The sequence below is a fragment of the Apodemus sylvaticus genome, chromosome 16, assembly GCF_947179515.1.
Source record: "Apodemus sylvaticus chromosome 16, mApoSyl1.1, whole genome shotgun sequence".
NCBI classification, from domain to species: domain Eukaryota; kingdom Metazoa; phylum Chordata; class Mammalia; order Rodentia; family Muridae; genus Apodemus; species Apodemus sylvaticus.
The window spans coordinates 42,054,196-42,126,284 of NC_067487.1; the positions used below are offsets into that span (position 1 = coordinate 42,054,196).

Consider the following 72,089-nt stretch of genomic DNA (forward strand, 5'->3'; position numbering starts at 1 on the left):
GCAATTAATGATATAAACTTAAGATTTATTCCAATGGAAAATATATGATTCTTTGAGAGAGAGACAGAGAGAGACAGAGACAGAGAGACACACAGAGAGACAGACACACAGAAAGAGACAGAGAGACAGAGAGACAAAGAAACAGAGACACAGAGACAGAAAGAGAGACAGAGAGAGACAGAGAGAGACAGAGACAGACAGACAGACAGACACACACACACATACACACACACACACACACACACACACAGAGAGAGAGAGAGAGAAAGAGAGAGAGAGAGAGAGAGAGAGAGAGAGAGAGAGAGAGAGAGAGAGAGAGAGATTCTTCATTAAACTTTGCCAAAGCTTGATCTTGGTTTAGTTCGTCAAGCTGTTTTGAGTTTGATGACTGCTCAACTGTACCATGTAATTTAGAGTAATTTATTATCACTAACAGACTAACAGTAAGTTTTCAATTTTCATTGGTTTGGTTAAGAGTGTTCAAGTTAAAAGAACTAGGCTTTTCAAGAGAGATAGTATTATTCCCACGATTGATGGGAAAATATCTTCAAATGTTTGAGATTCTTACTCATGGTTACTAGGCTTAGTAAATACCCAAGTTGTCTTTTTTTTTTTAATTTGATATATTCTTTATTTACATTTCCAGTGATTTTCTGTTTCCTGGATCCCTCCCCCTGAAAGTCCCATAAGCCCTCTTCCCTCCCCCTGTTCCCCAATCCACCCCTTCCCACTTCCCTGTCCTGGTATTCCCCTACACTGCTGCACCGAGCTTTTCCAGGACCCGGGGCCTCTCCTTTCTTCTTTTTGGGCATCATTTGATAGTGCATTGTGTCTTGGGTGTCCAAGCTTCTAGGCTAATATCTGCTTATCAGTGAGTGCATACCATGAGTGTTCTTGTGAGACTGGGTTACTTCACTTGGGATGATGTTCTTTAGTTCCATCCATTTGTCTAAGAATTTCATGAATTCATTGTTTCTTCTTTTTTTTTTTATTCGATATATTTTTTTATTTACATTTCAAATGATTTCCCCTTTTCTAGACCCCCAGTCCCCGAAAGTCCAATCAGCCCCCTTCCCTCCCCCTGTTTTCCCACCCAACCCTTCCCACTTCCCTGTTCTGGTTTTGCCCTATACTGCTTCACTGAGTCTTTCCAGAACATGGCTGAATAGCACTCCATTAAGACATCTCCTTCTGACTTTGCCATGTGAGAAATGCTTTCTCAAGGCAACCGGATATAGTCTCTGTATAACTTTTCCTCACAGAACATATTTTTAGTGCCTATTCTTTATATTTACATTCGTTTTAGTTATGTAAAAACAGCAGTTGAAGTCACTGCTAATCTAGAACATGATTCAACATGTAATTTTGAGCGAGACTATTGCATTATTGATTAAAATGAATGGACTACAGTATAATATCTGATATCTTCATTTTGATAGTTGACGAGAATCATGAGAGAATATTATTATATAATAGGAGCGAACACTTAAAGATTATACTGTAAGTTCTGCGGAGTTAAATTAATTTATTTTAAAATATGTATTGAGTGCTTTATTCTCATGAAATTTGCTTATGATAAATGACCCAACATGCTTGATTAAAAATTAAACAATCTGTCAAATGCTCTGCATGGAGGTTATGCAATTGACAGGACTGATGTGAACAATGAGTTCATCTCTGCTTTTATCAAATAGACACGGGCAACGTTCTTTCAGGTTAGATGTCAGACCTTTCAAGAAAGTTATTCTGTTGAGAATAATTTTATCATCCCTTGCCTCCTCTTTGCTCTGACAATGTTATAGTCAGAGTCAAGGAGTGGAAGAACTACATTATAAATTCTCAACCTTATTTTCTTCTGGAAATGTCCTTATTTGTTTTCACAAAAAAAAAATTAATTGCATTCATGAGCTAGAGAAATTACTTGAACTCACTAATGTTCGGCCTAAATAAAGTTTCTTAAGAATATATTTTTTAAAAACCCCACATGAATAACAAATTAGAATAAAGTCCAAGAAATTTAACAAAAGAAAGAACAACAGGCTATAGGGAAGGAAGGGGGTCACAAAGGGATTTCTCTAATAAAGATAATTTAGATTGTGTCCTAAGGAGTTAATTTATGCAGATTGAATTTTCTCCCCTCTCCCCTTTCTTTCCTACACTACCTTGTCACTTCTACTCAAGCAGTTAAAATGATGTGTAGGTATATATCCACATATACATTAGGGATTAGAAAGTACAGCTTGGAATTCTCTGACATAGACAATAATCTTGTTTCTTTTTCTCTAGTAAATAGTACGATGAAAAAGTTTATGGTAAGTGTTCAAGTTTGTGAATTCAATTTCATCACATTTATTTATAGAACTGATTTTTCTCATAATAAAGGCATGGTATCATTTATAAAAATAGATTATATTTATGTAAGACGTTCGTGTTATCATGTCGCAAAAGGTTAAGGCAAATAGTCTCTAAATATTGTAAAATGCAAAGAAAAACTACATTTTAGAGTCTCGGTCTGATTCAAGACATCAGGGCAGAATGAATAGACTATGACAAAGCTTTCATGCTAGAGATGAGACTGCACATCTCCATAGAAATCTGATTTCGTCTTGCAAGAATGTCATAGTTTCTTAGGGTTTTAGAAACCCACAGTTCTAAAAATCTCAGCTTATATATTATGGAAATTGTATTTGACTGTGAATATTAAATTTCTAATCTTTTAAGGATTTTGGCATAGCTACAAGGCATGTAGAAACTGATTGAGGCCACCTCTGTTCCAGGTCATACTCCTTCCCCACTGAGTAAGAGACAGATGGACAGGAGGACAGATGGACAAAAGGCACCTTCAAGATCACAGACCAAAAAAAAAAAAATGTTCTTATTGCCAGGTATGAAGAAACAACTGAATTTAAAAGACAAATTAAATGTGTCATAGTAGTTTTCATCTTTAGAAATATTCACTGACTAAATCATTTTAGTGATACATATTTGCTTTTAATATTCCATTATAGTCCTCTTCATTATGATTATTTTCCTCTGATCTTGAGGCTGATTTGTTTTCTGCCAGACTGTAGCTGAGGTCTCATTTTGTCTGATTCTGTACTTATCTGAAATGCAGTAATTATTATTTAGAAATTTTGGTATCTTCCCTATGTACACCTTGTTCAGTTATAATATTTATACACAGTCCATCAGTCCATCTTTTATTATTTTTTAATTTAAGAGAGTTGATTTCATGTATTTATATCCATGAATCATTTTCTAATATCAAAAACTTCAAGATCTTTCCTGAGTATAGGGCTTTTCTGTAAGATAGCTTTCAGGCCCATGAAAGATGTATCTTTCTGAACTGACTTTAGTTGTAGACATCAATCCAATCATCAATCCACAATCAATCAATGTCCACACATATTTCTGAAAAATGTATTTTCAAGATACATTTGCTTTTTAGGGACATATGAAGTGTCCAAAGGTTTATCAGAAAAGATATTGAAATATATGTATATTCAAGCCAGCTTATACTACTCAAATCCTTCTATAACATTTACCAATAACTGAGGTCGCAATCAGTTTTTTCTCTTCCTGTGTTTCTGGAGACTTCATGGAGTGTTGATACAGATATCTATTAAATGTATGAGCAGTAAGAGCTGGTTTCTGTTAACAACATTTAAAGGTGCTTCTTTGTATTTTGCACTTTAAACTAAATCTTGTAACTACTGTTTTTTTCAAGTTTTATAGATCAATGATTTTAGACCCAATATAACACAGCTCCTAAATATGATAACTGCAGTCAAAGCTCCTTATTTTAATACAAGCTTTTAAACACTTCCTATTTCATCTGGTCAATATAAGTAAGATGGGCTGATAAAAACAAAATACACACAGTTTTAATGAAAACTAATAGAAGGCTTTATGATGCTCAGTTTAATCTATCCCACTATGCAGCCAATGTAACATCCTAGTTATTTTCATAAAATTATAGAACTCGTATTTGAACAGTGAACTAAAGAAAATGAGACAGCTATGGATTTTAAAGAATAGAACCAAGATAACTGTTATTTCTTTTGAAAATACATAATGAAGTACTTATTCTTAGATTTCCCCCATATAGCCATTTCCTCACTTAAGAAATATTTAATGTTAGATTGTTATAGTATCACGTGCTGAACAGTGAAAATTGGTGCAATTTTGTTCCTGTAGGAAGTGATTAAGACCCTCAGCTTAAGAAAATTTGAAAGTGACAACTCTTTCTTAACTATTAAAATAATCAATTGTCCTACACTTGGACAAATAAGACTTAAATGATAGTTAATAATATGCTTTCAATAGGAAAAAGACACAAAATACAGTGCCATCTGTCTTATCTTTTCCTGTTAGCAGGGAACAATTTTCCAGTTCCTTTCAGTCTCCATCCACCAAAACATAACAGAATTCAAAATAGGATTTAAAAACCAACAGTATTATTGCACTGCCTTTGAATTCCAGTGAATACATACTATCTTATGTATATAATATGTGGAGACATATTCCCATATACTGAATACATTTCAAACATGAATGATAATTAAGGTTTTCTAATGGCTGTGGAACTCGCACTTCTGTATACTGCAAACCTATTTTTTTTTTTTGGTTTGTTTGTTTTCTTTTAATGAAGTAGTTATTCCAGGAGTAGAGAAGAATAAATTAGGAAAGGATGATTTGCAGAGAAGAGTGACTGAGAGATAAGGCCACAGTGAACAAAAGGCAGAACCTAGTCACTCCTTTTTCCCTTCCTCTCTTCTCTCTAACCTACTACAGCCCCTCTTTGTACAGGCTGGACACAAAGTCTTTGGCTGTACTTTATTCTCCCCCAGGAAACTCCTCATTACCCTCTGTGTCCTACATAGAGCTGTTTTCTCACTTTCCTCTCAAGAGGGCCATTCTTAAGTTTTCTGACTGATAAGCTCTCAACGATAGATCCCATATACCCTTCAAAGGACCCTCTGCCTCTCGTTGGGATTTTTCTAAGAGTCTAGTTTTCCCTGGAGTTGTGTGATAACTTACCATTCCTGCATGGTGTCCACTCAGCACATGTTATCTGAGTGCAGGCAGAGTGTCTGATGGTCAGGGTTTGCCCAGTAAATTCATCTAAATGCCAGATATAATTTGACTACATTGAGATGCTATGCACATTTTCTCATTTTTTAGTCCTTGCATAATTTATTGTATCAGCTGTCCTTGGCCCCGGCCCCTGCTTCTAGTGCCATTTTGATTGTGATTTAAAAAACAAAACAAAACAGAAAAAAAAATCGATTAAAAGAACCCAATATTGTGTTTTCATGTTAATTTTAGAGAGGTAACCAAAACTTGTCACTCTTAATGATTAATCAGCACTATATCCTAGTTTTTTTATTAGTAAAATTATTATTAAATGCTTGACTTATAAAATTCTACTGCAAATAGTAGAATTGAACTTGCAAATACAAATCCTCCTTCAGTGATAAAAAAAATGCAACCTTTCCTTAGCAACTGATGCCCGTTCTCACTGTCTCCAGGGTAACTGCATCTTAAAGTTATTGTATATTATTCTATATATTTTTAGTGTATTTGCCTTTTCACAGATGTATCTCCCTTGCATGAGGCTTTATTTTACTATCTTAAATTATATAAATGATTTAGGTTCTCACATTGTGAGTCTCTTGATTTTTTATTTGCCATTATAGTTTTCGGTTCAGCTACAGTTTTAGGTTATTTCTCCATTAAAATTAGTAATTTTCATTGTTCATTTTCACACATTATTTTCCATATTATCTTAGTTTACATTTTAAAAAATCACATTTCCAAAGTAAGGAAGGAGGCTGCTCTTTTAGGGCATAAGTCTTTTTGCTCTCACGTGCAGGTGATCATGTGTTCTAAGTCATTTCTCAGTAATGATTATTTTTAGACTGGTGTCAAAAGTTTCACCATGTCTACTGAGGATTCGGTAGGAAGTATAATTGGCCCCAATGAGGATTAACTTGCCCTTGAACTCAGTACCTGACTTTGATTGTCACTATCACTTTTTGCTGAGTCAGCCATTCCTCTCAGACTACACATGGGAGCAGTCCCATAGGATGCTGAGATTTTAGATGTGTGCCCAAAGAACCCTATATCTGTGCCTCTGTAAGATGATACTTCTGGCATCAAACCAATCACAGACAACAAAGAGGGAACCCTTAGGAATAAAAGAAAAAGAACTGTAATTTTTCCTTAAAACATCTAATACATTTTCGTTGAGCTTCAAAGAAGGCAGATGGTTGACATCGTTTTATAACAATGCCTCTCTTCACACTGATGTTACAAAGACGTTTTCTAAAATTTTCCCTGTCTTGTCAGCAGGTTAACTGAGTCATTTCCATTATTGAAGTTTTCAGAATTATGCCAGAAGCCATGCTAAGTGAGTCTTCTGAAATCTGATCCCTTCATAATTGACACTATTCTAGCTGACACACCATTAAGTACCCGTTACTTGTTGTGAGTAAAATCTTGCTAGAAGTACAAATATTTTTATCTTAACATTTCGTGATTCACCTCTAAAATAATTATTCGTTTGAGTGTTAGTAAAGTACCTTTGAATAAAAGTACACCTGAGGCTGGAGAGACGGCTCAGCAGTGAAGAGCAGAGCGTTTGCTGTTCTTGTGGCTCGCAGCACCCACAAAGCGGCTTACAGCCATCTGGAACTCCGGTTCCAGGGGACTTAGCGCCCCTTCTTTCTCCGTCACTACACACATATGGTACTGCTACACTGATGCAGCCCAAACCACTCATATGTGCATAAACATTAAAGTCCACCTGAGTTGCTATGAGTGCACATATGTGTATACACAGGTGTTTTTTTGTTTTGTTTTGTTTTTTGTTTTTTGTTTTTGTTTTGTTTTGTTTTTGTAGGGTGACGTTGGCAAGAAACCTGCTGGCAAATGGTTATTTTTCTCTTTCAGTATCCAAGCTAATCTAGTCTTTCAAATTAAGAAAGTGTTTTTGTTGTGGGAAATATTAAAAATAAAACGACCCGCCAGATCTCCTGTCCCCACTGGGCCATCTCTCTGGTGGTCCTGATGGCCTGCCAACTTTCTAGTCCTTGTCAGACCATCTCTCCAGCTGGGGTCCCGAATACCTCTCGCTCCCACCCAACACCACATACACACACACACACACACACACACACACACAACTTGATCTGCCACCTCAACACCTAATTTACCCGGTAGAATTTAGACTCTTAAGGCTTAATTAACCAACCAGATTTATGTATAAATAATATCACAATTTACAAGATGTCAGTAAAATAATTTTAGAGTCCACTGATAATGATGAAAGCTTTATCTCAACGTTTCTAACCTCGTGAAAACTTAGCTAATTGTGGCTGGTCATTGCCACTCGGGTTCACATCCATGGTCAAGGTTCTCCTCCCCTCTCAGATGCTCCTTCTCTCTACAACTCTTAGCTCCGCCCCTTTTCCCTTGTTCAATCACAGGCCTTCTCTGCACTAATGTAATTGCACAGGAAAAAAAAAAATCCTGCTCCGTATTTTTGGTAATCATATTGAAGTAGAATTTTCAAGCTTTCAATTTAGATAAAGATAGACTTCTTTATTTGATTTTAGTTATTTATTTTAGCCTTTCTTCCAAGCTCAGCATAACATAAATATGCACTCATCATATACAAAGGGGCCAAGTTTTGAATATGATCCTAGCCATGCAGCTGACCATCAAGAAATAATAGTGTACCATGCTCACTAATAAGTGTAAAATGGTGCCCTGGGATCCTACTTGGTTTCCTGAACTTTTGACAATGAGAATATACTTCTTGGACAACTTGCTGTTCTAAAAAGGAGAGACATAAAAACGGAGAGCGGTGCTTCTGACCGACAGACATTCACCGAAAAACACAATGCAATACCCGCAGCATGCTTTAAAAATCGCTCAGGTAAGCTTAGCTTAGATCAGATGAACTCAGTGACTTTTGGAAAATAATGTTTGTTACTACATGTTTTGTGCCCATTTTATGAACCTCAGCAGACCAACAAAGAGCCGATTCTGATGCAATCGCACTAGGGTCTTTATTCAAGCTCTACTTGGGCCACACCTTCACCTCTGATGCAGCAGGATGGGAGGGTGAAGCCCGGAGCCCTCAGAGAACCAAGATTTTATATAACACGGCAAGCAAGCAAGGGGATTTCCAGCCTGGCAAGCATCTAATTGAACGATTTTTGTAAGCTGACAGGTGGGTGTTCTGAAGCACAACCATGAACAATTACAAACAGTCTTACAGTACACTTGAAATAATAAGGCTAATTTTAATCGATTGTTGCTGGATATAGCTTGGGAATAACTCTGGGATATGGGTCAAGCACAAGCCGCGGGGTCTTTCCTGGTACTTAGGTACAGCTTGGGTTCTGCTGCAGGTCCAGTTCTCATGTTCGTTTTCTTTTTTTTTTTTTTTTTTTTCATTTTTTTTTATTATTCGATATAATTTATTTACATTTCAAATGATTTCCCCTTTTCTAGCCCCCCCACTCCCCGAAAGTCCCGCAAGCCCCCTTCTCTTCCCCTGTCCTCCCACCCACCCCTTCCCACTTCCCCGTTCTGGTTTTGCTGAATACTGTTTCACTGAGTCTTTCCAGAACCAGGGGCCACTCCTCCTTTCTTCTTGTACCTCATTTGATGTGTGGATTATGTTTTGGGTATTCCAGTTTTCTAGGTTAATATCCACTTATTAGTGAGTGCATACCATGATTCACCTTTTGAGTCTGGGTTACCTCACTTAGTATGATATTCTCTAGCTCCATCCATTTGCCTAAGAATTTCATGAATTCATTGTTTCTAATGGCTGAATAGTACTCCATTGTGTAGATATACCACATTTTTTGCATCCACTCTTCTGTTGAGGGATACCTGGGTTCTTTCCAGCATCTGGCAATTACAAATAGGGCTGCTATGAACATAGTAGAACATGTATCCTTATTACATGGTGGGGAGTCTTCTGGGTATATGCCCAGGAGTGGTATAGCAGGATCTTCTGGAAGTAAGGTGCCCAGTTTTCGGAGGAACCGCCAGACTGATTTCCAGAGTGGTTGTACCAATTTGCAACCCCACCAGCAGTGGAGGAGTGTTCCTCTTTCTCCACACCCTCTCCAACACCTGCTGTCTCCTGAATTTTTAATCTTAGCCATTCTGACTGGTGTAAGATGAAATCTTAGGGTTGTTTTGATTTGCATTTCCCTAATGACTAATGAAGTTGAGCATTTTTTAAGATGCTTCTCCGCCATCCGAAGTTCTTCAGGTGAGAATTCTTTGTTTAACTCTGTACCCCATTTTTTAATAGGGTTGTTTGGTTTTCTGGAGTCTAACTTCTTGAGTTCTTTATATATATTGGATATTAGCCCTCTATCTGATGTAGGATTGGTGAAGATCTTTTCCCAATTTGTTGGTTGCCGATTTGTCCTCTTGATGGTGTCCTTTGCCTTACAGAAACTTTGTAATTTTATGAGGTCCCATTTGTCAATTCTTGCTCTTAGAGCATACGCTATTGGTGTTCTGTTCAGAAACTTTCTCCCTGTACCGATGTCCTCAAGGGTCTTCCCCAGTTTTTTTTCTATTAGCTTCAGAGTGTCTGGCTTTATGTGGAGGTCCTTGATCCATTTGGATTTGAGCTTAGTACAAGGAGACAAGGATGGATCAATTCGCATTCTTCTGCATGCTGACCTCCAGTTGAACCAGCACCATTTGTTGAAAAGGCTATCTTTTTTCCATTGGATGTTTTCAGCCTCTTTGTCGAGGATCAAGTGGCCATAGGTGTGTGGGTTCATTTCTGGATCTTCAATCCTGTTCCATTGATCCTCCTGTCTGTCACTGTACCAATACCATGCAGTTTTTAACACTATTGCTCTGTAGTATTGCTTGAGGTCAGGGATACTGATTCCCCCAGATTTCCTTTTGTTGCTGAGAATAGTTTTAGCTATCCTGGGTTTTTTGTTGTTCCAGATGAATTTGATAATTGCTCTTTCTAGCTCTGTGAAGAATTGAGTTGGGATTTTGATGGGTATTGCATTGAATCTGTATAGTGCTTTAGGCAAAATGGAGGCAGTCCTAAGGTGGAGTAGGTTTGACCCCTCACATGCTGTTAATATATTGTGATCAAGTATCTGCAGCACTATCGTGGAAACAGCTAACTTACTCAGAGAGATCTGAATTCTGGGAAATGAATACCTATATAGGTATATATTTACAGAGTAAAGATCAGTTCACAATTTTGTTGGTTTATTTGTTTGTGTCCCCCCCCCCAACCCCCCCGCTTGTCATGTCTATACTGGAAAAGAAAAATCAAAGCCCAGAGTTTTCTCTAGGCATATCTTTGAGACAGTTGCTTGGTGTGCCCTTAAAAATAATGAAGTGCTAAAGTACCTATGGATTCATTGCATTTTATTTACTCGGGGCAGGGACCGGATGAAAGTCTTTTCTTTCTTCCTTCACTTCTATTGCACCAGAAATAATCACTGTCCCACAAAGACTACAGCTGTCCAATCTCACTTCATTTGCAGCCTGGGGCATTTTCTTCTTTATTTCTCCAATTTTAGTCAGTGACCCACATGTTTCTGTGTATCCCTCAACTTCTTATTATGGTATCAAAGCACCTGAAGCCAGATAACCCGATAAAGAAAAGAGGAGGTGGAAAGATAGTTCAGTCTTTAAAGTGGTCCCCTTGGAAGCAGGAGGAACAGGGTCTGATCCTTACACACAGAAAAAGAAGTCTATGTGTACTGGCATGCACCTGTCTTCCTAGTGCTGGGAAGAGAGACCTGTAGTTCTCTGAGGCTCTATGAACCATCTAAGCCTACTTAGTGAGTTCCTTACTAGTCACAGAGATCCCTTCTCAAAAGAAAAAAAAAAAAGAGTAGTGACCACACCCTACTGTACCCGAGATTGACGTCTGGCTTCACACCCATATGCTTACCCATCCAAACACATCTACATGCATATTGTATGTGGTGAAAGAGACAGAAAGAGAGACAGAAAGAGAGACAGAGAGACACACAGAGAGAAAGAGAGAGAAACAGAAACAGAGGAGATGCAAAGGGGAAAGGGAAAGACAGAGATGGAGAGCAAGAGAGAGAGAGAGTCAGAGAGAGAGAGAAGGAGGAGGAGGAGGAAAAAAGGGAGGAAGAGGAGGAAATGAGGAATGGAGGGAAAGAGACTGTCTTAGTAACAGTTTTCCTGCTGTGAACAGACACCATGACCAGGGCAACTCTTATAAGGACATCTTTAATTGGGGCTGGCTTACAGGATCAGAGATTTAGCCCATTAAGGCAAGAGCCAGCAGCATCCAGGCAGGAGGTGCAGGAGGAGCTGAGAGTTCTAGCTCCTCCTCTGAAGGCTGCTAGTGGAAGATTGGCTTCCAGGCAGTTAGGAATAGGGCCTTTAAAGCCTATGACCACAGCGATACACTTACTCCAACAAGGCCACACCTCCAAATAGTGCCACTCCCTGGTCCAAACATACACAAACCATCACAGAAACTATTCAAAGTTTTGAGGGTTGAAAGTCCACACAATTAAATTCCATCTTTAACAGGGACCCCATGATGGATGATGAAAAATGTGGTACAGGAAGAGATCACGTCTTTATAGGATTCCTGAAAATGCATCATGCACTAGGCTTGCTTTACAGCTTGCTTGTGAGAGCTCAGGAGTCCTAGCAGGGATACATTAACCTTTTAAAAGGGCAGTTTTCCCAGTGACTACAAATCTTGCCACTAGATCTTGCTTCTTTTCTCTTTTGATGTTTGTGTGTGTGTGTGTGTGTGTGTGTGTGTGTGTGTGTACTGAATACAATTGACTAGATGGGCTGGAGCTTCTGAGCATTATCTTGTCTGTGACCTGTCTCATTGCAACACTCTGGGATTATAGATGTGTGCTACTGAGTGTGGCTTAATTTGGTTTCTGGGGATTCAAATTCAGGTCTTTGTGCTTCTCCAAATGCTTTTTTCACTGAGACATCTCCCTGTATCATAGCCCACTTCTTGCAGTTTTAATTGCCTCTCATATTGCCTCGTTAGCTTCATGTTTCTGACCAAAAGATCATTAGGGTATGCATTCAGACCACCATATTTTAACCAAAGTTTGTCAGGCCCAGGAAAACTTACACCTGAGGTTTCCTTCTCATGTATATTAATACTTAATCCTTTCTTACTATAAAATTACCATATAATTCTTAACTGTTACTATACAATTATTGCTCTACAATTATTGCTCTACAAATGTTTCCATATAATATTACTATACAAATTACTATACAAATTTGCTATAGAATTTTTAAACTCTTTCTTCTTATATCCTATATTCCTTCCAAGAATTATATAGATTATCACCTATGAGTTCACATTCACTCACCAAATTTATGGTTTTAGTATATATATATATATATATATATATATACACTCTAGATTTTGATTGGCTATATATATATATTTATATATATATATAAATCTAGAGTAACAGTTGATATTAGAGTTATAGTATTACATATGTAGACTCACTCTAGACTCACTCTCTTTTGTCTCTACTACATTTAGTTTCTTCTAGTTTAGAAAAGCAGCTACTCTACCTAGACACCACACACTTCAGGTGCTAAGAAGTTACAAGGATTACTGTGTAAAACTCATGGCACAAGGACTATGTATCAATACACATAAGAAGAAAACTAAGACGGCAGTTTTCCAACCTTTAGAAGGTTTGATTTGGCAGCCATATCTCTCTTGATTGAAGTAGTTCACACTACAGAGCTGGGTACTGAGGATGGGAAAAGATAAGCAGAGTCTGGAAGTTTGCTTATAAAACCATTGGTTTGCTTTCTCCTTTTCTTATTTCTTTGCTTCTTCATTAGCATCTTCTAGTACACAAATCACACCCAGGCTCTGCTTTGAGAGTTATAAGACAGGCAAGATTTAAATACAGATCCAAATAACCCAAAATCTAGTATCAGAGTCTTTATGTTGTAGAGTGTCTCCTGCAATCTCTTCCTTTCATCTTGTCTGTTGTATTCCCTTATTGATTTGCATGTGTTTTTAGTTTGTTTAGTAGAATGTCAATGAAGTGACCTTGGCTTGCCAAGCAGCATAGCTGTGAGATGAGGGTCCTGCACATACTAACATGCTATAGACTTCAGTAGCTTTGCTGAAGTGCTTAAACTTTTTCCCACATAGATTCTTACTGTCTTTCTAGATAGAAGCTTAAATCTCCAAAGCTAGAATCAATTTCTTCCTCTATTTGGCCAAAAATCAGCATGCAGTGAGAATGTCAAGGCATGAGACTATTTTAGTAATTTAGCTGTCTTAAAGGCCGATTCATTCACATATTGATCACTTTAACAACTATTTATGAAGCAATTAGCATTTCATGGGCACGATCCTAAGTGCTGAAGATAAAGAAGAGTTAAACAAATGTCCCACTCATCTGAGGACATGATGGTGGGGCAAAATAGACAATAAACAAGCAAATCATTACAAAAACATCAAGTGATACAAAGTTCCTGAAAGGAAATGGAACAGTAAATGAATATCAGTTATCAAACGCTGCTCTGTTACAGGCATGAATGACATTGGAACAGACTCCATCATCATCATCATCATCATCATCATCATCATCATCATCATCATCATCACCATCAATACATCATAAGCAGAGAACCACAAGAATACTTTCAGGAGAATGATTCAGACATAGGAAGCCACTGACTACAAAACCTGTGTTTGTAGGAAGATAAAGATAAGATGGCTATCATGTAGGAAGAATGAGAAAGACTGGTCAGACCTTGAGACAGAGAAGCAATCAGGGGTCAGATCACATCAGCTCATGACAAAGAAGAGTCTGTTTTTCACACTTCCGTTTTTCTGAAGTGTGGTAGAGGACACCCAGGGTTTGAACAGTGATATACATAAAGCTTGCTCTGGTTCATGAGACACAGTGCACAAGGAGCGCAAGGACAGTGAGTGGATGCCCAGGATGCGTCAGGATCTCATCACACTCAGTACTGAACTTCCCCTGAAATAGATTTCTTTCCATGGGTATGACGTTTGTTTGTGCTATCCTCTGCTCTGATTCTCAGACCTGGTTTTCTGTTCCACAATTTAGATAGAAAGAGATAATACACTTTCCTTGCAATTGACTCACAAATGAGCCAGTTCTTGGAGAGATGGAAACAAAGAGAGAGGTGAAATATTCCTATGGATTAATTTAGAAGAGCTTTCTCAGGCTCTCTGCAGTGTTCAATAAAACTAGCTTTCTTTCTTTCTTTCTTTCTTTCTTTCTTTCTTTCTTTCTTTCTTTCTTTCTTTCTTCCTTTCTTCCTTCATTCCTTCCTTCTTTGCTTCCTTTTTTAATTTCTCTCTCTCTCTCTTTTTTTTTTTTGAGGATAGTCTTTGTGTTTAGGGGTGTTTAGAAACATGTCTGTGCTCTACAGAGAGGATGTCAATTAGACCCTTCCAACCAGTACAACTGTGATGAAATTTGTGGTCTTGGGTATTGCCAAATATCTGTTGAGGGTCAAAATTCCACAGAAAAGAAAAACAAGCAAACAAACCCAAACCCCAAACAAAACCTATTTGGCTAGATTTTCTGCAAAAAAGTGAACTTTCCTCTAAACATGGAAACAAAAACATTAGCTCATCTCTTACGTTAATGATGATAAATGCAAAGTGACATCCTTTTCTACTTGTGAGTCTAATGAATGTTGACTGCTGTATTCCTTCACTCTATTTACTACTGTACTTGTTTGGTGTGTGCTCATTCAGTAGCACCGCTCACGCTGCATACCGGGGTGGAAAACCCAGACACCCTCAGTCACAAGCATCATGTTCATAGTGGTTTCCACATAGGTCCGATACATCATGAGATGGTTGTTTCTTGAAGACATTATGTAGAGTATTTATTTTATTTTCTTTTATTTTATTGAGTGTTTATTTTTAAAAAGAGGTTTTCATGTCTGTATCCTATTGCTTTCTCTGCAGCACACAAAGACATCTGGGAACTGTTGAGGATACTTGGCTTGTTCTCATAATAATTCTTTGAGCTCGAAGTGTCCCTGATCTTGTTTGAACTTCCGTTGATTATATAAGAATCAATTTTTTTCCCAACTCTTGGTAAACATCTATTGAGAGTTCAGATACAGAAGCAACTACTATGCTTTGACACACATCCTCTTAGAAATGTGGGGTGATTTATTCCATATTCTAGAGTCACTGTTTACATGAGTTCAGTAGCAAAGAAATTTTGGAGTTGTATCCTTCTGATAAAGCAGCGAAATTTATTACTAGCATTACTAATTTTCCAGTGAAACTTGAAAATCTATAGAACATAGAAATGAAATCCTCAAAAGCATATGTCCTAAGGTCAACAGCTGAACAATAATGTATGGCAAGAATGTATGTTCATTTATACTAGCTACTTGGAGAAACCCTAAATCCCATAGAATCACAGGTCAGTTCCCAAAATCACTCTTGACTTCAGATATCAATAATTTCTGGACTTGGACTGGACTAAAGGCCTAGATGACACAGAGAATTCAGAAAAAAAAACCACTTTGCTCATTTTGAAGTATTTATTATGAAGGATGAAGCATGAAGATGAACATATGGAGGAGATACATCTCTTCAGATATAGGAGGAGATAGCCAGGGATTTCATGGCCCCTCCAGATGGTCACTCTCAAGGAAGGTCACGTGCTTACTCATTTTCAAACTCCATTAGCTTGGTACTTTTGGCTTTATATATATTTTGTCACATGGATCCAACTGGTGTTTTGTGATATGGATAAGCTTCTATTGACGTCTGAGTGTAGAAAATGAGACTGACGTCTTAACAGTGACTTTTATTTTCTCTGATGCAATAGTCATCCCTGAGGCTAACTGCTTCTATCTGTTAACCTGACCCTAGACCTGGTAGCTTTTAGCCTCCTTATAATCTTATTTAGGCCTAGAGTGTTTTCAGCCTTTAAGACTGAATATGCTCACCTTTTCTTGTTCTTTCTGATTGGCTGGTTTAACTCAGCTGTTCTGACTCTGACTTCTATCTAGGATGACTGATTCAACCTGACTGCTCTCAGCTTTTCCTGAATTGGTTTAGTTTGCCCTTAACAAGCTCAGGCAATCTGTTCTAATCTTCTGACTCCATCTCACTCTCTGGCTCATTCTGTCTTCATCTGTGTCTAACTTGTTCTTTCAGTGTTACCTGTCTCTGTACAGCTGCCCCAATAAAGCTGCCTACTTTCTCCCTCTGTGGTGCTTCCTTGCAAGTAGTTTCCCTTTCCTCTCTCTTCCAGGAAGAGTCAGGCATATCCTATCCTGTCATCTCCTTCTCACTTTATCTGCCACTCAATTAGGTTCACTTTCAAACATGGGTGCTTTTTTCTACAAACTAACTTGACCTTCATTGTTTAGGTTGGGATTAAAGGTTTAAAGGTGTATACTAAGTTCTGAGTTACACCACAACTAGAAAAAGTTTTTATATCTTCAGTAAATATCACAATCTCAGGGTTCACAGTGTGCTAAAATATCCTGCAACAGACATCCAATAACACCTTAGTCTTCAGATGTCTAGTCTTTATCCTGAAGCTATTAGGATCCCTGAGCATTTCATTACCATTTAAAATCATTCTCAAAAGTCTAAAAACTATAGAAACTTTATATCACAAAACAAAATAGAGACCAACTCTATATTTTCTTATAGCCACATTTATACAATATACTTTTTGTCCTTTCAAAGAAAACAGATCAAATCCATTCAGGTTTCCATTAAGCAACCAGGAAACACTTAAGACTTGTGTTAAACATTAAATGATGCATAGAACATGAAGGATAAAGAGAATATGAGCTATGGAAGCAGTGAAAATCAAGAATTTATATCAAAGATACTAATGTGATAAGATAAGCAAGACTAAAGATTTTTCCAAGAGGGTAAATACCGAACATTTTGATTACTGCAAATTTACCTAGAAATTTGAATGTTCATGGTACTCTTTTTATTTATTCTTGTATCTTTTTCTTTTCCTTTTGCTAGAGCTATCCTTTTTCAACCAAAGGTATATATATATATGACAAAAATGGATGGAAATATAAAAGACAGATTTCCAAAATGGAAAAATGTTTTTAAAGTCCTTAAAGTTCTTAAAGTCCTTAAAATCCTTAAAGTCCGCAAAACCCCAAACAAACGGAAGCAGAACAAGGCTGCATGATCATTGAGGAAGAACAAATCCCATAATCCAAATACTTACATAATGTAAGCAGCATTTTCAGAACAACATATTTTACTTTACAGAAATTTTTTTAAACTATGTTTAAGAAGCAACATCATAGTTCATATAGTATTAACCATCTTAGGTACAAAATATGCTCCACTTCTTGAGTTACTGATACAATCAAGGGCAGATGCTGAGGTGAGGAAGTACTCTATTTAGAACATGTACTTATATTGATTTTACAGGTTACACATTAAAGAGATGCAAGCCTGAACCCATCAAGTTTATTCATAATGATGAGTTTGTGATGGAAAACATTAGTATCAAAACCTGAAAAATCATCCTGATTAACAAAAAAAAAAAAAAAAAAAAAAAAAAAAAAAAAAAAAAAAAAACATCCCCTAGAGTTTTTGCAGAATAGACATTCATAGTTTGCGATTCCAAAAAGCTGGGAAGTGTCCAGTCAAGTCTCTAGCCACTCCAGGTCTATATAAGGAACTTCTTCCTGGTTTGCAAAGAGACATCTTGTGTTCTCACAGAGTAAGGATGTCCAGCAGAAGGGACAGAAGATGTTCTGTCCCTTTATCTTCTCATAGAGCAGTAGCCTCATTATGACATTTATCTTCATAACTTAATTAACTCTTCTTCCCTCTCAAAGGTCTCATTTCCAAATACGGTCACACTTTGGATTAGGATTTCAACATATTAGTTTCAGAACCAAACACTTTGAATCTGTAGTGCAAAAGTTAACTATTTCCATTGATAATAACTTTTAATTTTTATTTTGATAAATGTTTTAAGGAAGGCATCAATCAATCATTCATATTCTTTTATGATCAACCTGTAAAACTTCATATGACATTTTTCATTAATTTTACTTTTTACTACTTAGAGATAAAAAATCACTTTTTGTTTTTTTACTTTTTACTACTTAGAGATTAAAATCACTATAAGGAAAGTAATTCAGGGAAATGTGCTTTAACAAAGTACATTAAAGTAATCAAAATTTCTTGAGGAAAAGCCACTAAGTACACAAATCTAATATTGATTCAGTATGGCACTGACACATTTGCTTTTACTGGTTTGTATTTGCCTCTAATTTCAGTAATTTGTTGATTAACCTTTAATAGAATTGACTGACAACAAATATTACAGCTACAAGTTATTCTAAATGAATTTAATTTAAAAAAAGGAATCTGCCAGTCTTATAAGAGATGAACTATTGTAAAGTAATGGAAACTGAAATTTGCTTTAGACTGTAACCAAAACCCCCTTAATTAATGACAGGTGTTGAGTTAATTGATACTAAAGAACATTCAAAGCCCTTGACAGCAGTCACAGTTATTCAGTAGCCAAACAAAATAATCCCCCCTTTTATGTTTCAATATAAGGCTTCTTTCTATAACAAGTAGGATGTATTCATCATCAGAATTTGAAAGCCACCTGAATCATTTAAAAGTAGCAAATGATGCAGGACTTGGGCAAGTCATTATATTAAAAAAGAAAACATATCTACACAAACATACAGATGTATCATGGTCAATGGTATAAATTGCTCAGTGCATGACAAGTTGATTCTGTTTCCATATTTGACATTTCCATTAATCAAACTCACAAAGAATCTCTTTTATTTTCCACCTTCACATTTGTTAGAAAGACTGAAGTGAAACAAAAGTCTGATTTTATAGACTGGAGAGGGATGAGGAAGGATCTGCCAAGAGCTTCCAAATTAAGAGCTGCACAAGGTAGCTCAGAGTAAAGGTTCTCATGGAACAACACAGAGGTGGAGCAAGGTCTCATGTGATGCGCTTGTTTTATTTGTTCAATCCCATTGAAGTCCTTATTTTTCAAAATGTGTTGTCTGCTTGTGAAATTCTGCTGAAATTCTGATTTTCTTTAGTGTGGTTGTTGACAAGAGATACTTCATTAAGATTTGCTTACGTGAGCAAACCAGACAAGGTTTGTACACCTACAAAATCATTGTGTGTACTCAGGGAGACAGTGTTTGTTGATATATTTCAACATGTAAGACCAAAACAGGACCTCAAGCTGAGCAGACTGAGCTTGGTGATCACCAAATGTCTTTATCAGGGCTGACATCCATTCCTCAAACGATGAAGGAATCAGTATTCTGTCATCATGATTAAAATGATATAATTAACTATTTAATTCTGATTATCTTCAATGATTTCTTGTATAGTGCCATTTTATTTTATGAGGTAAAAGACAGATGCTACAACTGAGTGATAAGAAATGGAAGGATAAATTGTCTGTTGTTTCAAACTTGCTGAATTTGATTTCTCCAGGGTTATATCCAAGATATGAATATGTCAGTTAGCCATATTAGTTTCAATGACACCCATAAATATTTTCAGTTTTACTCTCCAATAAAGGTATCTGAGAACCAAAATATTCCAGGACCCAAACAAACAGACACACGCATTATTAGACCAATGATAATAACACTAGAGGATAGCAACAAGTGAAACTATATTTTTAGATCCAATGGCTATAAAAAAAAGAGTTTTAAATATATTCTAATATTGTCATGTGAGCTAAATGTCATTCTTTCTGAAAAATTCCACTTAATTATTTCCTTATATTAACTTGTACACTTAGAATCATGCAAGTTATAAATGTTCTGAAATTATATATATAGTTATTTTGTACTAGAACTTTTAAAGAATTTTAATCAGCAAAATATCAAGTATCTTTTCCTTAAAGATATATTAATGTTATGTATGTGAGTACACTGTCTCTGTGTTTAAATACACCAGAAGAGGGCATCAGATCCCATTACAGATGGTTGTGAGCCACCGTGTGGCTGCTGGGAATTGAACTCAGGATCTCTGGAAGAGCAGTGTTCTTAACCCCTAAGCCATCTCTCCAGCCCCTCAAGTATCTTCTGAACTCTGTAGTTATTTTTTAATTTCTGAGGATTTCTTTTCAGAGAACTTATGGCAATAAAATGAAACCAGATGTCTTTTTCTCCCTTCCAGGAGTTATCAATGCTTTAAAACAATTGAGGGTTGTGTGATTTGGCTTTTAACCTTGGAAAATATAAGCTCCCAAACTGAGAATTTATATCAGCATATCTTACTGAAACTTTTCTTCAAGCCATATCTACTATTAGAATAGAAGTGTTGGGTGTTTCCATTAAAAATGGCCTAGATCATATGCTTAACTAAATCCAATCATTGTATTGCTTTAGTTACTTAGAATTAAACACTATACTTTATATATATATAAAATGATATATAATGAATATATATAATGACTATCCAGTTTCTTAAAATAATAAGTATTTTAGATATATGATTCAATTCTTTCTGTTTCCTCTCATTTGTAATTCTATTCTGTAGTGTAACACCCATTGGAAAAACAAAACAACAAAACCCTTGAAGGAGAGTGAACACTAGGGGGCACATGGAGCTCCTTACATTATTTTCTTAAATTGACCGCTAGTTATCTCTCCACTTTTTAGTTTATGAATTTTGTGAGATAGTATTTTATTTTATCGATTATATTTTCTGTCAAAACTAAAGAAGTAAATGGAAAACATACTGTGTTTACTTGTAATTTTATAACTAGATACGATTCACTGCCTCTAATATATCATAGAGATTCTATACATCACATACAAGGTAACTAATGTCTCTGACATTCTACCTGTTAGTAAAACTCGTGATCTCCATGTGAGATGCTTCAAGATACAACCAAGGCAAGTATAGAGGACTACTGTCTGCTACTTATCTGTTCCTATGTTTTTGTAGCTTATTTGAAAAAAAGTCTGTTCTGAATCTTTATTCTATTTTTAAACTAACAATAGAAATAATGGTTAGAATTTACTCTGTGTTTTCATCCAAAAAGCTGCATGAAACATTTTTCTGTCTTCTCTTTTTTAGTTTCAGTGTGGAGCTGTGCTATGGATGAGGACAGACACTGAGAGATTAAGTAGCTCCTTAAAACACTTTTAAAAAGTTAATGAAACTGAGGGCAAGCTCAGAATCTAGGCCTCCTTGTCACCAAGATTTCCTTTGTTTTGATTGATTACCAATTGACCATTTGGCTCAGATCCACAGTTAGCCTTAGTTTCAGATATTCTTGTCTCAAACCAAGTGTCTTGCTTTTAAGAGTAAAAAAATGACCCTTGCTTAAGAAAGCATTGTATGCCAGGGACTAAGCCATCAACCAAGGGGTTCCAGCTGCATTTGTAGCAGAGGAATGCCTTGTCAGGCGTCAACGGGAGAAGAGGTCCTTGGTCTTATGAAGGCTCAATAGATGCCCCAGTGTAGGGAAATTGAGGGAGGGGATGTGGGTTGGTGGCAGAACATCCTCATAAAAGCAGGGGGAGGGAGGATAGATTAGGGGTTTTCTGGGAGGGGGGGACCGGGAAAGGGGATAATGTTTGAAATGTAAAGAATATATTCAATAAAAGCCAAAAAAAGTACACAAAAAACATTGGAATTTAAGTTTTTATTATAATAAAATAATTCCTCATAATGGTTAAAAAAAAAAAGAAAGGCTAATATCAGAAAATACTCTATGATGTACAATTGTTAGAGTTTAGAATAATATTATTTTAAATAATGCTTTTATTAATACTTCTAGAATTTTATGGTGTATTGTGATCATAGTCAAACCATTTCCACAATTTCTTCAGATCCATAACCCCTAACCTACCCACCCCTGTCTTTTTTTCTCCCTCCAGTCCAGCTTGTATTGCTAAAATACCCTTTTGTTTGGGGCCAAATCCCGCCATGCTGGGAGTTTTGAGTCCAGCTTGTGAAGACTTCCTGCATGCCAGAACAACCACTATGAGTTCATATGTTCAGCTGTCCTGTTCTGGAAGGAAACATTGTTTCATTAAAGTTACCTGCCACCTGTATTCTTAGCAATCTCTCTACCCACCTCTTCTGAATAGTAGTGAATAAAACAAAAATCTCATGTTTACTCAAAAATCCCCAGTGTTCTGGAAAAATATATCTTACCCTCAAATGATTTCTCTATCTGAATTGCAGAATGGGAAGAATCAATGATTGGTGAAACTATGAAAAATAAATGCTATTCCTTGAATGCTGCTTCCAACATCCTAGAAACCAAGTATAAAAGCAAAACATGGAGCACCTGATTGAATGGATGAGCGATCCTCATGTAAAGTAGGATTGAAGAAAGGGGCACTTGACTTTTCCTCCTGATGACCAAGGGAAGAAATGCCAAGCCATGGAAATTATTAGGTTAGGAGTGAAGAGCAGCAGGTGCACAGAGAAAAGGGAGCAGACTTCCAGTGAGGTAAGTGTGTCATTGCTTTTAATTGTGTAAGTGGAACACTTCATATTTTTGAGACATAGAAAACATTGGTTGTCAGCATAGAGACTAAAGGCAGGAGGCCAAAACTGAAAGAACAATGGATAACTTTGGGCTTTTCCAAACGACTACTTTGTTCTCCAAATAATGACAATGAGACTGAATTATTTATGATTATTTGGCCTAGGCCAAAAGATTTGGTTTGTTCCTGCTAGCCGTAACTCAATTATCCTGTTTATTCTGTTCTAAGTCCTACCAAGTGGTTAGTTACCTTTCCTCAGGTTGGTGCAACAGGCTTCTCCAGAGTTAAGAGTGACTCTCTTGCACCCTACTCTACTCCAGAAATAATCTCTCTTGGAAGCTCCACCTCCCTATTTCTGCCCAAGTTGATAGGCCAACAGCATTTTTATTGACAGGTGGTGCTTCCATATATTGCTCAAGAGATTATCTTCACAACAATGACCACATTTAAAAAAATTGTAAGATTTATTTAATTATTTTATTGATATGAGAACACCGTAGCTGTCTTCAAACACATCAGAAGAGGGCATCTGATCCCATTACAGATGATTGTGAGTCACCATTTGGTTGCTGGGAATTGATCTCAGGACTTCTGGAAGAGCAGTCAGTGCTCTTAACTACTGAGCCATCTCTCCAGCCACAATGACCAGAGTTTTAAACTGTATATTTTCATAAATGTCTGTAAAATTATTTGTGATCATGAAAAACTGTAGTTTTAAAAATTATACTGAGTATAAATACAGAAGTTGCACCACAGAGGAACAGAGAAGATGAAAAAAGGAAAGGGCATCTCAGTACATGACCACATTATAAAGGACTTTGACTTAAGGAGAGGCAGTGAATAAAAGAAAAGAATTGTGCTTCAGTATAACAGCCTTATTGAATAAGAACCCACACACCATAAAATCCATTCCTTTAAATCATTCTGCACTGTGGTGTGTGGTATATTCTCAGATTTACAGAGTCGTTATCAGAATCTCATTTGTGTCATTTCAAAAAGGGACTATTGGCATTAGAGGTCGCTTCCTGTTCTTCTTTCCCTCTAGTCCCTGGCACTCGGAGTTCTACTTCTTGTGTTCATATACTTGTTACATAGCATCATCTTCATTGTGACTGGATCCTTCCACTGAGCGTATTGTTTTTTTAGATTCATCTATGGTTTAGACTCTCGTATGGAGATGGGAACATTAGCATTTTATTCTATTCTATGGCCAAATAATGTCACACGGTAAAGACACTGTATTTTGCCTAAGTATTACTTTCTTTCACTTTCACTGACCTCATCCACTAGAGTAAGAAATAATAAGTTTCCATTTGCTAGCTTATGGATATTTGGGTTTCCACATTTCTTTAAAAGCACTGCTGGCAAGAACGCTAATGTACCAAATGTGGTGTGTCTGAACTGTGTTTTTAGTTCTCAGTTTAGGAGTTATATTAAACTTCCTGTTATATGAAACTACTGGGTAACCTGATGTTCGTTTTGAAGAAGCCGCGAGACTGAGTTCTCAGGCAGTGGTGACAGTTTGCCTCACCAGAGAAGTACATGAGAGTTCAGATTTGTTTCCATTCACACACCAGCAGCTGTAAGTCTCTATTGTGTGTGTGTGTGTGTGTGTGTGTGTGTGTGTAGCGTTTTTAAGGGGTTAAATAGTTTCTACAGGATATATGGTGTGCATTTCCTTGGTGGCTGACGATAATATGAATTTTTGTGGCTTCTGGACATTTCTACATCTTTTAAAAATGTCTTTACAAATGCTGTCAGAAATTTGATTTTAGAATAATTTGGCAACCATTTTTTCATTTGGTAGTTGGTTCTCTCTCTCTCTGTGTATGTGTGTGTGTGTGTGTTTATTTGTATATATGTTTTGAGGAAGAATGGGCTATGTAGCTGACAGTGGCCTCAGATGTCTGAACTTCTTTTATCTACCTCTCAAATACTGAAACAATAGGCATGATCCACACAACTGGTTTCACTTATTAGGGATATATATGTTTTACTAACTGAATATATTTTATTAGTACATATCAACAATATGTAATTGCTTTCTTTGTAACATTTTCACAAATAGAGATTTGTAAGTTTTAAGAAATAAAGTACCCAAGATACTAGGGAAGTGAGAGGCTCCTAGGATTCAACGGGGATGACTTTATCCAAAATACCCAACAAAGGGGAGAGAAAACATGTAGACCACCTCCAGTAGATATCACAGTTGAGGGGACACCCATCCATCTCAAAATTTTTAATCCAAAAATGTTCCTGTCTAAAGGAAAGACAGGGACATAAAATGGAACAGAGACTTAAGGGAAGGACATCTAGAGACTGCCCCACCTAGGGATCCATCACACCTGCAGACTCCAAACACTACAGTATTGCTGATGCCAAGAAGTACTTGCTGACAGGAGCCTGTATGCCTGTTTGCTGAGAGGTTCTACCAGCACCTGACCAATACAGGTGCAGACACTCACAGTCAACCATCCGACTATGCCCAGGGACCCCAATGGAAGAGCTAGGGGCTGTACTGAAGGAGCTGAAGGGGATTGTAATACCATACGAAGAACAATATCGACTAACTGGACCACCCAGAGTTCCCAGGGACTAAACCACCAACCGAGGAGTATGCAGGGAAGGGAGCCATGGCTCTAGCTGCATTTGTAGCTGAGATGGTCTTATCTGACATTGTTGGGAGGGGAGGCCTTGGACCTGTGGAGGCTTAATGCTCCAGCATAGGGGGATGCTAGGCTAGAGCAGTGAGGGGGAGTGGGTGGGTGGCTAGAGGAGTACCCTCATAGAGGCGGAGGGGAAGGGTGAGAAGGGGGTTGGGATGGGGGCTTGTGGAGGGGTAATTAGGAAGGGAGATATGATTTGAGATGTAAAAGTATGAATGATTAATTAAAAACAAATACGGTTATACCATTTACTTCCCCTCTTCACACTTTAAATTCCTCCCACCCCTTTCTTCTTCCCATTTAAATTCATGGCTTGTGCTTATTTTTATTATCGTGGTTATGCACATGCATATTTGTACAAACACATAAATATATCTTGTGAGCCCATTTAGTGTTCCTTATACAAAGACGATTTCAGAGTTAACCACTTGGTGTTACATAAACAATTAGGAAACTCCTCTCTGGGAAAAACTGGTTCTCCCTTTCACGACAGTCCTTAATTGTTTGTACCTCTTTTCATGTGTTCCTGGGACACCAGGAGATTCCTTCCTTCTACTTTAGCTTGTGTATATTATTCTTTTGATGTTGAAGGTTTTTAATTTGATAGGGGCCACCCCTCCTTTCTGTCTCTTGTGTTTTTGTACGTTATACAGAAGCTCACTTTAATCAAAGTTCATAACCCTTTGGCCTCTTATAGCAGTTTACTGATTGTAACTTGGGCTCTTACGTTTGAATCAATTTTCTTTGTTCATTCTGTATTGCCATGACAGAACACCACAGGCTGGGTAATTTATAAAGTGGACAAAATGTATGTGTTACCATTCTTGAGACTGGGAATTTGATAGTAGAATGTTGTCATCTGCTGATCAAGAAGTTATAACTCCATAACTAACTTACCTTTTAAAAATAACATTAATCCAGTCATGAGGTCAGACCCCCATACTCTGTACTAATCAAGCTGCACCTCTCATTGCTTCTTTATTGGGGAACTAAATTCCCAGTACATGCATTCTTGTGTGTATATTAAACTATAGATTTTATGGTACATTAGATGTGGTCTGAGGTAAGTGATTATCTTAGAGTTTTACTGCTGTGAAGAGATACCATGATCAAGGTAACTCTTATAAGGACAACATTTAATTGGAACTGGTTTACAGGTTCAGAGGTTCAGTCTGTTCTCATCAAGGTGAAGTATGGCAGTGTTTAGGCAGGCAGAGTACAGGAGGAGCTGAGAGTTCTCCTTCTTTATCTGAAGGTCACTGGTGGAAGACTGATTTCCAGGCAGCTAGGACAAAAGCCTTAGATCCACAGCAACACGTGACACACAACACACCTACTCCAACAAGACCATACCTACTAATAGTGCCACTCACTAAGCCAAGCATATTCAAACCACCCACCACAGTGATCTGGTTCTGTTTTGTGGCAGGAGGATGTATCCACCGTTGGGCAGTAAAATGTGTTAAGACTGTCATCTCCTCATTATCTTCCAGCACACTTATCAGAAACTAGCTCATAGGACACACAACTCTTCTGAACTCTCCATTGTGTCAGGCTGGTGTCTAGGAATTGAAAGAATTACACATATCAACTACTGTTTTGAAAGGAATTTTGACAATAAGATATTACATTATCTACACTTGTGTGTTCTGTGCTTTCCAAATTTGCTTAGCCACTTTGGCTTCTTATTTCTCTATGTGAATTTTAAAGATCAACGTTCAGTTTCTGAAGAAAACGTAGTGGGATTTTTAACAACTGTGATTTAATTCGGGGAGTATCTTCATGCTAAATTTTCTGATGTTTACACATAATCAGAAATGTCATTTTATTTATTTAGATTTTCTATATTTTTTCTTAATGATAGCCTTTGATCTTTACTATACAGCCTTTTTCTCTGTGTTAACTGCATTCTAATTTATTGAGGGCAAGGATGGAAGTCAAAGAACACCTTATTGATGTCTGGTCTGTGTGTCTCCTTGTGGCTCCTCTGGATAAGACTTGAGTAGTCAGGCTTTGGGACAGGTATCTTTACCCACTGAGCCAGCTCACTGACCCCTAATTTATAACTCCTATACCTATTTAAAAACACAATCATAAGTATTTTTATAATGTTGAAACATAATTAATTATTCCCTTAATTCCATTTCTGGATTAAATTGTTGTTAATACATAAAAATGCAATGTATTCTTCTAACCTGATCTTATATCCTGCAAACTTTGCTAGAATAATTCATTTTATTTTTTATAAGATATTTACTTTATTTACATTTCAAATGGCATTCCCTTTGCTTGCTGCCCCTCCAAAAACCCCCTATCCCATCACCCCTCACTCTGCTTACCAACCCCCCACCACCACTTTCCTGACCTGGAATTCCCCTACACTGAGGCATCGAACCTTCACAGGACCAAGGGCCTCTCCTCTCATTGATGTCTGACAAGACCATCCTCTGCTACATATGTGGCTGGAGCCATGAGTCCCTCCATGTATACTCTTTGGTTGGTGGTTTAGTCCCTGGGAGCTCTGGGGGTACTGGTTGGTACATATTATTGTTCCTCCTATGGGGTTGCAAATCTGAATGAATAATTCATTTTATATATAGTTTTTCTGTGTGACATTTCTAGATGTCTTTACTTATTAGTTTGCAGTTGGAAGATCTTATTTGTTTCCCGATTTCTCAGGTTACAGTCTCCCCAGCATTGTTGACTGGTAGTATTTGAAATTGATGTCTTTTTCTTGCTCTTATGACTACAGAAAAAGCACTGAGCTTTTCCCTACCATTTTTGAAACTCACTTGTGTTTTCTCAGAGAAAGCTTTATGATGCGGAGGAAGATCTTACCTTTTATTAGTTTATTGGGTATTTTATCATGAAAAGAATTTAAATATTTTTCCAAAGAACTTTTTTGTGAATTTATTAAAAATGAGAAATGATAGTTTTACTTTATTCTATTTTATTCACGGATTTTCAGATTTTGAACTAAGCTAGTGTCTCCTGGAAGAATCTAGACCCGAGGTGTTGTTTATATGGTGGTTAATTGAGTTGATCTTCTTTTGTGGGTGTTCATGTCTGTATTCATTAAGGATATTGGTCTCTAGATAGTTTTGTTTTTTCTTGACGAGCATTTTGGTAACAATAGAGAAATATTAGGATGACAACGTTCTCACATATTGCCAATTTTGTAAGAGATGAGGGTAAGTGGATATTAATTCTTTGAATTTTGATACAATGATGTGAAGCCTCGAGGCTCATCGTTTCCTCTGTGAAAATTTTGAATTGACTAATTCTATCTTTAACTGCAACTCCTCTCAGCTTTCCATTTCTTTTTCTAACACTGTCCAGTAATTCATGTCGACAGAGGTATTCTTACTTCATACTCACTACCTACTGGATCAGCATGTCAGTTTCTGAAGTATTTATTTGTTGTCCTTATCCTGTCTTTATTACGCAGTGCCCTCCTCCTGGATCCCTACATTAATAATTTAATACTACACTCTGTTTTTATTTATTTATTTATTTATTTATTTATTTATTTATTTATTTATTTATTGTTTGGGTTTTTAATGGCCTGTTTCACTTCTTCACAAATCTGAAATATTTTTCAACTTTGGTATGCCTCAAATGTCATTTTGGTTGCTTTGCTTTGTTCCATCTGGTAAACCTAGTTGTTTATTTGAGAAACGTTTGGATCTAAATTTATATCTCAAGCTGCATCTCATTACTGTCTCAGCCATATTCCCCCTAGATTGTTGTACCTTGTGTTTTCAGTTTTATTTTATCTTGAGGCATTTTCTAAGTGATCTCATGAATATTATTTTGTTTATAGAAAATCTCGTTTCATTTCCACATATATGCTAATTTTTCATATTTTCTGCTTGAAATGGTTTCTAATTTTACTCCATATTTTATATGATGTTAACGCAATTAAATTTTGTCAACCTTCCTTTGCCTATGAACACTTGAAAATAAATACATGTCTAACTGTTGTTGGCTGCAGTGTTTAATACATGCGTATTTAATTCAGCTGCCATATGACCCTTCAACTTTTCTGTTTCCATATTTATTTTTGTGTAGTCCTATTATTGAAAGTAAAGAATTTAGTTGGGCATGATGATGCATGCCTTTTCTGACTGCTTTATTTCACCTGACCCTAGCTGACAATATTTGAATGGAGAGAACTTCAATGGGGGAGAGGCCCTTGTTCCTGGCAAGACTTGATGCCTTAGTGTAGAGGAATACCAGGACAGGGAAGCAGGGTTGGGTTGATTAGGGAAGGGGAGATGGCTTATGGAATTTTCAGGGGAGAGGGGATCCAGGAAAGGGGACAACATTTAAAGTATAAAGAATATGACTAATTTAAAAAAGAAAGGTAATTATAAATGAACAAATTAATAAATAAAAGCATTGTTTGTTTAAAAAAAAAAGAATATGCCTTCATAAAAGGCGGTTGCAGGCAAGCCTATAGGGCACTTTCTTAATTAGTGAGTGATACTGATGCAGGCAGCCCACTGTGGGTGGTGCCATCCTTAGGCTTGGGGTTCTGGGTTTGATAAGACAGCAGACTGAGCAGCAACTGGGAGCAAGCCAAGAAGTGGCACCTCTCCATGGCTTTTGCATTTGTTCCTGTCTCCAGGTCCCTACTTTATTTGAATTCCTGCCCTCCCCACTTTTGATAATGAACTGTTCTATGGAACTTTGAGTGAAGTAAAGCCTTTTCTCCCCAAGCTGCTTAAGTCAAGGTGTAACATGCACTCTAAAGACTAAAGCAGAAAGATCACCAATAGAAATACAGCCCGTGCTACATAGTCTGAGTCTTTCAAATCCACAGTAAAAGAAAAAAGGAATACTCAACATTAACTAGTTAACTTCTTTTTTCTTCCTTCCTTCATCCTTCTTTTTTGTCTTTCTTTTTTCTTTCTTTCTTTTTTGTCATTGCTGTAATTTAAGGTAGGGTCTCACTATGTAGCTTTGTGTGGCCTGGTGTCCATTATGTATATGAGACTAGTATCAACCTTAGAGTGAGCCACCCGTTCTCCCTCTGAGTGCTGAGATAGAAGTCACATAGCACCATACCTGTTTTCTCACTAGTTAATTTCTTGGTTGATGATATATTGCTTTATATCTTATACTTGTGAAGCTATTATTTATTTTGTGTGTTAATATAAAGCAGAATTCTTAATGTGTTTATTGAATAAGTTCTGTCATGTTTTACCTCCCCCCCCAGGCATTTCACCTTGGCTGTCTTTGCTGCTATAGGAAAATCTCAAGTCATGTTTAACATCCAAAAATCTACCACACTAAAATCGTTTTGTATCTTAAGTCGTGTGTAGAAAACAGAGTAAAAAGCACAGGAATGTTACCGCCCATTCTCTGTAGTGGGCTCTGTCTGCTGAACTTGCAATGTTGTAGCTATGGTCTACAAGACTAACAGTAGGGAAGAGTGCTGTGGAATAAAAGTAGCCTATTTGCTTCCTTCACTTAACTCACTGCCAACCAAGAAAGCAACTCAGAAACAACAATCCTATCCAGGATGAAAAATCACAGCACACATTACTTCATTACTTCATTGTCTGAGTTACCATTCCACTACAATTCTTTTTTTAATATTTTTTATTCGATATATTTTTTATTTACATTTCAAATGATTTCCCCTTTTCTGGTCCTCCGTTCCCTGAAAATCCCATAAGCCCTCTTCCTTCTCAATGTTCTCCCATCCACCACTTCCCACTTCCCTGTTCTGGTTTTGCCCTATACTGCTACACTGAGTCTTTCCAGAACCAGGGGCCGCTCCTCCGTTCTTCTTGTATATCATTTGATGTATGGATTATGTTTGGGGCATTCCAATTTTCTAGGCTAATATCCACTTATTAGTGAGTGCATACTATGATTAATCTTTTGAGACTGGGTTACCTCACTTAGTATGATATTCTCCAGCACCATCCATTTGTCTAAGAATTTCATGAATTCATTGTTTCTAATGGCTGAATAGTACTCCATTGTGTATATATACCACATTTTTTTGCATCCATTCTTCCATTGAGGGACACTGGGGTTCTTTCCAGCTTCTGGCTATTATAAATAGGGCTGCTATGAACATAGTGGAACATGTATCCTTATTACCTGCTGGGGAATCCTCTGGGTATATGCCCAGGAGTGGTCTAGCAGGATCTTTTGGAAGTGATGTTCCCAGTTTTCTGAAGAACTGATTTTCAGAGTGGTTGTACCAATTTGCAACCCCACCAGCACTGGAGAAGTGTTCCTCTTCCTCCACATCCTCGCCAACACCTCCTGTCTCCTGAGTTTTTAATCTTAGCCATTCTGACTGGTGTAAGGTGAAATCTCAGGGTTGTTTTGATTTGAATTTCCCTAATGACTAATGAAGTTGAGCATTTTTTAAGCTGCTTCTCAGCCATCTGAAGTTCTTCGGGTGAAAATTCTTTGTTTTCTGTACCCCATTTTTTAATAGGGTTATTTGGCTTTCTGGAGTCTAACTTCTTGAGTTCGTTGTATATATTGGATATTAGCCTTCTATCTGATGTAGGGTTGGTAAAGATTTTTTTCCAAATTTGTTGGATGTTGATGTGTCCTTTTGATGGTGTGTTTGCCTTACAGAAATGTTGTAATTTTATGAGGTCCCATTTGTCTATTCTTGATCTTAGAGCATATGCTATTGGTGGTCTGTTCAGGAACTTTCCCCCTGTACCGATGTCCTCAAGGGTCTTCTCCAGTTTCTTTTCTATTAACTTCAGAGTGTCTGGCTTTATGTGGAGGTCCTTGATCCATTTGAAGTTGAGCTTAGTACAAGGAGACAAGGATGGATCAATTCACATTCTTCTGCATGCTGACCTCCAGTTGAACCAGCACCATTTGTTGAAAAGGCTATCTTTTTGCCCACTGGATATTTCCAGCTCCTTTCTCGAGGTCATAGGTGTGTTGGTTCATTTCTGGATCTTCAATCCTATTCCATTGATCCGCCTGCCTGTCACTGTACAAATACTATGCAGTTTTTAACACTATTGCTCTGTAGTATTGCTTGAGGTCAGGGATACTGATTCCCCCAGAATTTCTTTTGTTGTTGAGAATAGTTTTAGCTATCCTGGGTTTTTTGTTATTCCAGATGAATTTGAGAATTGCTCTTTCTAACTCTATGAAGAACTGAGTTGGGATTTTGATGGGTGTTGAGTTGAATCTGCATATTGCTTTTGGCAAAATGGCCACTTTAAGTATATTAATCCTGCCAATCCATGAACATGGGAGATTTTTCCATTTTCTGAGGTCTTCTTCCATTTCCTTCTTCAGAGTCTTGAAGTTCTTGTCATACAGATCTTTCACTTGTTTGGTCAGAGTCACACCAAGGTACTTTATACTGTTTGTGGCTATAGTGAAGGGTGTCATTTCCCTAATTTCTTTCTCAGCCTCCTTATCCTTTGAGTATAGGAAGGCTACTGATTTGCTTGAGTTGATTTTATAACCAGCCACTTTGCTGAAGTTGTTTATCAACTGTAGGAGTTCTCTAGTGGAGCTTTTTGGTTCACTTAGGTAGACTATCATATCATCTGCAAATAGTGATAGTTTGACTTCTTCCTTTCCAATTTGTATCCTTTTGACCTCCTTATGTTGTCTAATTGCCTGAGCTAGTACCTCAAGTAAAATATTGAAAAGATAAGGAGAGAGGGGGCAGCCTTGTCTAGTCCCTGATTTTAGTGGGATTGCTTCAAGTTTCTCTCCATTTAGTTTGATGTTGGCTACGGGTTTGCTGTATATTGCTTTTACTATGTTTAGGTATGGGCCTTGAATTCCTGTTCTTTCCAAGATTTTAAGCATGAAAGGATGCTGAATTTTACCAAATGCTTTTTCAGCATCCAATGAAATGACCATGTGTTTTTTTCTTTGAGTTTGCTTATGTAGTGGATTGCATTGATGGATTTCCGTATATTGAACCATCCCTGCAACCCTGGGATAAAACCTACTTGATCATGGTGGGTGATCGTTTTTATGTGTTCTTGGATTTGGTTGGCAAGAATTTTATTGAGTATTTTTGCATCGATGTTCATAAGGGAAATTGGTCTGAAGTTCTCTCTTTGTTGGATCTTTGTGTGGTTTTGGTATCAGCATAATTGTGGCTTTGTAGAAGGAGTTGGGTAATGTTCGTTCCATTTCTCTTTTGTGGAATAGTTTGAAGCGTATTGGTGTTAAGTCTTCTATGAAGGTCTGATCGAATTCTGCACTGAAACCATCTGGTCCTGTGGGGTTTTTTTGTTTGTTTGTTTGTTTGTTTGTTTGTTTGTTTTGGTTGGAAGTCTTTCTATGAACCCTTCTATTTCTTTAGGGGTTATGGGACTGCTTAGATGATCTATTTGGCCCTGATTTCATTTTGGTATTTGATATCTGTCTAGGAAATTGTCCATTTCCTCCAGATTCTCCAGTTGTGTTGAGTATAGGCTTTTGTAGTAGGATCTGATGATTTTTTTGAATTTCCTCTGTTTCTGCTGTTATATCCCCCTTTTCATTTCTAATTTTGTTAATTTGGATACTTTCTCTGTGCCCTTTGGTCAGTCTAGCTAAGGGTTTATCTATCTTGTTGATTTTTTCAAAGAACCAGCTCCTGGATTCGTTGATTCTTTGTATGATTCTCTTTGTTTCCACTTGATTGATTTCAGCCCTGAGTTTGATGATTTCCTGTCTTCTACTCCTCCTGGGTGAATTGGCTTCTTTTTGTTCCAGGGCTTTCAGGTGTGTCATTAAGCTGCTAGTGTGTGCTCTCTCCTGGTTCTTTTTGAAGGCACTCAGGGCTGGGTTTTGAGGCAGAGTTCTGATGTGGCTTCAGTGCGGTGAAAAGCGCTGTAACTCCACCACTTGCAGCCCGGCTGGCCAGCGATGGTCAGCAGTAGGGGGCACAGGGCCTGCCAGGACCCTGTCGCCTTGGTTCTACTGATGGTGGCCCTTCTGCTGGACAAGCTGCTGCTGCTGCTGCTGCCACTGCTGCCGCTGCCCTTTTCGCACTACAACTCTTATGATTTGTAAATACATTTCTCTGCTCAGATGGATTCTACACATAAGTGCACAAATATTTCCCTTATTTTATAGTATAATCATTTTTGAGTATTTATATGTTAAATGGTATACTTCATAATGAGCTTCCTCTACAGTTTACTTAAGTCATCATGTATTGCTAAACCACATATATGTGTGCAGGAATGAATTCTCTTTCAGTATAATAAGGAATAAATTTCATAGAGAATATTGTAAAATGGATGCTTTGTTCTGGGTAGTCTAGAATGACTTCATCCCTAACAAATGGCTTTTCATTTTATTATCCTCACAAAATCCTTCTTAAATAAATGTATAATCTTCATTTTTGTAACTGTGACAAAGCAACAATAATGACAGTGGATACCTGGCATGTTCATTTTCACCCTAAATGTGCGCAGTAGTATCATCTGTCCTTGATCTTCTGTGGCTTTCTACTTCAATTTACACTAAACAGAAAACTAGGGGACAAGTGAGAGGCAGAGACATGAACTCAGTTATGTCCACTGGGCACCTGTCAGCAATCCTCTGTGGGATGAGTAACTGGTGACTCAAGCAAAACCATTCATAGACAAATGTCTTCCAGGTATAGCCTCTTAAACACATATTATTAGTAAATCTTACAGTCACAGAAACTAATATATTTCTATTATTTTTCAAGTGTCTTTTCCTTATAACAGTGGTTTTCAACCTGTGGGTCATGAACCTTTGAGGGGCTGTCTAAGACCATTGGAAACATTGGAAACACAAACATTTATATTACGATTTATAACAGTTGCAAAATCAGTTATGAATAACAATGAAAGTAATTTTATGGTTGGGAGTCACCATAACATGGGGAACTGTTTTAAATGGTCACAGTGTTCAAATGGTTGAGAAACAGTGACTTATGAGTTTGTACTATTAATTGAACAACCACTGGTAACTAGGTTGGTGGAGGAATACTAGTAGATATGAACACGTTAGGCATAGGTGGTGCCTTTTAAAACTTATTAAATTATAATTTCACAATATGAAGAATCTCAATATGTTATATAAAGTATGAATAGACAATGGTTAACTTCCCATTACTTCCTGTCACAAGCAGTCTGGTGTTTTCCTCATAATTTTAGTATATAATGCAGGTTTATTTTCCTATTGCTTTTCTCTTCAAAATGAAGATATTTTTCTGTTTTTTTCTGTCAAAATATTTTAATCAAAGTTTTTGCCTTTGCAACCCAAAATATTGGACAACCCATATCTTTTAATATTAGAATATATATATTGCTTTTACCTTTGCTTTCTGATTTAAAAAAACTTTTTTTTCATTATGAAGAACAACTGTGAATGGTTGTTCTTCACACTCAGAATTTCAAGATTGACAGTATCACATCCAAATATCTTCTTCTTTATGAATATATTCATAGGGATTAATATAGGGGGCAAGCTGTTTTAGGGCTTTTAATGTGAACTTTGACTGAAGCTATATAAGCTTTACTTTTGTGAAACATTTATTTTCTGCTATAGATTTTCCAAAATGAAATAAATTATGGTGTTTCCATATCATGCATGCTGAGAATAATTTGCATGTCAGTATATCTTTTTTTATACACAGATATTTTTAACATGCGTCATGGATGAAATTTTTGCCTGAGACTCTGTAAAAGTGGATGAAGAAATATGTTTGAAAATGTTGAAGGAGTTTGAATTGTCCAAATGTAAAAACATTCAAAAGAAATCTTGCCAAAACACACTCAGTAAATAAGGACTACATACTGATATGAATAAATATGTCAAAGATGTATACACTTTTAGAGATAGAACAACCTCCATCTTCAGGTCAGAAATAATGCCAGGTAGTTTCCTTAGACAAATACATGAAATTCCTCCTCTAAAATTAACCACATAAAATAATGTGGTCGTTAAATGCTCATGCTTCTGCTTAAAGTCTTGGAGAGAACAGGAATTCAAGGCCCATACCTAAACATAGTAAAAGCAATATACAGCAAACCGGTAGCCAGCATCAAACTAAATGGAGAGAAACTTGAAGCAATCCCACTAAAATCAGGGACCAGACAAGGCTGCCCCCTTTCTCCTTATCTTTTCAATATTGTACTTGAGGTACTAGCTCGGGCAATTCGACAACATAAGGAGGTCAAAGGGATACAAATTGGAAAGGAAGAAGTCAAACTATCATTATTTGCAGACGACATGATCGTCTACCTAAGTGACCCAAAGAACTCCACTAGAGAGCTCCTACAGCTGATAAACAACTTCAGCAAAGTGGCAGGTTATAAAGTCAACTCAAGCAAATCAGTGGCCTTCCTATACTCAAAGGATAAGCAGGCTGAGAAAGAAATTAGGGAAATGACCCCCTTCACAATAGCCACAAACAGTATAAAGTATCTTGGGGTGACTCTTACCAAACATGTGAAAGATCTGTATGACAAGAACTTCAAGACTCTGAAGAAGGAAATGGAAGAAGACCTCAAAAAATGGGAAAACCTCCCATGCTCATGGATCGGTAGAATCAATATAGTTAAAATGGCCATTTTGCCTAAAGCACTATACAGATTCAATGCAATACCCATCAAAATCCCAACTCAATTCTTCACAGAGTTAGAAAGAGCAATTATCAAATTCATCTGGAACAACAAAAAACCCAGGATAGCTAAAACTATTCTCAGCAACAAAAGGAAATCTGGGGGAATCAGTATCCCTGACCTCAAGCAATACTACAGAGCAATAGTGTTAAAAACTGCATGGTATTGGTACAGTGACAGGCAGGAGGATCAATGGAACAGGATTGAAGATCCAGAAATGAACCCACACACCTATGGCCACTTGATCCTCGACAAAGAGGCTGAAAACATCCAATGGAAAAAAGATAGCCTTTTCAACAAATGGTGCTGGTTCAACTGGAGGTCAGCATGCAGAAGAATGCGAATTGATCCATCCTTGTCTCCTTGTACTAAGCTCAAATCCAAATGGATCAAGGACCTCCACATAAAGCCAGACACTCTGAAGCTAATAGAAAAAAAACTGGGGAAGACCCTTGAGGACATCGGTACAGGGAGAAAGTTTCTGAACAGAACACCAATAGCGTATGCTCTAAGATCAAGAATTGACAAATGGGACCTCATAAAATTACAAAGTTTCTGTAAGGCAAAGGACACCATCAAGAGGACAAATCGGCAACCAACAAATTGGGAAAAGATCTTCACCAATCCTACATCAGATAGAGGGCTAATATCCAATATATATAAAGAACTCAAGAAGTTAGACTCCAGAAAACCAAACAACCCTATTAAAAAATGGGGTACAGAGTTAAACAAAGAATTCTCACCTGAAGAACTTCGGATGGCGGAGAAGCATCTTAAAAAATGCTCAACTTCATTAGTCATTAGGGAAATGCAAATCAAAACAACCCTAAGATTTCATCTTACACCAGTCAGAATGGCTAAGATTAAAAATTCAGGAGACAGCAGGTGTTGGAGAGGGTGTGGAGAAAGAGGAACACTCCTCCACTGCTGGTGGGGTTGCAAATTGGTACAACCACTCTGGAAATCAGTCTGGCGGTTCCTCTGAAAACTGGGCACCTTACTTCCAGAAGATCCTGCTATACCACTCCTGGGCATATACCCAGAAGACTCCCCACCATGTAATAAGGATACATGTTCTACTATGTTCATAGCAGCCCTATTTGTAATTGCCAGATGCTGGAAAGAACCCAGGTATCCCTCAACAGAAGAGTGGATGCAAAAAATGTGGTATATCTACACAATGGAGTACTATTCAGCCATTAGAAACAATGAATTCATGAAATTCTTAGGCAAATGGATGGAGCTAGAGAATATCATACTAAGTGAGGTAACCCAGACTCAAAAGGTGAATCATGGTATGCACTCACTAATAAGAGGATATTAACCTAGAAAACTGGAATACCCAAAACATAATCCACACATCAAATGAGGTACAAGAAGAAAGGAGGAGTGGCCCCTGGTTCTGGAAAGACTCAGTGAAACAGTATTCAGCAAAACCAGAACGGGGAAGTGGGAAGGGGTGGGTGGGAGGACAGGGGAAGAGAAGGGGGCTTGCAGGACTTTCGGGGAGTGGGGGGGCTAGAAAAGGGGAAATCATTTGAAATGTAAATAAATTATATCGAATAATAAAAAAAAATAAATTATTCTTTAATGGATGAAAAAAAAATGCTCATGCTTCTTTGATAGTTTATTCATGTTGATTTTTATATAGTTAAATATTTTGTGACTAAAGAAGAATAAAATATTGGTTGATAATCACACCTTTAGACAGATTTCATATTGCAGAAATGAATATGGTATCTGTTGAATTATACCATCTACACATACAACCCTGATTACCTATGCAGAAAGGACCATAAAGGGCACAGAATATCATTATGAAATTAGTTATGCGATGTGCATTTTGAACAGAAGAAACTGCCCAAATAGCCCGGGAGGAAGGAAAGGACATTTCCACAAGGGCGGGAATGCAAAGAGAAACTGCAAAGCAACCAGGCATTCTTTCATGCCAACTAAATTGCCCTTCATTATTTTAATGAGCTGGCTGCAGTGTTTTTAAGTGTTCGTTTCTGTAGGCAGATTCATAAATTTTAACTTAATGGGGTCCTTGATTATTTTACCTAAAGAGCATTCCTTATGACATATTCATGAGAAACTGAACAGAATGTACACTAGAATAATAGGATTGGAAATCATTGTCTGCATTCTTCAACTTTACAATTTTTTCATAATATATTATATTAATGTTGCACCATTGATCATTTTACTTTATGTTCTGGTTACTAGAATCTGAAATTCCATAAGGTTTTCTATTATTACTCTTGATGAGCATGTACTCTAACATTAGAGTAAACATATATTCTAATATTACCCCCATAAAAAGCAACTGAATGACATCTCAAGCTCCCAATTTTGAAATTTTTATCTTTTGTACGACTTACTTATCTTCCTTCCTGTGAGTCCATCTCATTTTTCATTGTCCCATTCAGGATATGTTTTTACCATAATTTGACTGTGCATTGACTTTTTAGGGTTTATCTTTTATTTTGCATTCTCTTAACTTCAGCCTAACTCTATAACTCTTCACAGAATGTTCTAAGTATGAAAATAAAACAAGAAGCCATCATTCATATCTATCATCTTAACATCATCAACATCCATTTCATCAAAATGTCAGAGCAGATTTTAAATCTGAATACTACGTGGATTTGTGATTGGGATATGAATTACTAAAGTCTTTTTGAAATATTATATTATATTATATTAAAATGGAGAAAATGTCTGGTTTCACTGATACTATTAGACATAATAATTATGGTACAATGTGTTTTATTATATCACTTCTTTTTTGATAGTTTATCAATGTTGCCTTTGAACTTTATTTTCATTAGAGTAAAAGAATCAATAATATATTGATATTCAATGCAGCTTTTCTTATAACTAAAAATTGTATTTATAACCAAAAGTTGTGTGTATTACTAAAAAAAATCTCATAATTGTAATCTCAAAGTACAAGTATCCTGTTCCTCTGGTTCTGAGAATTTTTGTATCTCCTTTTCCAGAATATCCCGAGTCTAAGGTATAGGAGTTATGTTGTAAATGTATCAATTGTGTTTGGTCACCACACAGTCATTTGCTCACTGCAGCTCTACTAGATGTGATTTAGCCATGTCTGTGAGAAGCAAAAAGAAGAATCTTTGATGAGGGATGATAGGTACACTTACTGTGGGTAAAAGGGTATGTATGTAGAATGTGGTCAGGAAGTAAACAAATTTAGGAAAGTAGTATTAGTAGCTTCTTCCCTAAGTTCCATGGTCTCAGCAGCCATGAGTAGTATGCTAGATTTATCACACCATACATGAATCCCCTTCTGTTGAATAGGCTTATGTCTAACTAGATAGTTGTTGGCTACCAGGATATCAATGACACTATTTTATCTGTAGGGATATTTTTTTCATGCTGGTCATTTATGTGGTCCACAGGTATCAGAGATTTGTATTTATTTTAGTTTGAGTTTCTATTACTGTTTTTTTCTTTAAAGCTCACAATCAAAAACAAGTGGGAGAGGAAATGGTTTATTTTAGGTTATAGGTCCTTATGACAGTACATTACTGATGGAAGTCAAGGTTAGAACTCAAGGCAGGAAGCTGGAGGCAAGAACTCAAGGCAGGGGCCATGAAGGTGTGCTGTTTACTGACTTTATCTTCATGACTTGTTCAGCTTTTGTTTTTTTTTAAGTACCAGAACCACCAGTCCAGGGTGCTACTGACCACAGTAGAGTTCTCCCTAATCAGTCAAGAAAATGCTGGCCCATGCATTTTCTGAAATGGGTTTCCCTCTTCCAAAATGACTATAGGCTTTGTCAAGTTGACATGAAACGAGCCAGCACAATAGCACTATTGATTGTGTCCCTTCCTTGACAATATGCCTAGCACCATCGATCATTATAAAAGCTCTTCCTCATGGGGAAGCTTTCCAGTCACATCTAAATCAATTCTTCCAGTGTTTGCATCAAAAGCATATGCTTTATTCAGGAATATGGAATTACCGTTAACTTCTTGGGGGTCACCAATGGTAAAAGCAGCAGTCCACATTGTGTCATGCTTCTCTTAATTTTCTTCACCAATAACTTGATAGGAGGTTTCTCACTCTTGCTAATGAGATTTTTGTTAGATTTTTTTTGTCTCCTAAGAGTAGCATTATCACTGCAAAAGCCATAACTTCCTTTTATATACCCCAAATAATTAGCCATACATTGATTTTGCACACTCCATTTTTATAAACATTTGATTAAAATTATAACTAGATGAGAAAAATTATAATTTGATGAGGAAATTAACTGTTAAACTGTCATTAATCAAATAGAAAATACTTTTAAATTATTCAGGTTCATAGTAAAAAGAACAAATAATCTGAAATTTAACATATACTTAGTATTATCATCATGTTTATCATGACAGAAAATCCTTAATGCCATCTGATTATTTTGTGATTAATCATCAAAAGATAATGTGAAGTAGAATTCAGATCCACCTTCAACACAAAATGTATAGATGTAAGCTTAATGTAAAGTGTCATAATAACTACTTTTTTTTTTTTAAATAGTACTTTGGATTTTTTTTTTTGTTTTGTGGATTTGGACAAAACCAAATAAAATGTCTAAGTAGTTCTATTTTATTGCTCACAACGTTTTGCCATGCATTAATGATGGCATTTAGAACAGTTTCTGATTTATTTAGAGGTTTGCAACAGAATTTTTATCAGGTAAAATATATTACTCCTCACATACCAGGAAGTTTTGACAATGGACTCTTCAAATATGACCTTATCACTCTCGCAGTATGGGTGGCAGCAAACCAAACTTTGCCTAACATTGTCTGTCCTACCCATGGCCAAAATACCCTCTAATATGACCATAAACATCTGGATACCAGTACATCTATTTAGTGACCATAAGAACAATGCAGCTGAATATTGGTGGAAAATTACTAACATTAATTGTTGAAGGACATTCATGGGACTCAGGAACTCTTTGTACCCTGTCAGACTTTGACCTTTACTATCTATGCTTTTCTTATATAAATTATATAAATAGTATTTTATAAAATATCCGTTTGTAAAACCAAATGGAAACACCAACATAACTAAGGATTGTTTAAGATCTCACCCAACATTCTCAGCTGCTAAAAACAGCTGAGTACATCTCAAAAGTCTTCATTATTGAGATGGAATATGCTCTCAGACTTACATAACAGGTGAAAAAGATAATGAGCTTGCACAGACTTGAGGTGGACAAATCTCAACCCAGCAAAGGCACTCAAAAGGTGGGAAGGAATGGGTGCCTATTGATGCTGGAGAATCTGTGCTCTGTAGATGACAATAGATAATGAGTGAGAAATTAGTTGGATTTTAAAACCCCATTCTGTTTTTTAATCTACCAAAGGGTGCTTTGAAAAATCTTAGATGATTTGTTAAATTAAAATCAATGGATTATTACAGTAAAGTGTGAAAATTGTAAGGGTGAATTAAAAAGGTAAATCAAAGTTATCAGTAAGTAAGGAAATCTTTATAAAATATTTTTCATTCAAATTAATCTTCCTTGATTAAATATATTTCAGTATAAACAGTTTAATTAGGATTATTTTAAGTTAGTTCTAATGTAACTTTAGTGCCACATTTATTTTCTGGGACATCCTTATTCTTTACTGATCTCCCTTCCTGGCCAAGTAGCAGCAACTTTGGACGTCATGCATCAAAGTTCACCACTCATTTTCTATCACTGAGATAATCATATTTGAGTCTTATCATTTTCACAATTATTTTATTTTTATTTACTTTCATTGTTCATCATTGGCATCCATTTAGCAACATCTATTAATTCTGCAAAGAAATTTCACTGAGACAGTTCCATTAAGAATACAATGTACTTGCACCATTTTGACTTTTGTATATCTCAATTCATTCCCTCCTTCCTCTTCTGCATCCCTTATAATTCCTCTTTTCTTTACATTGCAATTTTCTTCCGTTTTTATATTTAGAAAGTAATAGAAAATAAGTCGGGCTTGTCACCATAACCCTGGATAATTTCCCCTAACAAGATCTCTAGTTCCATATTTTTTCTGTTAAAAATAGTTTTATTAAAGAGTGTAGTTTCTGATTCTTTGTCAATTCCTCCAACCAAGGCTTCTTTGAAAAGTTGTTGTTTTTTAATTTTAATTTTTCGAATTGTTCTAATTGTCTTTTCTTCCTGTATTGCTAATTTATTTCCAATATTGGTTAATCCCTCAAATGTGAAAATCCTTATTTCTTCTTCCTTGAACAACCAAAACAAAACAGGCAAGTCATAAGATGTTCCCCTGATTATTTTTCATTCAGCTCTATACTTTATACTCTGTTCTATATTTTTATGATAATTATTTGTGAAATGTTCCGTTCTCAATGCTGTATCTTTCTTTGTAAATGCATTCTGGCATTGCCATTTCACCACTCTCCTTTTGTTTACATTAATGGCCATGCTGACAAATCCAATCCAGTTTTCAATCTTTGCAATACCTGATTTATTAGATGTACTTGGCAGAAATAGCTTCTCCAGTAATCTTCAGAGTATTACTCTCCATGTTTGTCTTCTGCCTTATTGGCTGGTTTTCATGGTCCCCTATCATTATGATGTACTCATATCTCAGTCTTCCAGCACTGTGGGGTATGAATCCATAGATCTTTTCTAGTCTCACTGAGTTAGTTACCAAATTAAATTGATGATATTTTGAGATTCTATATATGCATATATTATTGTTCCCTGAATGCAGAATATGTGGATATTATACTGTAGGGTTTTCTGCACACAGCTAGACTTGTGGAGTTTGACATAGCTAAAGTCATCAGAGACGACAGACCCTCATTTAATGAAATGAATGCCTGTATGAAAATCCAGCTATAAGGCCTTTTCCCAATTAGTGATCAATAGTGGAGCACAAGCCCATGGCTGGTGCTATTATTCCTTGGCACAGAGTCCTTGGTTCTATAAGAAAACAAGCTAAGTAAGCCACATGAAGCAAGGTAGTAACTACAATCCTCTATGGTCTCTATATCAGCTCTTGCCTGCAGGATCCTGCCATATTTGAGTTTCTGTACTTCCTCCTTCAGTGATAACCTGCAATGGGAAGTGGGAATTCCTCTCCAATTTGTTTTTTGGGCATGGTGCTTTGTTGAAGCAATAGAAACCCTAAGAAACATGTACATACATATTCTTTCTCCCTCTCCCTCTCCCTCTCCCTCTCCCTCTCCCTCTCCCTCTCCCTCTCCCTCTCCCTCTCCCTCTCCCTCTCCCTCTCCCTCTCCCTCTCCCTCTCTACTTCTCCTTCTCTCTCTCTCTCTCTCTCTCTCTCTCTCTCTCTCTCTCTCTCTCTCTCTCTCTCTCTGCATATATGTTTAATATTTTGGAAGTATACTAGAAAATTGAATAAGTATATCAAATTTAACAAACCGCAAATAAATTCTTAGCTCGGTACACAACTTTCTTCTAGATATTGAATTAACATCCCACTTGCCTAGTACATCCATGTTAGAAATTAGAGGTATTCCTCTCTTCTCATATCCAGTGAATTTTAAAAACCTTCAAAGTGGAACTTCCAAACACAATTCACATTCAACTCCTACTACTAGCCACTATCCTTGTCTAGCCAGTTTTATTACTATTTGTAATAGTGTATTTTCTTTTCTCTGATAAATGCCATGACAGAAAGTAACTAGGGAAGGACAAGGTTTACTTTTCGCTAACAGGTTATAGCTGTTATCCATAGATGCAAGACAAACACTCATGTCAAGACTCTGAAGCAGAAGCCATAGAGAAACACTGTTTCCTGACTTGTTCTGCTGATATGGCCTCACTCATAGTATGCTGGGCCTCCTACACCAACAGCAATCAGGAAAATGCCCACAGACTTTGCCTGCAGTTCACCATAATGGAGACCATTCCTCAGCTGAGACTTACTTTTTGTAGGTATATCTAGATTTGAATTAAATTAACAAAAACTATTGAGCATAACATTCTCGTGAAATGATATGGATGGATTGTCCTAGGCACCATTTTTTTTTACCCCCAGTTTCTTTCTTTCTTTTTTTATTTCCGAGACAGTGTTTCTCGGTGTAGCCCTGGCTGTCCTGGAAATCACTCTGTAGACCAGGCTGGCCTGGAACTCAGAAATCTGCCTGCCTCTGTCACCCAGAGTGCTGGGATTACAGGCGTGCGCCAGCACCGCCCGGCTAAACAGTTTCATTTTAACATAGCTCAAAAGTTATTGAGTTCTTTTCATGTTCTTTATGTCATTTCTTTCCTTAGAATCTTGCAACACCCTTCAGTTTCACTTAAACAAAGGCCTCTGACTTACAATGCTTTTCTTTTTCTAGAATCTCAGATCTCAAAATTTCAATACTTTCACTGTTTTCTTTTTAGAAGCACTGGACTCACCATTGGTGCTAAGCAATGGCACACATACCTTCCTTGAACGTTCTTATATTGACCAGTTCTTTTGTGTAGACGCTTTTTCACGCAGTTGTTCAAATGTCACACTCTCATGGAATCATCTAAGTGAGAACTTTCTGTTGTTGTTACTCATTGCGCTTTTCTTTTTCTCTTATCGCTAAATGTCTAAGGCATTTTATCATCTATCCTACTCATGTGTTATTTACTTTGCCATTTATTCTCCTGTCACTCCCAAGTAGAATTTATATTGTTGTATTTGTTTCCTGAAGATGTTCTAACATTATTGGAAAGACGAAGGACCTGTGAAAGTGACCTCAATTTCCGGCTAACACATTAACAATGAGGTCCCACCCTGGATGTCTTCAGGGTGAACTTCAATAGGTCAATCCTTGTCTGCAGCTTGCTTTGCTTTGTACAGAATGAAGACGACCTTTTGCAACTTTTCATGATTGAAATGCATCAAATGGCCTGGCCATCAGCAGTAGAACCAAGGTGACAGGGTCCAGGCAGGCCCTGCGCCCACGACCACTGACCATCGCTGGACAGCCGGGCTGCAAGCAGGGGCAGATTTACAGCGCCTTTGACCACACAGAAGCCACTTCAGACTTCTGCCTCCCACCAGTCAGTTACAAGAGACTCACCTCCATCTTGGTTCTCAGATGGCAGAGAGATCAGACAGCCTGAGGTACACAAACATAACCCGAGACCAACATCGTGGGAGTCTAAGCCTGATGGGCATATGCCTGCACCCAGGCCCTGGGCTGTTGGTGGGGGGCATTGGGGTGCCAACCCGGCCAGGAGGTTGTTTGCGCACACACTGCCATTTTGCCTACAGAACGCCAGAGAGTTCTAGCAGGAAAAGTCAGCTAACAGGCATAGCCCAAGGCTTACATAGCAGAGATCTAAGCTCTGACAGGCCCTGGACTGCCTCCAAGACATGGGCTGCTCGGTGGGCCATCTGTGTGCCAACCCGGCCAGGAGGTGGTTAGTCCAGCAGACTCTCCTGGCACTTTTAGGGAGCACATGCACGCGGCCATCCTGGCCACCTGACAGAACCAGTTAACATTCATAGCCCGAGGGGAACTTTGCTCTGAACTTGGCCTACCAGGCTTTTGCCTAGACTCAGGGCCTCAGCAGCTAGGCTAGCCTTGTGTGCACCAACCCGGTTGGGAGTTCGGCTGCCCAGCAGAGTGATCAGCACTCGGAAAAGGTGCCACAGCATACACCCTCAGCACTCCCTGAAGGAGCAAACGGGCACAATCTGGTTCACAGACACAATCTGGGGCAAAGCACACTAGGGCTGTAAGGGTACCCAAGAGGAGGACAGCACATTAGCAATCTGCAACAGGGGAAACCCAGCCATCCAGTGTTGCAGAAATAGCCCTAGAGCCTCTCAGGAGGCTCAAACACCAGCCAAAGACAAGACCAACTAACGCCAGAGAACTAGATGGCAAAGGGCAAACACAGGAACGGTGCTAACAGAAATCTAGGCAATATGGCAGCATCTAAACCAAACTCTTCAACATCAGCAAGTCCTGGTTATGCCAATACACCAGAGAAACAAGATTTGGATTAAAAATCACTGGTCATGATGCTGCTAGAAGAACACAAAAAGGACATAAATGAATCTCTTGAATAAATACAGGGGAACATGAATAAGCTAGAAACCCGTATAATGGAAACACAAAAATCACTTAAAGAAATGCAGGAGAATAAGGCTCAAGAGATAGAAGCCAATAAAGAAGAACACACACACACACACACACACACACACACACACACGCACACACACACACACACACAAAACCTTAAAGAAATGCAGGAGAATTTGAGTCAACAGGCAGAAGTCATGAAAGAGGAAACACAAAAATCTCTTAAAGAATTACAGGAAAACACAAACAAATGATGGAATTGAGCAAAACCATCCTGGATCTAAAAATAGAAGTAGAAACAACTAAGAAATCACAAAGGGAGACAACTTTGGAGATAGAAAACCTTGAGAAGAAATCAGGGGCCATAGATGCAAATAACAACAACAGAATACAAGAGATGGAAGAAAGAATCTCAGATGCCGAAGATACCATAGAAACCATTGACTCAACAGTCAAAGAAAATGCAAAATGCAAAAAGCTTGTATCCCAGAACATCCAGGAAATCCAGGATACAATGAGAAGACCAAACCTAAGGATTATAGGTATAGATGAGAGTGAAGATTTACAACTGAAAGGGCCAGCAAATATCTTTAACAAAATTATGGAAGAAAACTTTCCCAACTTAAAGAGAGAGATGCCTATGAATATACAAGAAGCCTACAGAACTCCAAACAGACTGGATCTGAGCAGAAATACCTCTCGCCACATAATAATTAAAACCCCAAATACACTAAACAAAGAAAGAATATTAAAGGCAGTAAGAGAAAAAGGCCAAGTAACATATACAGGAAGACCTATCAGAATCACACCAGACTTCTCAGCAGAGACCATGAAAGCTAGAAGATCCTGGCAGATCTCATGCAGACTCTAAGAGAACACAAATGTCAGCCAAGACTACTATACCCAGCAAAACTCTCATTCACCATAGATGGAGAAACCAAGATATTCCATGACAAAACCAAATTTACACAATATCTTTCCACAAACACATCTCTGCAAAGAATAATAGGAGGAAAACTCTAATACAAGAAGGGAAACTACACCCTGGAAAAAGCAAGATAGTTACCTTCCTTCATCAAACCCAAAAGAAGATAACCACTCAAATATAAAAATAACATCAAAAATGACAGGAAGTAATAATCACTATTCCTTAATATCTCTTACCATCAATGGACTCAATTCCCTAATAAAAAGACATAGACTAACAGACTGGATAAGGAAACAGGACCCTACATTTTGCTGCATACAGGAGACACACCTCAGCATCAAAGACAAAAACTACCTTAGAGTAAAAGTCTGGAAGAAAATTTTACAAGCCAATGGTCTCTGGAAACGAGTCAGAGTAGCCATTCTAATATCAGATAAAATTGACTTTCAACCTAAAGTCATCAAAAGAGACACAGAAGGACACTTCTTGCTGGTCAAAGGAAAAATCCACCAAGAAGAACTTTCAATTCTGAACATCTATGCGCCAAATGCAAGGGCACCCTCATTAGTAAAAGAAACTTTACTAAAGCTCAAAGCACACATTTCACCTAACACAATAATTGTGGGTGACTTTAACACTCCACTCTCCTCAATGGACCGATCAGGAAAACAGAAACTAAACAGGGACACAGTAAAACTCATTGAAGCTTTGAACCAATTGGATTTGACTGATATTGATAGAACATTTCACCCTAAAGCAAAAGAATATACCTTTTTCTCAGCACCTCATGGTACCTTCTCCAAAATCGACCATATAATTGGTCACAAGACAGACCTCAACAAATATAAGAAGATCGAACTAATCCCAATGCCTCCTATCAGATCACTATTGAGTAAGAGTGGTTTTCAATAGCAACAAAAACAACAGAAAGCCCACATACACATGGAGGCTTAACAATATTCTACTCAATGACACCTTGGCCAAAGAAGAAATAAAGGAAGAAATCAGAGACTTTTTAGAGTTTAATGAAAATGAAGACACAACATACCCAAATCTTTAGGACGCAATGAAAGCAGTGCTAAGAGGAAAACTCATAGCCCTGAGTGCCTCCAAAAAGAAAATGGAGAGAGCATGCACTAGCAGCTTAATGACACACCTGAAAGTCCTGGGACAAAAAGAAGCCAATTCACCCAGGAGGAGTAGAAGACAGGAAATCATCAAACTCAGGGCTGAAATCAATCAAGTGGAAACAAAGAGAACCATACAAAGAATCAATGAATCCAGGAGCAGGTTCTTTGAGAAAATCAACAAGATAGATAAACCCTTAGCCAGACTGACCAAAGGGCACAGAGAAAGTATCCAAATTAACAAAATTAGAAATGAAAAGGGGGATATAACAACAGAAACTGAGGCAATCCAAAAAATCATCAGATCCTACTACAAAAGCCTATACTCAACACAACTGGAGAATCTGGAGGACATGGACAATTTCCTAGACAGATACCAAATATCAAAATTAAATCAGGATCAAATAGATCATCTAAACACTTCCATAACCCCTAAAGAAATAGAAGGTGTCATAGAAAGCCTTCTAACCAAAAAAAGCACAGGACCAGATGGTTTCAGTGCAGAATTCGATCAGACCTTCAAAGAAGACCTAACACCAATACTCTTCAAACTATTCCACAAAATAGAAACAGAAGGAACACTACCCAATTCCTTCTAGGAAGCCACAATTTACGAAGCCACAATTATGCTGACACTAAAACCACACAAAGATCCAACAAAGAAAGAGAACTTCAGTCCAATTTCCCTTAAGAACATCGATGCAAAAATATTCAATAAAATTCTTGCCAACCTAATCCAAGAACACATAAAAACGATCATCCTCCATGATCAAGTAGGCTTTATCCCAGAGATGCAGGGTTAGTTCAATATACAGAAATCCATCAATGTAATCCACTACATAAACAAACTCAAAGAAAAAAACCACATGGTCATTTCATTGGATGCTGAAAAAGCATTTGACAAAACTCAGCATCCTTTCATGCTTAAAGTCTTGGAAAGAACAGGAATTCAAGGCCCATACCTAAACATAGTAAAAGCAATATACAGCAAACCGGTAGCCAGCATCAAACTAAATGGAGAGAAACTTGAAGCAATCCCACTAAAATCAGGGACTAGACAGGGCTGCCCTCTTTCTCCTTATCTTTTCAATATTGTACTTGAGGTACTAGCTCGTGCAATTCGACAACATAAGAAGGTCAAAGGGATACAAATTGGAAAGGAAGAAGTCAAACTATCATTATTTGCACATGATATGATAGTCAACCTAAGTGACCCAAAAAAATCCACTAAAGAACTCCTACAGCTGATAAACAACTTTAGCAAAGTGGCAGGTTATAAAATCATCTCAAGCAAATCAGTAGCCTTCCTATACTCAAACGATAAGCAGGATGAGAAAGAAATTAGGGAAATGACCCCCTTCACAATAGCCACAAACAGTATAAAGTACCTTGGGGTGACTCTTACCAAACATGGGAAAGATCTGTATGACAAGAACGTCAAGACTCTGAAGAAGAAAATGGAAGAAAATATCAAAAAATGGAAAAATTTCCCATGCTCATATATTAGCCGGATTAATATAGTTAAAATGGCCATTTTGCCAAAACAATATACAGACTCAACGCAATACCCATCAAAATCCCAACTCAATTCTTCACAGAGTTAGAAAGAGCAATTCTCAAATTCATCTGGAATAACAAAAAACCCAGGATATCTAAAACTATTCTCAACAACAAAAGAAATTCTGGGGGAATCAGTATCCCTGACCTCAAGCAATACTACAGAGCAATAGTGTTAAAAACTGCATGGTATTGGTACAGTGGCAGGCAGGCGGATCAATGGAAAAGGATTGAAGATCCAGAAATGAACCCACATACCTATGGCCACTTCATCCTTGACTAAGGGGCTGAAAACATGCAATGGAAAAAAGATAGCCTTTTCAACAAATGGTGCTGGTTCAACTGGAGGTCAGCATGCAGAAGAATGTGAATTGATCCATCCTTGTCTCCTTGTACTAAGCTCAACTCCAAATGGATCAAGGACCTCCATATAAAGCCAGACACTCTGAAGCTAATAGAAAAGAAACTGGGAAAGACCCTTGAGGACATCGGTACAGGGGGAAAGTTTCTGAACAGATCACCAATAGCGTATGCTCTAAGATCAAGAATTGACAAATGGGACCTCATAAAATTACAAAATTTCTGTAAGGCAAAGGACACCATCAAAAGGACAAATCGGCAACCAACAAATTGGGAAAAGATCTTCACCAACACTACATCAGATAGAGGGCTAATATCCAATATATATATAAAGAACTCAAGAAGTTAGACTCCAGAAAACCAAATAACCCTATTAAAAAATGGGGTACAGAGTTAAACATAGAATTTTCACCTGAAGAACTTTGGATGGCGGAGAAACATCTTAAAAAATGCTCAACTTCACTAGTCATTAGGGAAATGCAAATCAAAACAACCCTGAGATTTCACCTTACACCAATCAGAATGGCTAAGATTAAAAACTCAGGAGTCAGCAAGTGTTGGAGAGGATGTGAAGAAAGAGGAACACTCCTCCACTGCTGGTGGGGTTGCAAATTGCTTCAACCACTCTGAAAATCAGTCTGGCGGTTCCTCAGAAAACTGGGCACCTCATATCCAGAAGATCCTGCTATACCACTCCTGGGCATATACCCAGAGGATTCCCCAGCGTGTAATAAGGATACATGTTCCACTATGTTCATAGCAGCCCTATTTATAATAGCCAGAAGCTGGAAAGAACCTAGGTATGCCTCAACAGAAGAGTGAATGCAAAAAATGTGGTATGTATACACAATGGAGTACTCTTCAGCCATTAGAAACAATGAATTCATGAAATTCTTAGGCAAATCTATGGAGCTGGAGAACATCATGCTAAGTGAGGTAACCCAGACTCAAAAGATCAATCATGGTATGCACTCACTAATAAGTGGATATTAACCTAGAAAAAGAATGAGGATACAAGAAGAGGTACAAGAAGGACGGAGGTACAAAATGAGGTACAAGAAGAATGGAGGAGTGGTCCCTTGTTCTGGAAAGACTTAGTGTAGCAGTATAGGGCAAAACCAGAACAGGGAAGTGGGAAGGGGTGGGTGGGAGAACAGGGGGAGGGAAGGGGGCTTATGGGACCTTTGGGGAGTGGGGGCCTAGAAAAGGCGAAATCATTTGAAATGTAAATAAAAATATATCTAATAAAAAAAAGAAATGCATCAAATGCAGAATATTTTGAGACAAATATAGACTCCAAATCCAGGGTATATGAAAAAATGTTTGTTTTAAATATTGTTATGATTTTTAATTTATATATTAATTTGGCTATTCTCTAAGTTACAATAGAAATTAACTATTGTTTTAGAGTCTTAAAGTCTGCTAAATTTAAATTACTTTCTCGCTACATATTAATAGAAAAAACAGCTGAATCTTGACCTTCAGTCTCAAGATACTCATATTTTTTCCAAATATTTACAGAGCATTTTGGATAATGCTATGAGTTACTGCAGGTGCTGGGAATACAGTAGGAGTGGGTTGAGTAGCATTCCACCCTCAAATAAAATATTACCATAATAACCCTCATTAACTGTCAGTGTGAAAATACGGTCTTCACAGATACAATTAAGTATCTTAAGATGAGATAGTTTTAAATTTCCCAGTGAGACCATAAATTCAGTGAAAATGCCTTTATAAAAACAACGAGTAACCAATAATACTTGGACAACCCCTCAGCCCCTGACCCTATGACTTTCCCAGCAACAGGCTCTTGACCAGGTTATAGTAAAGAATCTTAATACTTATGTTTATACCCATAGTTTAATGCTAATGTCATCATGCATCAGTGAAGACATTTATAACTAACCCAATTAATGAAAATAAATGGTTGTTGAGTGGTGGAGACTCTAAAGTATGTTTATACCCTGGGCAAGCTCTGGGATAATCCAGAAAAGGAACTTGGGAAGTATACAGAAGCCAGAGAATAAATATGAGTGTTGTGAAATGCTATCTTCTAAATGTGACACGGCTATTTGTACTCATGAATTCACCGCATTGTGGTTTCCTGAATAAGATCTGTACAGGACTGAGTCTCTCAATATTCCCCTAAGGATGGCCTGAGTGAGCTCTGACAGTAAATGGTTAGTAAGGGAGGGGGTGACATTTTATTCAGTGGTGGAGCCAATGTTACATTACACATGCCACAGTAAATAATCCCTCATCTGTACCCATGCAAGGAAACATATCTTACTGTCGCACACATATACTATATTGTGGCAGGGGTGGAGTGGGGGAAAGGGAAGGAGAGATAGAAGCAGAGAGATAGAGAGACAGAGTGGGATAGAGACGGAAACAGACATAGAAATAGGAGACATACTTGTGGACAAGAAAGGCTTCTGTGGAAAAGGTAGTCAGTGAAAGGGTAATGAACATTACAAAACAACAAAAATTCTCATTATATGAAAATAAAAATAATACAGAGAGGTACTATAGACTTTTTTGTTTTCTTATTTGTTACATTCTAATGATTTTATTTGTTATTTTGAATTTTGGAAATTTTTTTGTTTTTTGCTTGTATTTGAACTATTTCTAAAGAAAGAGAAAAAAGGCATAGAGTTTGATAGGGATGGAAGTGGGTACAATTTGGAAGAGGATAAGGAGAGGAGATACTGTGACTAGAATCTATGATATGAAAATGCATTTCAAATAAAAAATTGTGTACTTACGAGGTTCAATAACAATTTTATTAAACTTTGAATAAAATATTAATGCAAGTGTGTGTGTGTGTGTGTGTGTGTGTGTGTGTGTTTGTGCATGCAATTTACAAGAGTGGTATATAGGCTATGGTCTGTCTAGTGGGCAAATAAAATATACCAAGTCTCTACTCAGAGCCAGAAGCTGACCTTCTGGTCCATTCTTTTGACTAGAGAGAGGAAAGCACCAACCTAATGGGATTTAATAAAACCCCAATGCCTTCATCTTTTCATATAGCATTTTAAATTCTAAGGAAGGGCAAAACTGACACTTTTATATCTAATGTTATCAAGAAAACAGAAGCCTAATCAAAATCTGATCATGAGTGAAGGCTCTAGATCTCTGAGGCTGCTATTATCTCTTACTACTGAACAATATCTTCTCTAGAGGTCTAGTTATTTAGGAATGTGTAGATTCTGTTATTAAAACTTAATGTCAGCTGGGTAGTTTTGTGGTTGTCATGCATACTGAATGCTATGGGTAATTTAGAATGTACAGTCCATGGACACACACAATGGTTGAAAAAGCACAGAGGGACAGTTGGCAATACTAGCCAGAATTAAGACTTTACTTATGTCATTAACTTTAGCAAATTTAATTCTACCCCATAGAAATCTCTAGAATAGTAAGGTAGTTAAATAGATGATATTATAGCAAGGGATATTGTACAAAGTGCTTTACAGATGAAATCACACTCAAAGACTTTTGGAAGAGCACCTGTTTTATTTTTACAATCATAAAGCATAAAGAAGTAATTATAGAATAATTCAATCAAGAGTTTAATAAAATATATATCACTAAATGGGTTAGGACTAGTAAATTACTTTGAACTGTGTAGAACATGGAAGTACTACTTAAGCAGCTATCAAGCAGAATGACTAACACAGAAAGGAAAGAGTCATTGCTTTGAAATTAATATACAGACAAATATTTTAAACTGAGCCCAGCTTTGTATATGAACTTGTATTTGATGAATTATTTAAATATGTATTTTAAGTTTCAAATACTTTACTACTGACATGATGCATACAATTATAATCTAAACTTCAACTGAAATATTGTATTCAGTCATTAAAACCTTAGCATCATTTAAGCAAATATCAGAGCATAAAGTCTATACCCAAAGTTTTCAGCCCCTTGGGTTTCAATGATAGAATATTCCATGAATTTGAATTATTGTTATTGTTAATTATTTAATTATTCTTATTAATTTACTACTTAAATTACAAATTATTGTAATTTAAGTAGTAGTAGTAATTACTATTACTTCCATGTAGAAATGCTAGTGTATCTATGTGTAAATTTTTAATATAAATCTTTATAGAGACAAAGCTTTTGAATTTTTAAAATAATTGAAACAAATTCTTCAATATATAAAGAAAGCTTGTTAATTAAAGTTGCTACACTGTAGACAATCAGTATCTTGTTGGTGAATTTATATTATGCCAACTGTCATGACATAGTCTAAAACCTAAGTATGTGAGATGCCAAAGCTTTTAAGTTCAAACTCCCTTTCAGAGAATCTGACCTAAGTTTGAACTCAGGTAAACTAACAGGCTGGTACCTAACATTAATTTCCAAGTTGCCCCTTAACAAAACCCCAGCCTAGCTCCAGTCACTAGGCTAATCCCCAACTAGACCAGCATCTCCAGGTAATACTGTCAACAAGACCAGTGTCTTCAGGTTATTCCCCCAACAAACCTGCACCTCCAGATTACAAGGCCACCCCCTTCCTAGTGACCACTAATGCAGAGGAGAACAGTAGTTAAGTTTATGACTCCCAGCACAAGCCAATTGTGTAGCTTTCCAATTGGATGCTTGTACATGTATTCTCTGCTTCCTGTTTACTATAAAGCCTTGCCCCGATAGAATCAGGGCTCCCTGACCACCTAAACCATCTTGTGTCACAGTGGTGCAATTTGGGGGGTGGGTGAGCTAGCTTGAATAGAATAAAGACCCTGCTGTGAGCTGCATCAGATTGGCTCCTGTGTGTGTGTTTGGAGATCACAAACATTTCCCTGGCACAACATATGTATATGTTAAGTTAGATTCTAGTGTTTCCTTTATCTATCAAATTTTCATATGTATTTTAAACTATTCTACATGAATAAGTGTATATTGTAAGCCTAGAATGAATAAACTATATAATCATCATTTGTTACATTATCGATTTATATTTAATAACCACAGATGCTAGCATGTAATACCAACATGGTATATCCCTTTTCAACATATCTAAAAAAACATTAATCAATAATTTACATTTAAACACTCTTTTAATTAGATACATTTAAGAACAATTCCAAGTTTTACTTGGAAATCAGAGTTCCCCTTTGAGCTTCTTAATCACATTAATAAGGAATTTAAGAACAAACTAAAAGGGAAGTTTTAGGGCAGTGTTTTTTCACACTTCCTAATGGTTTAATAAAATTCCTCATGTTGTGGTGATGCCAACCATAAAATCATTTTATTGCTTCTTAATAACTGTAATTTTGCTACTGTTAAGAATTGTAATGTAAATATCTGATAGGCAGGATATCTAACATGTGATCCAAAAAGGGGTGGAGTCCCACAGGCTGAGAAATACTGCTCTAGGCTACCTTTACTTGTATTTAAAAGGAAAACCCTATAGTAGTAGGTTGTAAACTATGGCATATGCTTTGCTGGTGAGAAAGAAGAGAGGTTGCTCCTTTAGAGTCTAGCTACCATGGAAGCCAGCCATTGGGACGGGGGCTTTAAAGTCACTGTGTTAAGGAAGTATGCTTAGAAGACAGGAGAAAAGACATGCAGAAAAGCAGGCAAACTGGCTATCTGCATGCTGTGGTGGGCCAGAGAATGGAATTCTTGGAAGAAATAGACTTTACTTTCTTACAGGGATAATTATTTCTCCTAACTACCCAGCTTAGCTCAAGGTTGACTTGCCTTCCTGGTATTTGTGGGGCGGGGTGGGATCGAAGGACAGGGATGTGGACAGGTGATTGTCCTGCCCAGTTAGACTAACTGTTAAGGAGGAGATAATGACATGTCTTCATCTAGGGAGTGTCCATTCTTTACTATAACAATACATATAAGCCTAAAGGTTAATTTATTCCATCTTGATGACAATTAATTCACAAGCTGTAAAGCCCAACCAAATCCGGTTTGGAAGAAACTCCATTTTATTTATTTATTTATTTATTTTTGTGGGAGACCAGGGGCTAAACTCCAATTCCAGGAAGAGAGTCACCAAGTGCACCTGAGCAAACATCCGATGACAGCCCCCTCCCCCACCCCTTAGCAACAGCCAGGCTGCAAAAGCTGGATCAGGGTACCCAGAGATACCTAAGACATCCTGCAGAGAAGAGATAACCTGACCTTTGTGTAACCTAAGACATCCCGCAGAGAACAGATAACCTGACCACCCTGTGTGTCTTGTCTGGTGGTTCTGCCCTCATGTTTGGTTCCTGGAGATTACACCAGAAATGCAGTTTTTAAAATAATAACTTGCTGACCCATATGGAAATTTCTGTAGCCAGAATAAAAACCCTGCACCCCTAGACTCGGAGCTCTCACTGTGACCCGATGCTAGGTTGAGATTCTGAGAGACCTTGCTTGCGAGCTCATAATAAAAGACCCTTATATGTTTGCTTCGGGATTGGCTCCTCAGTGGTCTTTGGGGGTCCCTGCGATCTAGCATATTTATCTTTCTTGGAGTTGGATATTTCATCTTTAACAGATTTTGAGTTAATTTACTCCCAGAATACATGACTCTTTACGTGATTGAATATTGTATTAGAAGTAAAGAAAAATCTGTCGTTTCCCGAGGAAAGGGTCATTCTGCACACTTGAATTATAGAGGAAGTTCGCTCTGCTAATGAAAACTGCAAGTATAAACAGTGCGCAACTCATCTACAACTGAAAATAGAAGTTTCCCACATCGTCAACTAATGAAACTTGATTCCTTCCTCAGCTACAGGCCCCTCCTCATCTACCACCTTCAAGCAGGTGCTACAAAGATGGCTGCTCCCTGCTGTGTACAGCGAGACCTTAGGACTAATTAAGGTGCCCCCCTTTCCCATCCGATTTTAGATTTTTGACTCATTCCTAAATTTTGCTCATCATTCGCACATTCCCTGTCTTAGCTTCTCGGATACGTGCACAGTACTAAATATATTATACTTCCTGATGCATTGTTTATGCATCCGAGTTTGTATGCAACATTTGTATTTTCTCACCATTTTGGGGAAAGATTTTCAGTGATTATACAATTGATTTGGGTTGGGGGGTGGGAGCAGATCCAACACATATAGTCAAAGACTTACAAACAATAAATCTTCCTCCTAATGGCATGTTTTCTTTTTATTGAAGAGCTTTATTAACAGGTGCTTGCAGTTTGTTGACTTTTTTGAAAAAATCAAGTTGTAAGCTTTATTACAAATTAAAAATGAAGTTCTTAAAAAAAATCTCAACTTGACCAAATAGGAAACAATCTAAAAACTGTTAAAGATGTATTGAGAAAAACCAGGCCTTTTTTTTTCCTTAAAAAACACGTTTGTCCTGGAATACCCAAAACATAATCCACACATCAAATGAGGTACAAGAAGAAAGGAGGAGTGGCCCCTTGTTCTGGAAAGACTCAGTGAAGCAGTATTCGGCAAAAACAGAACGGGGAAGTGGGAAGGGGTGGGTGGGAGGACAGGGGGAGAGAAGGGGGCTTACGGGACTTTCAGGGAGTGGGGGGCTAGAAAAGGGGAAATCATTTGAAATGTAAATAAAAAATATATCGAATAAAAAAAAAGGAAAAAAAAAAAACACGTTTGTCATTACCAAAAAGAGACATCTTTCCAGTTCAAGGCAGTAAATACACAGCAGACTGTAACCATTATAGACGCTATCCACATGGTAGGGGTCCTCCACGCAATTACCAGCAAAATTACCAAAATAGTGAGAGTGGGGAAAAGAATGAGGATTGGAAAGCTCTCCTGAAGGCCAGGCCCAACAGCGCCGGCCCTATCGTAGGCGAAGGTTCCACCTTACTACATGCGGAGACCCTATGCGCGTCGACCACAGTATTCCAACCCCTCTGTGCAAGGAGAAGTGATGGAGGATGCTGACAACCAGTGCGCAGGAGAGCAAGAGGGACCACAGAGGTTGCAGGGGGGTTACAGACCACGGGGTTACAGACCACGTTCCGCAGGGGCCTAGAGAGGATGGCAATGAAGAAGACAAAGAAAATCAAGATGAGACCCAGGGTCAGCAGCCACCTCAATGTCGGTATCCCTGCAACTTCGATTACCGATGCAGACGCCCAGAGAACCCTAAACCACAAGATGGCAAAGAGACAAAAGCAGTCGATCCACCAGCTGAGAATTCGTCTGCTCCCAAGGCTGAACAGGGCGGGGTTGAGTAAATGCCCGCTTACCATCTCTACCATCATCCGGTTTGGTCATCCAATAAGAAGAAATGAATATGAAATTCCAGCAATAAGACATGAACAAAGCTTGGCGCTGAAGACCTTGAGTGCTTGCTTTTGCCCGTTGACCAGATAACATTAGAACTATCTGCGTTATCTATGCAGCATGGGGTTTTTAATTATTTTTGCCTAAAGATGTCTCTTTTTGGTAATGGTATGTTTTCAAAACACGTTATATGTGCTTAATGTCATTTTGGAAGAAGAGAAATAAATCAAAGTTTAAGGAAGTTGGTGGGAAATTGGTTTTGTTTTGATGTGATAAAAACTGGATTTCCTTAGATAGCGTAAAGGTTGGGGGTGCCGTCTATGAACAGTTGTTAGTCTATCTTTTTTTTTTTATATAAGCAGGAAGGGATTTAAAAGAGGGATTAGAGAGGTAACTGTCAGACAGCTGAGGGAATTAAGGTCAGAGAAACCAATAGTGGATTAGTAAAAAAAAAAAAAAAAAAAAAAAAAAGCCAAATAAGTCAATAAGTCAAAACCGTACCTTTTAGGCAATAACAAATCAAAACAACAGCCAGAAATGGCTCCGGCAATCTCAGCTGTCTGCAGGCCTTGAGAGTCAGAGCTCTGGGATGAAGAGAAGCCTGGTAGAGAACTCCGGTTTAAGTGTCAAGAGTTCACGAGAATTCACAGGTCTTGTTACTATAATGACAATATTTGGTCTACTTTGCTTTCCTCTTCTCGATCTCACACAAACAAAGGAATACATAGTTTCCAGTCTCCTAGCTTCCAAAATAGGGAATAAGCTTTGGAAAGTAGAAATGGTCCTAATCACCAATATACAGTGAGTGCTATGTTCCTTTAAGTGATGTTAATTGCTATAAGAGTGAAAAGGCCCTCAGTTTTAAATACTCTGTGTTTAGTTTACAGGAAACATTAGCCTAGCTGTTATCCTTGATGATTTCATGGTATATAAATATGATGTTGTCAGAGTCCCATTTTAAAAATATTTATGCAGAGAATAGAAGGATAAAGTCAAATTATGCAGTGCCCTTAAGGTAAGATTATGTGTATGTGTGTATGTGTGTGTGTATGTATAATGTATGTGTGTGTATATTGTGTGTGTTGTTGAACTTATTTTGCTATTCTCATTTATGTGTTTTGTTTAGTTATATATTTTAGAAATTGATTTGATTGCCAAATTAACACACCAAATAAAGAACAATGGTATACACATGATTCGAACCTGAGATAACGGAATGATATCCATCATTCTGCTAAGGTTAATGTCAGAATTTCCAGGAAAAAGAAGTCAACACTGTCAAGAGTTCTGACTGAGTCAAGCCCAATGGAGTGGTCTACAGTTGACTGAGAGAATGAGCAGCGATACCCAGGGTCGTTTTATCAGGGTAGTTCAGATACAGTGTAGAGAAGAATGTTTGGTGAGAGTCGAGTGCTCTGCCAAGTGAGAATTAGTGACCCACTCCTTGCTCTAACTTTCCAGGCTTCTAAGTGTGTTTCAGTTAGGACAAAGAAGGAGTTATTTAGAAAACAGGAGACTACCTATAGTTATCTTCTCCAAGTTAATCTATCTTATAAGATAAGTCATCTAAAAGCTTGGGAACCATTAAACAGGAGAGTGCTGATTACTGGCAGCTCCGGTAGAGGATAGTGGTATATAGCAGTCCTCAGTGGGGGGGTTGTAATCCTTTTGAAGTCACATTACCCCTTCACAGGGGTCACCCAAGGTCATCAGAAACATCAGGTATTTACACAGCAATCCATATCAGTAGCAAAATTATAGTTAGGAAGCAGCAATGAAATGATATTTTCATTTGGGTTTACCACAACATGTGGAACCAGATGAGAGGGTGCAGCCTTAAGATAGATTAGAATTATTGGCATTAACCTAGAAATATCTTCATGTTTAAAATTTCACTTAAGTCTTTTTTGCTTACAATCCAGCTATATAAGCACAGCAAAGCAAATACAGGCCTCCTCACAGGCATACTGTTGAGACCTGTGCTTTTGTGGTATTGGGCGCACATGAATAGCTTTGACAAGCTCAAGTCTAGTTTTAAAGGAAAACAGCAAGGCAGTCTGCATATATGTTGCTCTATTTAAACCCCTATAGCAACCAAATCATAATGAATTAGTATAAACTAGAAAGTTTCTGAGCAGTAAGGCATTAGCAGAATGAGAGACCTGTCTCTATATATCAGTTCAAACAAGTTAATGCATTGCAGAAGGGATGTAAGACATCCTTGTGGGAAGAATGCTGGACAGAACAATGGGAAGAGTCTGGACAAGATACTCACTGTCCTTCCCCAACATTTTACCAAAGGGAATGTAACAGAGAATATGCTAACAAAGTGCCTGCCCAAACATAAACTGAACAAGGATGGACTCAATAGCCATGTCATAGAGGATGGAGAAAAGCTCTTAAGACCTCAACCCCACACAAAGAACTGCAGGCAACTAGGGATTACTGAAGGCAGAATGGACTGGCTTTCCCAATCGTCTAAGTTATTCCATATGGTTAGCCTCAGAAACCTACATACAAGTAACGTTATACACACGGAGCAGGTTATATTTGTACATACATGTCCATATACACATTTGATAAAAGTTAATGAAAAAAGAGGCCATGAATTTGAAAATGAACAAGCAACAGTATATGGGAGATTTTGTGGAGAGAAGATGGGATGAGAAATTTTGTAATTAGATTATAATCTCAAAAGAGCTAAAGAGGTGTTTCTTTTAATTTGGGCATTCTATATTTTGTTCTTAGTCATTTGTGATCAATCATGTTTGATAAGTTTTTTGACAGAGTTAAAAGTAAATATTTATTTCTACAATGTTTTTAGAGCCAGAACACATATTCTGGGGTTAAAATATTATGCTTGTAATTTGGTGGCAGAAAGTCCGAGATTTTTTTATTTTCTAATTTGCTTTTATATACAGAATCAATAACTTTTGAAACACAATAAATTTTTAAAGAGTGATGCATACTAAATAGTGATTTTCTGAATGATATTATTTTCAATCCTCATCTGACTGAGTAAAAATAAACAGCTAGACTGAAATATAGATTGCTTTATGTCATTTCTCAGCGTGAAACTATTTACATGTAATGGTCTATAGATCTTTTGAAAATGCTATATAAAAATAAAAGTTGACTAACTTTGGATTTCTTTTGAATCCTGTTTCTAGAGTAGGGAATTTTTGCTGGATAAATGGGGTTTTTAATTTCAGTGAATATGTAAATGGATTCTATTTATTTTTATACAACATGAACATGTTCTTCCATATTATGAATTTAAAAGATTAGCCATCATTCATAATAAGTAGAAGATATGACATTTTTTTTAAAATTACTTGCAGTACTGGGAGATTATCTGAGTCCCTTATATATGGTAGACAAGCAGATAGTACTGAAGTACATGGCTCTTGTGTATGATAGACAAGTGGCTACCACTGAACTAGATCTCTAGGTCTTTCTATGTATTTTGGTTTAAGACAAATCTCACGAAATTATCCAGATGGCCTCAGACTTGCCCTGCATCCTAGTGACATCTCAAATTCACCATCCTAGTGCCTCATATTCCTAAGGAGGAATTACAGCCCTATGACAACAACCCCCTGAAGAAGACATTGTATAGTTAATGTTTAAAATCTGAAGGTGATACATTTTCTATTCATTGGGAACATGGACTAATATGCATAGTCAGCCTATCATAAAAATCTTTATTTCAAATGTATGTGATCAGAGACATGATGAAGATTCCTTCAAAATGGGAACGGTGTACATGGTTACTATCTCCAGAGGTCAGGTACACAGAGAGCTTAAATCTATATGGATCTTTGCATCAGCGTGACTAGGTGTCTGTCTTTATGAGATGTGAGCACAATGTTCCTCGTGAGTTTAAGTCTTTGCTACAGAAGTCCCTTCCTTTGCCTTTTCATTGAGCTTCTGAGGACACCAGAATGATTGATCCCTGGAGAAGTGACAGGAACCCAAATCAATTAAGCTCCTGATGGAGGGAAGTGGGAAGGGGGGGGGTGGGAGGACTGGGGAAGAGAAGGGGGCTTACAGGACTTTCGGGGAGTGGGGGGGCTAGAAAAGGGGAAATCATTTGAAATGTAAATAAATTATATCGAATAAAAAAAATTAAAAAAAAAAAAGCTCCTGATGGAGAGTGCTGTTCTCTTCTTTGTAGCTTAGGAAACTGCACACACTTCCTTCAGAACACACCCATCCAATTCCTCATGTGTACCATTCCCCAAAATCCATGACCTTTTTTTCTTTATTATGATTACATAAATATAGAAAATATTAGAAAGTTGGATACTGGGAGTTTTAATGAAACCAAAGTTTGACTTTAAACTTTAAACTCTGTCAAAGTTTCTAATTTAATTACTTGCATTGATTCCTATAACAGTATATCACAACTTAAGGATATACCTAAACACTAAAGGGCATATAAAATAAATGTTTTTTGTTGTTTAGGTTTTTATTTTCTCAGAGCTTTTAGACACAAACTAATCCTATAATTCCTGATAGTCACTTTAAATATGTGATAAGTAGCAACAAGAAATTTGAAAAGAACAGTTTGCAGACATATAAATGATAAAGAAAGATTAAAATGATATCTTCATTATTCTCATTTGGGTAACTCATAAGACTTTAAATATTCCAAAAATAGTACCTCTGCAAAAATAGCTTATCCAATAGAATACATTTTATGACACTTAATGAGGGAATAAACATTGCTAGACATTTCCATGTTATATAATTAGGGTTTCTTGATGATTAAATAAAGTTAGATTTGCTTGGTTCTTTCAAGGGGAAAATATTTTCAAAACAGATGGTTCATTTTTAGGAGCAGGGGTCTGATCTCTGTTATCCAGTGCTGTATCTTCATTCTTAGGATACTGCTTTGGTTTTTCACTGACAAGAGCTATGTGCATGTCCAGGTGAGAACAAGTAGAGGATTTTGCCCAGCATTTGGGTAAATGATATTTTACCATCAAAGTATAAAGAAAAATAACTATAGAGTGAAAATTTAGGATTCTGTTCCAAAATTCCAACTATTATCATGTTGCCTCTTCAATTCCTTTTACCCCATCTAAGAAATCACACTTGAATACACTGTAATTTAAGAATTCAGCATTATGATAATCCAGGATGCTATGTTCTACAAAATAGCAAACTGATTAGAAGTCATTGTAACAAATGCTACTGGAAGTTGAAGAATGCTATTGTAGTTTCAAGTGGTATATCAGAATGGGTTGTTTGTAAAGAAAGGATTTTGAACCTATGATTTTGGAGGCTGGAAGTTCAAGATTGTCCCTGGATCCCTCCAGGAGGTAAACTTTTGTTTTTAATTGTTCTTGTTGTCTTTTCTTTAAGTGTAATCTGTGCCTAATGACTCATTTCTAATGAATACACTTTAACAGAAAATGGAAAAATACTGACTTAGCAATGGAGAAATCTACCAAATCTTACATCAAGCAAATTATCAAAGTTAACATTATTAACAACACATATTGATATCAGATATTATAATTTGAGGAATGCTTTAACACAATACATTTCCCTCAGTCTAACCAAAAGAAAATATTGCATAAACCCAAGTGGAGAGAGAAAGGGAGGAGGGGAAACAGGCATGGGGCTGGGGGTGGAAGTTGAAGCTGGGTGGGAGGGAGACCAAAGTTGAGATGAGACAAAGGTGGAGAGAGAGTTTTGAAGTGTCAGGCTTCTTCTAAGGACCCCCTTTCTGGGAATCAGCTGTAATCAGTATAATCACTTCTCCAGTCCTCATGACCTTCTATTATATTTCCCCCTCTTTTTAAAAAATATATTCTTCATTTATATTTCAAATTTTATACCCTTTCCCGGTTTCCCTACTCCCCGACAACCCTCAACCCATCCTCCCACCCCTGCCTCCAAGAATATGCCCATCCACCCAACCCACTGCCACCTATCCCCCCAGATTTCCCTACACTGGGGCATCTATTGAGCCTTCATAGGACCAAGGACCTCTCCTCCCACTGATGCCCCACCAGGCATTCATCTGCCACACTTTTGGCTGGTACCATGAGTTTTGGTTGATGGCTTAGTCCCTGGGAGCCCTGGGGTGTCTGGTTGGCCAGCATCATTGTTCTTCCCATGGGAAGAAACCCCTTCAGCTCCTCCAGTGTTCCCTCCAACTCCTCCCTTGGGGACTCTGAGCTCAGGCCAATGGTTGGCTGCTAACCTCTGCCTCTGTATCTGTAATGCTCTGCCAGGGCCCCTCCAGAGACAACCATAACAGACTCCTTTCAGTATGCACTTCTTGTTATCCATAATAGTGTTGGAGTTTTGTGACTATTTATAGGGTGAATCCCCAGGTAGGACAGTCTCTGGGTGGCCTTTCCTTCAGTCTCTGCTCCACACTTTGTCTCCATAATTGCTCCTGTGAATATTTTTTTCCCTTTCACAGAGGAACAAAAGCACCCCTTCCCCCCACTTTGGACTTCCTTTTTCTTGAGGTTCCTGTGGTCTGTGAATTGTAAATTGTTTATTTTGAGCTTTTGGGCTAATATCCACTTATCAATGACTGCATACCATGTGTGAACTCAAGAAGTTAGACTCCAGAGAGTCAAATAACCCTATAAAAATGGGTAAAGAGCTAAACAGGGAATTCTCAACTGAGGAAACTCAAATGTCTCTGAAGCACCTAAAGAAATGTTCAGCATCCTTAGTTATCAGGGAAATGCAAATCAAAAGAACCCTGAGATTCTACCTCATACCAGTCAGAATGACTAAGATGAAAATGTCAGGGGACAGCATATGCTGGAGAGGCTGTGGAGACAGAGGAACACTTCTTCATTGTTGGTGGGATTGCAAGCTGGTAAAACCATTCTGGAAATCAGTTTGGGGGTTCCTCAGAAAATTAGACCTGAGGACCCAGCCATACAACTCTGGGCATATACCCGGAAGATACTCCAACATGTAATAAGGACACATGCTCCGCTATGTTCATAGCAGCCTTATTTATTATAGTCAGAAGCTGGAAAGAACCCAGATGTCCTTCAACAGAGGAATGGATACAGAAAATGTGGTATAGATATACAACAGAGTACTGTTCAGCTATTAAAAACAATGGATTCATGATATTCTTAGGTAAATGGATGGAACGAGAAAAGTATCATCCTGGGTGATGTAACCAAATCTCTCCACCTCTTAAAAGTTTTGTCACCTTAACATCACTGCTCTAGAGACCAAACTTGGAATATGTACCCTTGGGAGCCCATCTTCATCCTAACTGTAGGAAGTGTTGATGCCATATGAAAATAAGCAGAAATCAATTCAGTATAACTTTTTTTGTGACAGAGTATGTAAGAACATATTAGCTGACTTTTCCTAAAAGCTTAACCATATTTTACTACCTACTAACTCAGCAAACAAGAATAACTATTTATGTCTTTAGGGTGTAATGGAGAAGATGGATATGTCTGCATACTACTATGTATTGGATGTCCCAACTATAGAACGAAACTCTAGCTAAATACAAAATGCTTTAGCTACTAAACTATTTTTCAGATTGTTTGTTTTTACTGATGCTTAAAATAATATTAATGGGAAAATATTGAAGGTTTCCTGAGTATATTCAGTCTTCTTTGAATTTCTTAAAATAGCATAGCAATTTTGAGACATTTTCCTGTAGACTGGCTTCAGAGTGGCAGGATACAGGACAAATTTCCCCAATGGCTCTCACTGTCTACGATTTTGAGTTTCATCCAAATGTTTCTCTAATTTTCAATATAGAGAAATATGGCTATGATATAAAGAGCCAACTCTAGACCAAATGCTTCATAGGCAGGATGTGAAGCCATGCCATGCAATTGAGGCTGTGCTACATTTCAGTGGGCTCTAGATACGTATGTACCCTTTCAGTTATAAAGTGTCACAGCATTGTATTCATGGTATATCCACATCCATTTTTAATAACTTATATATCACTGACATATATTTCCTTTTTGAAATCAGTTTTAGTGTATGCATGTGTGTGGAGTGGTGGGGATGCTATATGTATGTTGGTGCCCTTGGGACATGGAAGAAGACATTGGATCCCCTGAAACTGAATTTATAGGTAATTATAAGACGTCTGACATGGGTGTTGGGGACCAAACTTGCATCTTCTTGAAAAATAGCAAAAGCACTTAATTACTGACCCATCTCTCTAGTCCAACTGCCTTAAATTTCTGTGTATAGCTTTTTATAATATACCCAAGATAAAATGAATGCCAGCTAAATAATAAGCTAGTCTCAATTTTAATTATTTATCAGAACATATACAGTAACTGAAATTGTTATTTGTTTTTAATTTTATTTGATATTTTATGGTAGGGTGATTTGAAATTCAAGTTCTAACTTCTGACTATATTTAATTTTAGTTTTTATAATACCTTTAAAAAGTACTTCTTAAAGACATTCAGTTCCAAATAACAATTAAATCAGGATATCCAAATTTTCTAATTATAAAAAACACACAATTATCTTTGAAAATTTGGGTATGAGTTTTCAACAGTCCTGTCCTCAAGCAGTTTTTCTTATAAGCTTAGAATGCTAAAACGTTTTTATAGTTCTAAATATGCTTTAAAAATTCACTCAAATTGTCTATTTAAATTTCAATTTTCTGTTTTTTAAGGATGCAGATTTGAGAGATTTAGAAATGACTCAACTTCCTTATTCAAACTAAAATTTATTTTTATATATTTTAAGATGATTTTTTTCCATAGTAAAAGTTTCTTTTGCTCATTCTTATTGAAAAAAAATTACCTTTGAAGGAAACTATTATGCTTTAAATTATAATTCTTCTTTAGAAATAAGAGAAACCAGATGGGGAAATCCACATATTGCATAAGACTTTCTTATTACATTCCACATAAAGTAAAAAATGTAAAACCGAGAACACCCTACTGCCTGAGGTGAAGCTGTGGGTGCGGGAGCAGCAACCAGGGACACATTGGAGCTGGGGTAGGATGATAGAATGGTTTGGTATGAGGAGTTATTTATAGAGGCATATTATTGAACCATGATGAGTAAGACTAACTGTTGGCTATTTGAAAAATCAACAGACATGTCCAGAATCTTCAAACAGAAAGCCAACTGTAGCACAGGTTTTTATGTTCATATGTATATTGCATAATATACATATTGTATATTGTAAGTTGGAGGTCATTGTGTTGAATGACTGTAGTAATGGTAATGGCATATAAGAAATAGATACAAAGACCATTTATTATTAGTTAACTTCATCCATCAATGGTGTCTGTTTTGTGAATTGTGAAACTAATGAATAGTGAAATTCAAGAAATAAGTGTTGGTAATACACCCATAATTTCATGTCAGGGAAAGGAAATATAAATAAACACAGATGGGTATAGGAGTATACTACTAAACATATGTGAATAATGATGTTTAAATAATTATTTATATAAGTAACTTGCATAAATACATGGGTGAGTATGCATATGTGTCTCCTATTCCTATCCACATAGATACCTTGCCCCATCACAGTATACCTGATGACCTTATTAATAAAAATGATCATTTTATGATATTAGGAAGCAACACTTTCAAGAGAAATAGGTCGGTAGATTGGTTTATGTATGGAGAAGAAAGAACACAAGATGAGGATGAGATCATGGTACATTTAAACAGAACAAAGTCCAAATTAAAGAGAGCAATTCTATGGCTAAAGCTTGAAAATTTGACCAATAAAATAAATGATATGACACTAGCTTCCCAAATAAATAAATAAATATCCATAGATTAATATTATTATAAATGTCCTAAGATGAATATATTTGTAAACAATTTGTAGACTAAAGTAGAGAAGTGGTATATGTCCTTAAAAATCTAAATAATGAGTATAGAATAAACAAAAGAAATAAAAAATAATATAATAATATATTGCTGGGCCCCAATGGCTTGGTTCAAAAATTAGTGGATAAAAAATTTAGAAACTTAGACTAAAAGTGTTTATATAGTCACAAGGTGAGCCTCTAAGAGTGATGGTCATTGCTCCCAATCTACATCTTTAGATCCCTTCTGAGGGTGATGGATGAATTGTTAATCTGCTCCAGCTGCAATGCTTGAAAATGATCAATAGCTAGTATTGAAAGTGTCAATGACACTGCCCAGTGAGGGGCTGGAAGCTCCCTTGGACTCTTCATATTACTCATAAATTATGAGTGATGGGATGACTGTGAAAACAACAAGCAGCGCAATGCTCCGAACACCATGAACTCCTCAGGTTCACAGAGCTTTGCCTCTACGAAGGACACCCTCAGTGCTAATGATTGGGCTGAATATTATGAATCTTAAACTGTTTTGCTGTTCCTCTTATACAGCCCTCAACGTTTGACCTTCCATGAATCTCTACATTAACTGCCACTCACCAAGTAAATAAACAATACCTCCATCCAAACAACAACAACAACAACAGCAGCAGCAACAACACCTGCCAGCTCATGCCTGGTGGCATCAGAAAACACTGAGACAACACCACACACTGAGCACAGCCTCCCCTGTGCAGGCTAAGACAGGAAGTATACAAGTAGGTGGTGAAGTGATGGGAGAGGAAGAGAAGCAGAGGGCTTTGTGCACTGTAAGGAGAGGGAGAGGTAGAACAGGAGAAGCAATGGTCATTGATGTGCTTGCTCCTTGGGAGATGGTGAATTCCATCGACCATCAGTGGAGCCATTGGCCATCAAGTGCCAATGAGCCTGTGCCTTCTTCCTTTGAGAGAGCCACCCACTGTGTGAGTCTCTGTGACTTCCAGAACTACATCCTAGCCCAGGAAAAAGTACAGTGCCTGAAGAGTGGAGAAACACAACTGACTTAGCGTATTCTGCTGCGTTTACTTGTAGTCACTGGCCTATTTGCTTATCTCTTTAGTTGGTTGTGGTGGTGGGTCAACCATGTGTCTGGATGGCTCTATGCTAAATTAAAATTTTTCTGTGAAGTGTTCAACTTTGGCCAGGGATTTATTTCCTTTGGAATCTTTGGCTTGGAAAAGCATTTGACCATTCTACCTTTCAAAAGAGGTCATTGCTGACACAGCTCAAGGAACAAATGGAGATGGGGGAGACAGAGAAGCAGAACGGTTTGTGCACTATGTAAAGAGGTTGAACTCGAGACACTAGGATGATGAGCAACAGCCTGAGATGTACAGCCTTGACTGCCACCTGAGGCCACAGTGAAGTCTTGGCTAGTGCTGTGACCAAGGACCAGGTCTGGATGCATGGTCCTGAACGAGTAGTGGTTTGTGTCTATGCCCCTGCTACCACCAAAGGTCATGCAGACAGTCCTGGTCTGGAATGCTGCCTAGGTCCATTTAAATATCTGATGTCTGAGCAGGACTGACCCTTGCAACTTTGCTTGGGCAGCACAGTAGAGCTGGCCTTGTTGGTGGGGCAAGCATGAGCATAGGAGAGCTGGGGCAGCTCCTCACATGTCCTTCATGGCATGGGTGGGGACAGATACCCTCTCTAGCTCCTTACCTTCTGTAGCAGACAGAAGAGCTGTCCCCAACTTTTTAATGGATGTGTAAAAGAACTGACTCCTAGGGCCAGAGAGCAGGACAGCAGGGCCAGTACCTAAGCAGCATTGTAGAACTGTTCCTGGTGGTGTGGATGTGAGAGAGCTGGTGGGAAGAGCAACTCAGCTACCACCCAGGTCCAAATCCAGGACTCTGAGTTAGCCAACCCCAACTTCTACTCCATCTATGAATTCCTGGAGCCCATGAAGAGCCAGCCCTGCAGAACAAAAGCTGCAGGATCTCCATGACAGAGGACAGCAGAATATCCAATCATAAGTGTGACAGAAGCCAGAGGCCTAGAACCAGACCAATGACTCATTGCAATACACATTTGCACAAGGAAATGTGGACAGTGTGAAACACCATAGCTACCCTGGTGAGATTTTTGTTATGTTTTGTTTGAGGGGAGGAGGAGGTTGCAGAGGAGGACAGATATGGAGGGTATATATATCTTACTCAATTTGGGAGTTTGGGAGTGTAAACTCTAGAGTACAAATACAAATATTCAGAAGACAGTATGACAAATATCCACTTAGCAAAGAGTATACACTAGGGTATATGAGCATTCCATTCCATGCATCTTTGACCAGGTCCACAGTATCAGATATTCGTTCATGTTGTTGAGCAGCCCACAGATGCAGTAAACATGCAGTTGTCCAGTTGGTTACTTCCATAATGGTCACGTCAAAACTGCACCAGTTGGCACATCTTGCCTGGCAAAATGGTATTATAGCATGTAAAGGCTATAGCTGGATCTTTCTTAATACTAATCCTGTGGCAACCTTAAAAAAGAGATGGAATCTTTTAGCTCAATTCTGGCATAATTTTTCTATATCTTATATCCAAAGTGTTGCCTTCAGCTCTAGGGTCTTATTTGCTAGTTTAGCTGGCAGAGAAGTAGCAATAGCAGCAATCAATATTTGGTGTTGGCCGGGATATCTTGGATATCTTGGCCAGTGACTCATAGAGAAGTCATCATTGAAGAACCCATAGCCTCTGGGGTAAGTGTTGTCCACACATGCAGGGTAAAGAAGTGATTTCTTTAAGAGTTGGGTAGGCAGGTAGAAGGAACTGGTGCTTTTCTTGGAAAAATGACTCATAGCTTTTTATGGCATTGAATTGATCACAAGAACCGATGTTAAAATAGTTTTTATTTTCTTTAACTCACTCTCCTGCCTAGTCTTTGTCACATGGCCTCTCTTGTACATACTCTGGCAGTGTAAAACCTCCTCTGTATATGGAATAGCCAATATTATGGTATAGCCATAGAGCTCCTGTCCTTAGAATGGTGAGCCAAATATACTTGTTTTTCTTATACATTATTCCACATTAAGTGCTTTGTTAAAGGAGCACAACATGGACGGAGATGAAGGAATTGAACAAAGCTAAAGGAAGGCATGCTGGCTATCTTTGA

General features: G+C 37.5%; 1 pseudogene; it reads left to right on the forward strand.

Annotated features, from left to right (window-relative positions):
- The first annotated feature begins 2,297 nt into the window (after nucleotides 1–2,297).
- LOC127666652 (Y-box-binding protein 1-like) lies at nucleotides 2,298–59,159 on the forward strand (annotated as a pseudogene).
- The last annotated feature ends 12,930 nt before the right edge of the window (nucleotides 59,160–72,089 follow it).